Source organism: Muscardinus avellanarius (assembly GCF_963383645.1).
Source record: "Muscardinus avellanarius genome assembly, chromosome: 10".
Lineage (NCBI taxonomy): Eukaryota > Metazoa > Chordata > Mammalia > Rodentia > Gliridae > Muscardinus > Muscardinus avellanarius.
Window position 1 is genome coordinate 90,324,233 of NC_137796.1, and position 68,780 is coordinate 90,393,012.

General features: G+C 53.7%; 4 protein-coding genes across 6 annotated transcripts in view; 3 read left to right on the plus strand and 1 right to left on the minus strand.

Moving 5' to 3' along the window:
- Nucleotides 1–9,841, plus strand: part of SH2B1 (SH2B adaptor protein 1) — a gene marked incomplete at both ends in the record, with an annotated part of 11,840 nt that extends 1,999 nt beyond the window's left edge. The window contains 6 exons of one of the 3 annotated variants that reach the window (XM_080704637.1): nucleotides 175–266; nucleotides 377–552; nucleotides 7,949–8,152; nucleotides 8,332–8,543; nucleotides 8,632–8,800; nucleotides 9,465–9,841. In XM_080704637.1, the coding sequence (XP_080560763.1) occupies nucleotides 175–266; nucleotides 377–552; nucleotides 7,949–8,152; nucleotides 8,332–8,543; nucleotides 8,632–8,800; nucleotides 9,465–9,841 (1,230 nt within the window). Of the gene's footprint in view, nucleotides 1–174; nucleotides 267–376; nucleotides 553–7,948; nucleotides 8,153–8,331; nucleotides 8,544–8,631; nucleotides 8,854–9,205; nucleotides 9,310–9,464 lie in introns of those variants that run through there. The other 2 variants (XM_080704635.1, XM_080704636.1) reach the window with 2 other exon arrangements.
- A 6,172-nt stretch (nucleotides 9,842–16,013) lies between these two features.
- ATP2A1 (ATPase sarcoplasmic/endoplasmic reticulum Ca2+ transporting 1) lies at nucleotides 16,014–34,240 on the plus strand (the record flags this gene model as incomplete). Its single annotated transcript, XM_080702410.1, has 22 exons — nucleotides 16,014–16,131; nucleotides 16,478–16,495; nucleotides 16,851–16,933; nucleotides 18,319–18,423; nucleotides 19,048–19,186; nucleotides 22,195–22,275; nucleotides 23,360–23,445; nucleotides 23,604–23,901; nucleotides 24,088–24,254; nucleotides 27,307–27,395; nucleotides 27,619–27,721; nucleotides 27,942–28,073; nucleotides 29,258–29,383; nucleotides 29,465–29,683; nucleotides 31,519–31,854; nucleotides 32,003–32,223; nucleotides 32,316–32,518; nucleotides 32,695–32,780; nucleotides 32,869–33,002; nucleotides 33,112–33,229; nucleotides 33,387–33,504; nucleotides 34,215–34,240. The coding sequence occupies 22 exons, from the start codon at nucleotides 16,014–16,016 to the stop codon at nucleotides 34,238–34,240; spliced, it is 3,006 nt and encodes a 1,001-aa protein (XP_080558536.1).
- A 701-nt stretch (nucleotides 34,241–34,941) lies between these two features.
- Nucleotides 34,942–50,321, minus strand: RABEP2 (rabaptin, RAB GTPase binding effector protein 2; the record flags this gene model as incomplete). The annotated part of the gene is made up of 12 exons (XM_080702804.1): nucleotides 50,133–50,321; nucleotides 49,481–49,690; nucleotides 44,067–44,224; nucleotides 40,438–40,548; nucleotides 39,836–40,183; nucleotides 39,098–39,193; nucleotides 38,924–39,022; nucleotides 37,927–38,076; nucleotides 36,026–36,203; nucleotides 35,744–35,799; nucleotides 35,434–35,550; nucleotides 34,942–35,043 (listed from the first exon to the last, which is right to left on the minus strand). Exons 1-12 carry the CDS (start codon nucleotides 50,191–50,193, stop codon nucleotides 34,942–34,944), a joined length of 1,686 nt encoding a protein of 561 aa, XP_080558930.1. The 5' UTR covers nucleotides 50,194–50,321.
- A 10,371-nt stretch (nucleotides 50,322–60,692) lies between these two features.
- CD19 (CD19 molecule) lies at nucleotides 60,693–67,219 on the plus strand (the record flags this gene model as incomplete). The annotated part of the gene is made up of 14 exons (XM_080703914.1): nucleotides 60,693–60,830; nucleotides 61,048–61,314; nucleotides 61,642–61,845; nucleotides 61,972–62,250; nucleotides 63,392–63,499; nucleotides 63,777–63,825; nucleotides 64,268–64,356; nucleotides 64,745–64,858; nucleotides 64,965–65,066; nucleotides 65,148–65,216; nucleotides 65,325–65,381; nucleotides 65,462–65,518; nucleotides 66,950–67,036; nucleotides 67,128–67,219. The coding sequence occupies exons 1-14, from the start codon at nucleotides 60,743–60,745 to the stop codon at nucleotides 67,217–67,219; spliced, it is 1,662 nt and encodes a 553-aa protein (XP_080560040.1). The 5' UTR covers nucleotides 60,693–60,742.
- Nucleotides 67,220–68,780: the final 1,561 nt, after the last annotated feature.

The window sequence follows — 68,780 nt, forward strand, 5'->3', positions numbered from 1 at the left end:
CCGCAACTCAGTGAGACTGTTTTGAAATAAAGAATAAGAAGAGTATGTCCTCGAGACATGGCTTTTCTAGGAGGGGTTAGAGCAGGAGACGTTCTTGCTTTATTAGGGTGGCTATGGCACTTGGGGCAACTTCCTGATCCTGCCCTAGCTGAGACCCTCCTCTTGGCTCCATAGGTGGAAGGCCCCTCAGAATACATCCTGGAGGCAGCCGACGCTCTCCATGTGAAGGCCTGGGTGTCTGACATTCAAGAGTGCCTGAGCCCAGGGTGAGGAGCCTGTCTTCTTCACCGAGGGGTCCTGGGGGTGTGGTGGGGAGCAGCCTCGGGCCTCTCACTGGGTGGCTTTCTCTCCAGCACCATTTCCCCTGTTTCTGCAGACCCTGCCCTGCTACCAGTCCCCGCCCCATGACCCTCCCACTGGCCCCTGGAACCTCTTTCCTTGCAAGAGAGAACACAGACAGCCTGGAGCTGCCCTGCCTGAATCACTCGGAGAGTCTGCCCAGCCAGGATCTGCTGCTGGGACCCAGCGAGAGTAATGACCGCCTGTCACAGGGTAAGGTGGGGCCTTGAGAGGGGGCTCCTGCGTGAAGGCCCGCCCTCCCTCCAGACTCTTCCCCCAGCGGGCCTCCTCCCCACCAGGGCTCTTGTCCTCATAAGTCAAGCACTGCTGGGCCATCGTTGGCCTTTAGAACCCTTACCACCTTACACAGGCCCCAAGCAAACTCTAATCTTTTACACTCATTCTTGTCGCTTTTTCTGTAGGTCTCCTGCAGGTCACCATGCTTGCTGGAGAAAATGGTTCTATCCTGCAAGCTTCCTGAACTCTTTGTAGACATTCTGGTTTTGTTCTTGCTCTGAATCTCTGTGCACCACACTTTTTTGGCCTCTGTACTTTTGGGCCTGACCAAACATATAACACAAAGACACTTATCTGCCTGGCCCAGCTCACCTTTCTAGACTGGCTTCCCCTTTACCCTCTTCTCCTGACCTCTGTTCTGAGTTTCAGCTTCACAGTGCCTAGCACACAACCACAATCAGTTAATCAACAAAGGGATCATTGGCTCTTAAAGCTAGAATGGACCTTATAAGTCATCAGGCCTCAGGCAACCAAGACCAGAGAGAGGAAATGTCTTTTCCAAGGTCACCTAAGAGTTACTGACAGTGACAGCCCTGCCATCTGAATTCCTGAGCCCTGCCGTCCAGTCCACACAAACCTGTTTTCTCAGCACTGTGGATGACACTCATCTTGCAGGTTTTGAAGCAGGCCCGAGTACACACCTGCCCTGTGCTGGGCCTGGGGCGGGATGGGGGAACTCAGATGTCTGAGATGAGCTCTGTGTTCCCCACGGCTTCAGTCTAGCTGAGTTGGCAAGACATCAGTCCTGATAGAAAGCAGGTCCCCAAAACAGAGTCTGTGCGTAGTGTCCTCTGAGCAGCACAGGCAGGAAGTGCCTGAGAGCCCAGAAGAAAGAGCAGAGGGGAAGGTAGAATAGATGGATGCTACGCAGGGCAGGTGAGAGAAGACAGGGCAAGCAGGAGGCTGACGGCCATTGCAGACCTGAGGGTGGGGGCAGGGGTACTTGGGAAGTTTAGATAGGCTAAGCTGGCTAATGTGAACACTTCATGGATATAAATTAAGATCAAGCCAGGCATGGTAGTGCACGCTTGTTATCCCTGTACCTGGGGGGCTGAGACAGGAGGATCGCAGGTTCCAGGCCAGTCTCGGCTAGTTAGTGAGGCCCTCTGCAACTTACTGAGGCTTTGTTTCAAAATAAAAAATAGCCGGGCCTGGTGGCGCACACTTGTAATCCTAGCATTCGGGAGTCTGAGACAGGAGGATCGCGGTTCATGGACAGCCTCAGCTACTTAGTGAGGCCCTCCGCAACTGAGTGAGACCCTGTTTCAAAATAAAGAATAAAAAATAGGGCAAGGAGTGTAGCTCGGAGGTTGAATGCCCCTGGGTTCCATCTCCAGATCTACAAAAAGTAAAGTAAAATAAAATAAAATAAAGAATAAAAAGCCAGGTGTGGTGGCGCACGCTTGTAATCCCAGTACTTGGGAGGCTGAGACATGAGGATCCCAGGTTCGCAGCCAGCTTTGGCTGCTTAGTGAGGCCCTCACAACTTAGTGAAACTCTATTTCAAAATACAGAATAAAAAGCTGGCTGTGGTGGCGCAAGCACGCTTGTAATCCCCTTGCTTGGGAGGCTGAGACAGGAGGATCAGAGAGGTTTGAATTCAGCCTCAGCTACTTAGGCTCTCAGCAACTTAGTGAGACCCTGTTTCCAAATAAAATATAAAATAGGTCTGGGAGTATAGCCCGGAGATAGAAAAGCCCCTGGGTTCCACCCCCAGTACCTCAAAAAAAAAAAAAAAAAAAAAGAATAAAAAAAATAGGGCTGGGTGTGTAGCTCAGAGGTAGAATGCCTCTGGCTTCTATCCCCAGTATAACAGAAAGAAAGAAAGAAAGAAAGAAAGAAAGAAAGAAAGAAAGAAAGAAAGAAAGAGAATTTTAAAAATAGGGCTGTGATGTATCTCAGAGGTAAAATGCCTCTGGGTTCCATCTCTAGTACCATTAAAAAAAAAAAAATCAAAGCCAGGCGTGGTGGCGCATGCTTGTAATCCCAGCATTTGGGAGGCTGAGATCAGAGGATCTCCGTTTGCAGGCAGCCTCAGCTACTTAGTGAGGCCCTCTGCAGCTTAATGATATCCTGTTTCAAAATAAAATATAAAATAAATAAGGTCTGGGAGTATAGCCCGGAGGTAGAAGGCCCCTAGGTTCCATTCCCAGTACCACCAAAAAAAAAAAAAAACAAACAGTGCAGGGGTGTAGCTCGGAGGTTGAATGCCCTTGGGTTCCATCCCCAGACCTGGAAAAAAAAAAAAAAAAAAGTAGGTTTAGTTTGGGGGGGGGTCTCATAGGAGGACTATTTTTTCCCCCCACTACTTGGATTGAACCCAGGGCCTCATACAACCCAAGCGCTCTCCACTGACCTACATTGACAGCTCCATAAGGCGGACTGACTGACTCTATTCCTATCTCTCTCTCTCTCTCTCTCTCTCTCTCTCTCTCTCTCCCTCCCTCCCTCCCTCCCTCCCTCCCCCTCTCTCTCTCTCTCTCTCTCTCATATATATATATATATATATATAATTGAACCCAAGGGTGCTTTACCACTGAGCTACATCCCCAGACCTTTCTTTTCCCTTTTTTTTGTTTTTGTTTTTTGGTGGTACTGGGGTTCCTGGAAGCCCTTCTACCTCCGGGCTACACTCCCAGACCTATTTTTAAATTTTTATTTGGAAACAGGGTCTCCTAAGCCAGCGCACGCAGCTGGCTTCAAACCTGCGCGATCCTCCTGTCTCTGCCTCCAAAGCACAGGGATTACAAGCGTGCACCACCACGCCCGGCCAATCCCCAGACCTTTCTATTTTTTATTTTGAGGTGGGGTCTTGCTAAGTTGCCCAGGCTGGCCTTGAATTTATATTCCTCTTTTCTCGGCCTTCCAAGAAGCTGGGCTTACAGATGTGCACCACAGCACCCCAGCTAGAAGGAGGATTTTTTTTTTTTTTTTGGTGGTACTGGGGGTGGAACCCTTCTACCTCCAGACTATATTCCCAGACCTATTTTTTATATTTTATTTGGAAACAGGGTCTCTTAAGCCAGCGAGGCTGACTTCGAACCTGCGCGATCCTCCTGTCTCCGCCTCCCAAGCACAGGGATTACAAGCGTGTGCCACCACGCCCAGCTAGAAGGAGGATTTTTGATGCCCTTTTTTTTTTTTTTTTTTTTTTTTCCCTTCAGTACTGGGGATTGAACCCAAGGGCATTGTTCTACCTCCAAGCTATGCCCCCAGCCATACACATACACACACACGCACGCACGCACGCACGCATGCACGCACGCATACATGCACTGTATATATAGTGTGCATGTGTGTGTGTGGCACTGGGGATTGAACCAGAGGCATTTTATCTCTGAGCTCCCACTCCCAGCCCAATTTTTTATTCTTTATTTTGAAACAGGGTCTCACTAAGTTGCAAAGGGCCTCACTAAGTAGCTGAGGCTGTCTGGACCACAATTCTCCTGTCTCGGCTTCCCAAATGCTGAGATTGCAAGGGTGCGCCACCATGCCTAGCTAAATTTATTTATTTATGTATTTATTTATTTATTTATTTCAGTACTAGGGAAGGAACCCAGGGGCATTCTACCTCCAAGCAACACCCCAGCCCTATTTTTTATTTTTTTATTTTGAAATAGGGTCTCACTGAGTTGTAAAGGACATCACTAAGTAGTTGAGACTGTCCACGGACTGCGAAGAACCTGAGATCCTCCTGTCTCAGCCTTCCAAATACTGGGATTACAAACATATGCCACCTTACCTGGCTTGATGCCTTAAGGTAGGGAGCTCTCCTATAGTCCAAAGGACTGTGTGTGTGTGTGTGTGTGTGTGTGTGTGTGTGTGTGTGTGTGTGTGTTTTACTGGAGATTGAACCCGGGTGCATTCTATCACTTAGCTGTACTTTCCAGACCTTTTTAATTTTTTTTTTTTTTCCTGTCTGGAGATGGAACCCAGGGACATTCTCTCTCCGAGCTATACCCACAGCCTTATTTTTTATTTTTTATTTTGAAACAGAGTCTCACTGAGTTGCAGAGGGCCTCACTAAGTAGCTGAGGCTGTCCTCAAACTGCAGTCCTCCTGTCTCAGACTCCCAAATGCTGGGATTACAAGCATGCACCACCATGCCCAGCCCTTTTTGTTTTTTAATTTTTTTATTTTTTGCGGGTTTGTGAATGGAACCCAGGGGCATTTGACCTCCGGGATACACCCCATGCCCTATTTTTTTTTATTCTTTATTTTGAAACCAGGTCTCACTGAGTTGCAGAGGGCCTCACTAAGTAGCTGAGGCTGTCCGCAAACCGCAATCCTCTGGTCTCAGCCTCCCGAATGCTGGGATTACAAGCATGCGCCACCACACCCGGCTCCTTTTTTTTTTTTTTTTTTTTTTTTTTTGGGTGGTACTGGGGGGTTCCTGGAAGCCCTTCTACCTCCGGGCTACACTCCCAGACCCATTTTTACATTTTTATTTGGAAACAGGGTCTCCTAAGCCAGCGTGCGCGGCTGGCTTCGAACCTGCGCGATCCTCCTGTCTCTGCCTCCCAAGCGCGGGGATTACAAGCGTGCGCCACCACGCCCGGCTTTCCTTTTTAATTTTTAAAAATTTTTAATTTCTTTCTTTCCTTCCTTCCATCTATCTATCTATCTATCATCTGTCTATCTATTTATTTATTGGTACTGGGAATGGAACCCAGGAGCATTCTATTTCTGAGTTACCTCCTCCCAGCCCTATATTATTCTTTTATTTTGAAACAGGTTCTCACTAAGTAGCTCAGGCTGGCTGTAAACCTGCAATCCTCCTGTCTCAGCCTCCGAAGTATTGGAATTACAAGCATATGCCACCACACCCGGCTTGATGCCTCTTAGAATAGTTCTTGGGAGCTATTGTATAGTCCAAACAAAGGACTCCTTTTTTCATGCGCGCACACATTCTATCACTTTAGCTATACCCCCAGTCCTTTTTATTTTTATTACTTTTTAAAAAAAATTTGTGTGTGTGTGTGTGTGTGTGTGTTACTGGGGATGAAACCTAGGGGCATTCTATCTCACTATACCGGGCGTGGTGGTGCACGCTTGTAATCCCCGCGCTTGGGAGGCTGAGACAGGAAGATCACACAGGTTCGAAGCCAGCTTCAGCTACTTAGTAAGGCTCTCAGCAACCTAGTGAGACCCTGTTTCCAAATAAAATATAAATAGGTCTGGGAGTATAGCCTGGAGGTAGAAAGCCCCTGGGTTCTACCCCCCCAGTACCACCAAAATAAATAAATAAAATAGGGTCTCACTAAGTTGCAGAGGACTTCACTAAGTAGCTGAGGCTGGCTGTGAACCTGTGATCCTTCTGTCTTAGTCTCCCAAGTTTTTATTCTGAAAGAGAGTCTTACTAAGGTACTGTGCTCTGGCCTCAAACCTGCAATCTTCTGTCTCAACCTCACAAGTATTGGGATTCTAGGTATATGCCGCCACACCCACCAAGGACTCTTGTTTTTTGGTATGGGGGATTGCACCCAGGGGCATTCTCCCTCCAAGCTACACCTCTAGCCTTATTTATTTATTTATTTATTTATTTATTTATTATTTATTTATTTTTGCAGTACAGAGGATGGGACCCAGGGACATTCTCCCTCCAAGCTATACTCCCAGCCCTATTTTTTATTCTTTTTTTGTGTGTGTGTGGGTCTGGGGATAGAACCCAGGGGCATTCTACCTCCGAGCTACACCCCCTGCCCTATTTTTTATTCTTTTTCTTTTTTTCTTTTTTCTTTTTGTTGGTACTGGGGATGGAACCCAAGGACCTTCTACCTCTAGTCTACACTCCCAGATCTATTTTATTTGGAAACAGGGTCTCACTAAGTTGCTGAGAGCCTAAGTAGCTGAGGCTGGCTTTGAACCTGCACAATCCTCCTGTCACAGCCTCCCAAGTACTGGGATTACAGGTGTGAGTCACCAAGCCCGGCTTTTATTCTTTATTTTGAAACAGGGTCTTACTGAGTTGCATAGGGCCTCACTAAATAGCTGAGGCTGTCTGTGAACCGCGATCCTCCAGTCTCAGCCTCCCAAATGCTGCGATTACAAGCATGCACCACCGTGCCTGTCTTATTTTTTGTTTTGAAACAGGGTCTTGCTAGGTTGCTGAAGCTGTCCACGAACCTGCAACTCTCCTGTCTCAGTCTCAGCCTCTCAGGTACTGGGATTACAGGCACATGCCACCACATCTCACTCAGGATTCTTTTTTTTTTTTTTTTTTCAGTGCTGGAGGTTGAACCCAGAGGCATTTTATCTCTGATCTATACCTTTAGCCCTATTTTGTTTTTCATTTGGAAACAGTCCTGCTGGGTTGTCAAGAGCGTCCTTGAGTTACTGAGGCTGACTCTGAACCTGTGGTCCTCCTGTCTCAGCCTCCCAGGTTACAGGGATTACATGTGTGTGCCACCGCACCTGTCTAGGACTCTTTGACCCTTTTTTTTTTTTTTTTTTTTGGTGGTACTGGGGTTCCTGGAAACCCTTCTACCTCTGGGCTACACTCCCAGACCTATTTTCATATTTTTATTTGGAATCAGGGTCTCTTAAGCCAGTGCGGCTGGCTTCGAACCTGCGCGGTCCTCCTGTCTCCACCTCCCAAGCGCGGGGATTACAAGCATGCGCCACCACGCCTGGCTTCTTTGACCCTTTTTCTTTTTTCTTTTTTTCTTTTTGTTTTAGTGGTACTGGGGTTCCTGGAAACCCTCCTACCTCCGGGCTACACTCCCAGACCTATTTTCATATTTTTATTTGGGAACAGGGTCTCTTAAGCCAGGCGGCTGGCTTCGAACCTACGCGATCCTCCTGTCTCCACCTCCCAAGCGTGGGGATTACAAGTGTGCGCCACCACGCCTGGCTTCTTTGACCCTTTTCTTTTTTCTTTTTTTCTTTTTGTTTTAGTGGTACTGGGGTTCCTGGAAACCCTCCTACCTCCGGGCTACACTCCCAGACCTATTTTCATATTTTTATTTGGGAACAGGGTCTCTTAAGCCAGGCGGCTGGTACAAGCGTGCACCACCACGTCCGGCCTCTTTGACCCTTTTTAATGTAAAGATGTTTGAGGATTCTATCCCCTTGCTGCTGTAGCCGTCTTGTAGCTGTTGCTTCAGGAAAGCTCCAGGCATATTTGGACCTTAGGGACGCAGCCCCTAGCAGGGCAAGTGTCAGGAGCTATTGGGGAAAACCTTTTGGGGCCACGGCCATCCTCGGGTCTGGCGGCGGGCACACAGGCAGACTGCTGGTAGGGACTTGGGAGGCCGGCCATGCAGAAGGGGACTGCTCAAGTTCTCGACTCTCCCTTCTGTTTCTTCCCCAGGGGCATATGGGGGCCTCTCCGACCGGCCCTCGGCATCTGTCTCCCCCAGCTCTGCCTCTGTTGCCGCCTCCCATTTTGACTCCATGGAGCTGCTTCCCCCAGAGTTGCCCCCCCGTGTTCCCATTGAGGAGGGCCCCCCTGCAGGGACAGTTCATCCCCTCCCGACCCCCTACCCTCCCCTGGACACTCCAGAAACAGCCACAGGTACCAGGGTGTGCATGGGTGTCTGCAGGCCAGTGCCGTGGGAGCCCGAGGGATCTGATCCCAGGGAGGGGGTGACTTGTGAGGGGAGGAGGCGCCTCAAGGGGAAAGCCAGGCTTTTTCTCCCAGGACGGGGGAGCTTCCTTGACACCCTGGTTTCCTTCCCTCTCTCCTTCCCGAAGGGTCATTCCTGTTCCAGGGGGAGTCAGAGGGAGGTGAGGGGGACCAGCCGCTCTCAGGATATCCTTGGTTCCATGGGATGCTCTCTCGACTCAAGGCCGCCCAGCTAGTGCTGGAAGGAGGCACTGGCTCCCATGGTGTCTTCCTGGTGCGGCAGAGCGAAACGAGGCGGGGTGAATACGTCCTCACCTTCAACTTCCAGGGCAAGGCCAAGGTGAGTGCCCGGGGCTGGTGTGTGGCGGGGCGGGGGTCTCGTGGCTGGCAGGGCCTAGGCCCCACTCACTTGCTTGTCCTGCCCTCAGCACTTGCGCTTGTCGCTGAACGAGGAGGGTCAGTGCCGGGTCCAGCACCTGTGGTTCCAGTCCATTTTCGATATGCTCGAGCATTTCCGGGTGCACCCCATCCCTCTGGAGTCTGGAGGCTCCAGCGACGTTGTCCTGGTCAGCTATGTGCCCTCCCAGCGGCAGCAGGGTGAGCAGAGCAGGTCTGCAGGGGAGGAGGTGCCCGTGCACCCAGGAAGTGAGGTGTGTGTGCCAGAAAGCCGGGGTGGGGGCTGCGAGGAGAGGCTGTAGGGAGAGCAGGGCGCAGGCGCCTGTGCTGCTAGGAGCAGGCAGGCAGAGGCTCCTGCTGGGGCCGAGGCAGCGGGAGGTGGGCTGGTGCATCCCCATTCCATCGGTCCTGCGTCCATCACCGTCTGTCTCCTGCTCCACCCTCCAGCCCTGTCTGCCCTCCGTCACCGCCTGCCTTAGGCCTGCTCTTCTGGGAGATGCTTGGTCTGACCCCCTTCCCTCCTCCCTTGACGTCTGATGTCCCTGTCTGATCTCTCCCTTTCCCCCACCCAACGCCCCATCTGTCCCCACGTTGCCCCTCCCCCAGGCCGGGAGCTGGCCGGGAGCCATGCAGGGGTGTGCGAGGGAGATCGATGCTACCCCGATGCCTCCTCCACCCTCATGCCCTTCGGAGCGAGTGACTGTGTGTAAGTGTGGTCCTCCTCTCACCGCCGCCCATGATCCATCTTCCATGGGGGGTTGCTCAGGAGATGGGACTCGGGGGAGATGGGGCGAGCAAAGGGGAGGCCACCGCAGGAGCGTGCCTCCCTCCACAATCAGCCTGTCTTCTTGCCGTTTCTATGTAGAACCGAACACCTCCAATGACCCACCCCAGCCTCCTGAACCCCCTTCATGGACAGATCCCCCACATCCTGGGGCAGAAGAGGCGTCGGGGGCGCCAGAAGTGGCGGCAGCCGCCGCCGCCGCAGCCAAAGAGAGGCAAGAGAAAGAGAAAGCGGGCAGCGGAGGGGGCCAGGAAGAGCTGGTCCCCCTGGCTGAGCTGGTCCCCGTGGTTGAATTGGAAGAGGCCATAGCACCAGGAGCGGAAGCCCAGGGTGGTGCTGGCTCTGGCGGGGACACGGGGATGATGCCGATGGTGCAGCTCCAGCAGTTACCACTAGGGGGCAACAGCGAAGAAGGGGGCCATCCCAGAGCCATTAATAACCAGTACTCCTTCGTGTGAGGCAGCCCACCCCACCTCTCCACTCTTCTCACCCAGTCCTCGGGTCATGAGTGGGCTGGACAGGGACATAGAGGAGAGGTGGGCGCCCCTTCCCACATGCTTCCTGACCCTTACCAGCCAAGGGCATAGATGTTGGTACAAGCAGACGTTCAAGAGCCCTGTCAGCTCCCTAGTTCATACACTACAGGTGTTCCATCCCCTAGGCAGGGGATTTGGGCTCCATTACCTCCCTGAGGGGCTCTTATGGTCAGCCCCACCCCTGGGGCCATTTCCCCATTAACCACCCCCTAGCCCAAGCAAGGGTGAGGGGGAAGGGCTGTCAGTTATATTAAGATTGTTGTTGTTGTTGTTTTAAACAAAATGGAAAAGCATAAATAAATAAAAGGGTTTATCTCAGTTTCATCTTGATGGCTGTGGCTAGTGTTTGCAGTGGGGACGTGGGCAGGCAGGTCAGGAGCTCCAGAGCTGATGAGGTCAAGTCCCTGAAGCCTCCAGCCTGGGCCCGCAGAGCTGTCTCCCTTCTGTGCACTGCCCGGTGTAGGCAGTGCCCAGCAGTGCCCAGGGACTCCCGCAAGGCTGCTTGGTGGGACAGGACAGCGGGTACGGTGTCGGTGAGGAAAGGCCAAGGGCCCTCCTGCTCTACGTTCTTGAGTTTAGCTCTTTGCCCTAGAGAGAGAGGTAGAGAGATGGGGGCAGTGCGGGGGACACTGGTCTGTGTATTCAGAGTCGGGCTGCAGAGGGCCCAAGGGCAGGCAGACTGCCCCTTTCCTGGGCCAGCTGGAGGCTGGATGACAGCACTGGCCTCAACTGCTGTGCGGCCCCAGGCAAGACGCAGCTACTCTGGGCTTCGGAGATGAAATTGGTGAAATTTCATCTCCGTTGTGCTGCTGACATGGTTTGTTCAGCCTGGATCATGTTTCTGTTTGAGTTTTACATGTTCAGATTACTGGCTTCCCTCGAGAGTCGTGGGTCCAGATTCCACATCTGCCACATCTGGACTAACTCACTTCTGTTCCCTGAAGTGCCTGGCCCAAGGGCGGGGTGTGCAGCTCAGTGGTAGAGGTTCAATCTCCAGTACAAAAACAAAAGAACTAAGTGCCTGGCGGGGGGGCATGGAGTTGGCAACACCTCTCCTGACGCTGTGCCATTTTTAAACCCAGGCTCTGTGCTCCGAATTCATCTTCCGCATCACAGCTGCTCCCTCCTCCGACAGAGGGCACCCCTGGGCTTCCCAGCTCGGGTGGTGGCCAACAAGGGGGCAGCGGCTGAAGAAGCCCACCTTAGTGCCCAGCCCTCTCCTCCCCAGCCCTTCCTCTTGCCATTCTGTCTCACTGTCCCCCTGCAGAGCAGAGCTGCCATTCCCGCCTGCAGGCTCTGCCCCGGCCCCAGGAGGCCCTACTCAACCATGCTCATGACCTTGCTATTCTGGGCCTTGCGTCCTATGGAGAGATGGACAGGAGACAGCTGGACACACAGGCCGCCCAGCTGAGCCTGGCCGGGGAAGCCTGCTAGCTCTTCCTGTTTAGTTTCATCCCTGGGACTCCCCAGACCTTGGCCTCAGGAGACGGATAGAGTTGGCCTTGCAAGAGGGGAGGGGTGCTTGGGAGACCTGGGTGCTGTGTTCTCCAAGCCAGAGAGCCAGGGAGGGCCGTGGCACCCACGGTAGGCAGAGCCTGATCCTCTCCTAACCGAGTGGTTGCTGGAGCTCCGAGGCTCCCCTCCCCCAGACCCTGCCTTCAGGCCTTGCCGTCCAGAGATGAGGCAGGGGACAGGCCCGAGGACACGCACCACTCCCCAGACTGGCTTGTCTCTGCTGGAGGAGCCGGAGAGACTTCCCGCCAAGCCTTTCTTTACAGATGGCCAGGGATGCGCCGGGCTCTGTTTCCATGTCCTTCAAAACTCAGCCTCTCTCCTCCCTCAGCTGCAGGCTGAAGAAGGACGCCTTCAGCCCTGGGCGTGGAGACTCCCAGTGGGAAGGGTCCAGGAGGGTGCCTGCTCTCCCAACCCCATTCATAGCACAGCCATGCCTCCCTGGTGGCAAGCCCCCTGCACCTCCTGGCTGGTGACGTTCTGCCCCTCTGGGAAGCTGAAGGAGGTAGAAAATAATAACTTCAAAGGGCCGCATTGGCAGGAGGGCCCGGCAGAGCCAGCCTCCCTCCCTGGGTGGGTCTCAGGCCTGACTCCCTGAAGCTGCCCATCTCCTGGCCGCCCCTCTCCATGTTTGGGCATTCCTGCTGCTGTAAGACAGTGGCCCTGTCACGCCTCCAACTGCTGCTGGGGAGAAGCCAGCCGGCACCAAGAGGCGCTGCGGGTGCCCAGCCTGACACTGGCCTGAGATAGTAGGTGCTGGGCCCAGCGCAGGTCCCTGTTGTGACCCCCAACACTCACACCCCATTGTCTGAGCGCCTCCGCCCCTCAGGTCACGGCAGGACTCCACTTCAGGGGAGGGGTGTGTTGGAGCTGTGAAAAAGAGGAGGGAACATCTTGTCCTCAGCTCACCCAGGAGGCTGTCCCTCCCCCAAGCCCAGGCCGAAGAAGGCATGGGCCTGGGAAGCCAGATCCTTAAGTACCACCCACCCTGCCGGCCATCCCCCTCCTCAAAAAATGGGGGCATCCATCTCTCTGGCTGGGGGCTGGAGAGTCAAGGAACCCCTTCAGCTAGGCGCAGTGGTGCACACCTGTGATACCAGGACTTGGGAGGCTGAGACAGGAGGATTGCAGGTTCAAGGTCAGTCTCAGCAACTTAGCAAGACCCTCTTTCAATTACTTTTTTTGGGGATGATAATTGGTGATTGAACCCAAGGGCATTCTGCCTCTGACCTATAGCCCTATTTTATTTTTTGAAACAGGGTCTCACTAAATTGCTGAGGGTCTTAAGTTGCTGAGGCTGGCCTCACACCTGCGATCCTCCTGACTCCCAGCCTCCCAGGTACTGCCATTACAGGCACATGCCACCATGTCTGTCTGGGGGAGCCAAGCAGGATGTGGTAGTATACATCCTGTAATCCTAGTACTTGGGAGGTAGAGACAGGAGAATCACAGGTTCAAAGCCAGACTTAGCAACTTAGGGTTTCAGCAACTTAGTGAGACTCTGTTTCCAAATAAAAATTAAATAGGTTTGGGGACATATCCTAGAGGTAGAAGGCCCCTGGGTTCCATCTCCATATCACCAATAAAAAAGGGGTGAGCCAGACATGATAGTGTACACTTGTAACCCCAGCACTTGGGAGGCTGAGACTGGAGGATCACAGTTTGCAGATAGCCTCAGCTACTTAGTAAGGCCCTTTACAACTCAGTGAGACCATGTTTCAAAATAAAGAATAAAAAATAGGGCTGGTGGTGTGGCTCGGAGGTCGAATGCCTCTGGGTTCCATCCCCAGACCCGCAAAAAGAATGGGGAGGGTGGAGAGACGTAGCTGGGCATGGTGGCACATGCCTATAATTTCAGTACTTGGGAGGCTGAGACAGGAGGATTGCAGGTTTCAGGCCAGCCTCAGCAAATAATGAGGCCCTGTTTCAAAAATAGCTCAGAAAGCCGGGCGTGGTGGCGCACGCTTGTAATCCCCGCGCTTGGGAGGCTGAGACAGGAGGATCGCACAGGGTCGAAGCCAGGCTCAGCTACTTGGTGAGGCTCTCAGCAACTTAGTGAGACCCTGTTTCCAAATAAAATAGAAAATAAGTCTGGGAGTATAGCCTGGAGGTAGAAAACCTCTGGGTTCCACCCCCAGTACCACCACCAAAAAAAAAAAAAAAAAAGCTCAGAAGTAGAATGCCTGTGTCCAATCTCCAGTACCACTAAATAAATACTAAATAAATATAAAAATTAACTAAATAGGATTGGAGGTGTAGCTTGAAAGTAGAATGCCCCTGGGTTCAGTTCCCAGTACCAAAAAGGGGAGAAGTTAAAGAGAACTGGGGGTGTCGCTCATGGTGGCACACACCTGTAATCTACCCTGTAATCTCCTGTATTCAGGAGGCTGAGGCAAGAGGATTGCGTGTTTGAGGCCAGCTTCTGCAACTTAGCAAGATCCTGTGTCAAAAAATGAAAAGGTCCTCGCTGGCTTAAGAGACCCTGTTTCCAAATTTAAAAATATAAAATAGGTCTGGGAGTGTAGCCTGGTGGTAGAAGGGCTTTCAGGAACCCCAGTACCACCAAAAAAAAAAAAAAAAAAAAAAAAAAAGAAAGGAAAGAAAAAGTAAATAAATAAATAAATAAATAAACAAAAAGGTCACCAGGTGTGGTGGCGCACGCTTGTCATCCCCGCACTTGGGAGGCTGAGACAGGAGGATCGCACAGGTTCGAAGCCAGCCTCAGCTACTAAGTGAGGCTCTCAGCAACTTAGTGAGACCCTGTTTCCAAATAAAAAATAAAATAGGTCCAGGAGTATAGCCCGGAGGTAGAAAGCTTCTGGGTTCCACCCCCAGTACCACCAAATAAATAAATAAATAGGTCTTGGGATATATAGCTCAGTGGCAAAGCACCCCTGGGTCCAATCAGTAGGATCAGGAAAACAAAAACAGAAGCCAAAGCCCTTCCGGTCATCGGTCATCCGTACTCTCCTATTCACTGTAGGAACTGGGGCCTGGGCAGAGGAAGACTTGCCCTGCGCTCCCTCCCTGCTTCCCTTCCCTGCCCCCATGCACCCTCAGTGCCCTGTCTGCTCCCCCAGCAGCTGCTTGGTGGAAACCAGAAGACCCTGCAGCAGGGTGGGGAAGGGCCGCTCAGAGCAGCTGCCTCTGGGGGAAGCTGACACCGAGGCCAGCCGCCCAGCAACAACTTGTGGCTTTGCACCCAGCCCCGGGGTCCCCGCCCACCTGGCTGCAGGGGCCAGCTCCCTTCCCCCGCGGCTCCTCAGACTTCCCTCTGACCCTGCCAGCCCCGTCTTTCTGCGCCCTCTCCTCCCAGCTCTGCTCTGTCCTTATTTACCTTCCACCACCAGAAAACCTGCCCCCTCCCGGAGCATTGCTGGGATGCGGGGCTTCTGCTTAATCCGGTTTCCCTGGGCCCCTCCTTGGGCAAGGCAGGTCCAGCTCCTGAGCACACAACCCGGGTCGATCCTCACTCCCTCCTGCTGGCACTGCATCAGGACCAGAGTGAAGACTGCGAACTTTTGGGGTCTGCCCCTTGAATTAGAGCAAGTGCAGTGTGAAGTCGCTCCATGACTTGGGGTGACGCCCGCCCCCATCCTGAAACAGTTATCCCTCCCCCTCTGCCATCAGCACATTCTGTAGCCTCTTGGGTTACCCAGCTGCCTGCGTGTCCCATTTTCTTGGAGGGGGGTATTCCCTGTCGGGGATGGGGGGGCCCTGAAGGCTGTGTTCCCAGAAGCCTAGCTACAGTGATGGGGGGGCAGTTTGGGGGAGAGACAGGCAGTCCTGGCTCTGCTCACCAGGGCCTGGACACTAAATCCCTTGTTGATGGCCGCGACAACCCCTCCCTAGGGTAGGGTTACCATCCTCTGCCCGATCCCCTTGACCCTCTCCCCTCCCAGCTTCCCTTTGTCCCTCAGAGCCACTTCCTCTGGTCCCCAAGGATGCTCTCCCCTGTCTTGGTCCCCTGAAGCCTTGGAGTTTCCCTGACGCTCTCTGGACACAGTAGTGAGGGACAAGACCATGACAGGGAAATGGATTCAGGAGAGAGGGCCCGAGGAGAGCGAAACTTGAGGGGAGGGCTTAGGGGAAAACTGGGGAGATGAGTCTGGAACCAGAAACTCAGTGCAATGGGGGAAGTCGAGGCAACTGCAGGAGGGGGTCAGCGGCAGAGAACAGAAAGTGATGCCTACCCCGCCCCCTTCCCTGGGGCCGGGGCCACCTTGCTTCCCTCATGAGTGACATCTCAGGCTGCAGCCCCACTGTTCCCCCTCTGTCAGCAGAAATATCTCTGTCTTCTGACCCCTCCTGCTGGAGTCGCAGCCAGCCAATCCCGGATCTGGGGGAGGGGGGAGCCTGCCCCCCACTCCCTCATAAGGACCAGCTGGGGGCTGGGGGGTGGCCGGCTGCCGCAAGTGGGACAGGGTCAGAGCTTCAGAGGGAAGGGAAGCCTGGGGGGGCAGGCGAGAAAAAGGAAGAAACCCAGACTGACAGGCAGGTGGACACACTGAGGAAGGCCCCCCACTGGTGAGAGCCCCCCAAAAGGAACACACCGCCCCCTGGCCCCCAAGAAGGGAGCACGATGGAGGCTGCACACGCCAAGACCACAGAGGAATGTTTGGCCTATTTTGGGGTGAGTGAGTCCAGCGGCCTCACCCCGGACCAAGTTAAGCGGCATCTGGAGAAATACGGCCCCAATGGTAAGTGTCTCAGAAAAGGCTGGTACCACCCTCTCAAGCCTGTGCACGCGTGTGGGCACGCACACACACACACACACACACACACACACACGTGCACACGTTAGAAGCTGCTTCCTCCAGGGTATCCTAGGGGAGGGTCAGATGGTTGAAGGGGAAAAGGATACTGAAAAATCGGGGTCCTGCGATGTGGAGTTTGGAGTTTTATAGGATGACCTTGATGAACCTCAGATGCCCTTTTGGTGGCCTGATCCTCACCTCAGCCACTGAGTCCTGGGTGCTTGGAGGGGGATAAAGACGCTGAACTCCAAATGAATATGTCCTTTTCTTTTCTTTTCCCCCTGGGTAGAGCTCCCTGCTGAAGAAGGTAAGTTTCTGGAAATCCTGAGCCCTCTTCAAAGATCCTCCCTCCTGTGTCCCAGCCTTTTCCCTGCGGACACCACACCACCCTCCCAAAGGCAAATATCCTTCTTCAGAGTTCCGGTCCCTGAGGCAGAGTCTCCAGGCACTTTCTCCTGGAGGCGTCCTACCCCCAACAACTGTCCGCTACTTTCGAGGAGCTTGCTTTTGCACTCCCGGCTGTCCCTTCGGCCCTTCTCTCACACCAAGCTGCCTGCCCAGCACCCCAGGACACTCCGGTCCCAGACCCCAGCCCGTATGCAGTCCCAGGCCTTCGTCCTTTGCGTCCTAACCCCGGGGCCCTCCCCTTGCCTCTCCCCCAGGGAAGTCCCTGTGGGAGTTGGTGGTGGAGCAGTTTGAAGACCTCCTGGTGCGGATTCTTCTCCTGGCCGCCTGCATCTCCTTCGTAAGTGTGGGAGCATCTGGGGGCTGGCGGGGCAGACAGGGTCTCAGGAGTCGGCCTGCCGCGGGCTCCCAAACCCGACCCTCTAGTCCCAAGCCCTGAGCATCCTATTTTCCACACCAGAGCTGGGGGAGGTGAATAGCGTCCTCCCCCACACCCCACAGGCAGGTTTTATTTTAAGCTTTAAGGGTGTTCTCAGCCAAAACACTGAAGCTAAGCCACCCTCGCAGCTTCAAGGGCTTCAAGGGCTCGGGTTACCCCCCCAAGCGCTGGGCTCCCGGCTCAGATTCAGCGCTAAGGCTTCTGGGCCAGCGCCACTCCCGGCATGCCCTGAGTCTCTCTGCTCCACCAATCCCCAAGCGTCCTGGTGCCCCTGCTCCGCCCTCTGGAGCTGATTGGTCGAGGGAAACGCTCTCTATGAGACGCGGGAAAGCCCTGCTGGTGCGATGGTGACTCCAAATGTGCTCCCAAGGCTCCAACCCCTAACCTGTCTCCAGACGTCGTCCCCCAAACCCCCGATCAGTGTTAAAACTTGGGATCCTTCTCCTTACCACTTTCCCCCTACCCTTGCTCTGCCTGCCTGGGGCCCCTCACAGCCTCGAGGGTACCACCTTCTCACAGGGCGCTGCCACCTCTCCTGTCCCGGGGGTCTCCCCCCAGCATCCCCAGCCCCTGTTCCTGGCTCCTGGCCACCTACCATCCCAGCAGGTCATCCTGCACTTTGGAATTTCTTTAACTTCTTAGTCCTGGTGGAAGACAAGACTCCCTGTCCACGGGTCTCCTTAAGGGAGGCCGGATCCTCCCCGGCGCAAACTGGCAGGGCCTCCCTTCTCAGATTTGCTCCTTGACATTTGCCCGTGGCTGTTGCCTGGCAGTGGCAACAGCTGGGGCGGGGTGTGTACAGGAGCCTGGGTAACACTACCCCCCCTCCCTTGTGAAATTGGAGCTTCTCCGCCTCGGCGTGGGGGAGGGCTGTGGATGGCCGGGCGCCTGCGAGGACCAAAGGGTTTTTCCTATCGGGTTTTGGCTCTCCTGGGATGGATGTGGCTGTGGGGTAGTTGGCCTGGGTGTCCTCTGAGCTTTGCTTCCAAACCAACAATTGGGTCAGGGAAACCTGAAAGCACTCCCTGTTAATCCTGAAGTGGTGTGTGTGTGTGTGTGTGTGTGTGTGTGTGTGTGTGTGTGTGTGTGTGTGTGTCCAGCTGTCCATGCTGAATCACTGCAGTGGTGTGCTCTGAGCCTCCAAGTGGGTGGAACCGCACGTGAGCTCTCGTGCGTGGTCTCCCCTCTGCAGCATCCCCGGGACCCTTCAGCTTCCTTTTGGTACCCACGGTCCCTGGCTAGGGGGGGCTTTATCACCTGTTATTCTCCCTTGCTCCGCCCCCCAGGTGCTGGCCTGGTTTGAGGAAGGTGAGGAGACCATCACCGCCTTCGTGGAGCCCTTTGTCATCCTCTTGATCCTCATCGCTAACGCCATTGTGGGGGTCTGGCAGGTTAGCGCGGACCCCGCCTCTCCCCTTCCTGTCCTGAGGCTGAAGGTGAAGCCACCTCTCCCTCCTCCCCCTCGCTCCCCCTGGGCTTCCCTGTCCCTCTGGTGCTCGCATCCAGTTTGGAAATGAGCTGGGAACTACTGCCCCTTGCTGCCTGCGTGGCCCTGAGCAAGTCCTCTCGTACCTCTGAGCCTCCGTTTCCTCGTCTATAAAATAGGGCTAATAATCCTGCCCCTCACACTTGGGGTGGAGTGGAACCCGATGAACATGAGCGTGCCCCGCCCAGCAGGAAGGCAGTGGATGCCAGTTTGCCCTCCTTCTTCCTCGCACTTGACCATCTTCTATTCCCTTATCTCATACTTCCTGATTTTCTTTGATTCTCCTTCTCTCCTCAAACCCACCTTCCCTGTTTTAGCCCTAGGCGAGCGCTTCCTCAACACAGGCACACACCTGCCCTCGCGTGGGGCTCTGTCCGTTCACCTGTGGCGCTGCATAAGGGCCCCCTCTGCGATGGCCGTATTCCCCTAGAGCCGGCTCCCTGCTCCTCAGTCCTCCTGCACCAGTCCCCTTCCTTTCCACGACCTTCCTCCCTCTGATGACCCTGCTTTCCTCCACCCCGCCCCTCAGGAGCGTAACGCGGAGAATGCCATCGAGGCGCTGAAGGAATATGAGCCCGAGATGGGGAAGGTCTACCGGGCTGACCGCAAGTCAGTGCAGAGGATTAAGGCTCGGGACATCGTCCCCGGGGACATTGTGGAGGTGGCCGGTGAGTGATGGGAGCGCGCAGCCCAGGGTGGGAGGCCAAGGAGAAGCCACCTGGCAGCCCCATCCTAGTGTCCAGGAGGATGGCGGAGTCTTCGCTTCTCTTTCCCAGACTCCTCGGGAGGTCACCCCAGGACATCCAACCACAGCACCCCCTCCCCTGAGGCTCAGCAGGGACAGCCAGTCCTGTCCCTGAGTCTGCAGGCAGACCCCTGCTCCCCCTCCTCTCTCCCAGCACTTGCAAGCAACAGGTGGAGCCCCGTCCCTGCCAATGGCCCTTTCTCCACCCCCTCGCGGGGCCTGGCTTCCCTCTCCTCCACCCACCCCGAGCTTGGTCAGCTTTCAGTCTTGACCTCCCGGTGCCCTTGAGGCCTCTCAAAGGGGAAGGCGTGAGGGTAGCAGGGAGGAGGGGGGCCGAAGCGCAAGCCCCCGACCATGTAAGGGAAACTCCGGTGGGAGCTCAGAGCACGGGACCCAGGAGGAGGGAGCTCGAGGAGGGCCCGCCCCCAGCGAGAGGGACACTTAATGCCTGCCCAGGGAGGGGTGGGGGCCGGGTGGCTAAGATTACTGGGATTCTGCCCCCTTCAGCGGTTTTTATATTTGCCCTGTACAGGCCTTCCCACCTCTCCAGGCCCCTGGCATGGGAAACATATCTTTCAGGTCCCCTTAACCTCTCCCAGGCATCCAGATGACCACCATGGGAAACCTGGGGAGGAGGGTGGGCAGGCTGAAGACCCCGGCACCCCCATCGTAAGGTTGTCCTGCCACGATGACAGTTTGGAGTCAGCGCCATGAATGTCTATAAATATCACTTGGGTTTGGGTGACAGGGTGTCTGCCGGACTCCATCACTGACCTCTTCCCTCTGTGGTCGGCTTCCTTTGGCACGGGAGGTGGGGCCGCAGAAACGTAGGGAAAGGAAAGTGGGTGAACCCTGTCTTCGAGACCATCCGTGGGACCCCGCAGAGGGCCTAGGAGGTGTTTAGTCTCCCCGAAAGGTTCCGGCGTTTGGCGGGGCATCGGCTTCTTCAGCCTCCCAGCCGTGGCCCCCCCAGCCTCAGCCGTCCCAGCCGCCCGCACCTTATTTCCTGCACACCTCCCTCAGCTCCTGTGGTCCCTCCCGGAGCACTCACCTGGCCTCCCTGTCTGGCTCCGGATGCCCAGCTGGCGGCCAGGCTCTGATGCGGGGTGCCCTCTGTGACCCCCGCACCCCTCCTCCTCGTCCCTCTCTCACTCTTCTCCTGCGTCATGCTCCTCTCTTTCTCGGGGTCAGCCTTGATTCTCTCAACGGAGGGTTGTCTTCCCTTTCTTCTTCGCCTCCCCGGCCCACCGCATTCTGCTCCCTAAGCCGCCTCTCCAGCTCGCCCCGTTTTCTCCGGGTTATGGTCTTGCCTTTCTCTCCTCGCCTTTCTCGCTCTCCAGGCTGCTGTCTCCCCTTCACGGTTGTAGCTGGTTGTCACTCAGTCCCCTTCAGTTGTTCCTAGTACATTTAATGAGCTCTGTCGAGAATGACACCAGACCCTCCTTACGGGGGCTCAAGCTGGTGAAAAGAGAAGCATTCAACAAGGGGGGCAGCGTGGTTTGTCACATGGTGGGGACACGTGCCATGGGCCTGGCTGTGAGCCCCGGGTGAGCACCCCGAGACTCGAAGAGGCCATGAAGTGAGGAAGTCAATGATTGAGGTGATCAGCACACGCCTATAATCCCAGTACTTGGGAGGCTGAGACAGGAGGATTGCATATTTGAAGCCAGCCTCAGCAACTTAGCAAGACCTTGTTTCAAAGTTTAAAAAATAGAGCCGGGCATTGGTGGCACACCCTTGTAATCCCAGCATTCGGGAGGCTGAGACCGGAAGATCGTGATTCACAGCCTCAGCTACTTAGTGAGGCCCTCTGCAACTCAGTGAGACCCTGTTTCAAAATAAAGAATAAAAAATAGGGCAGGGGTGTAGCTCGGAGATCAAATGCATCTGGGTTCCATCCCTAGACCCCGAAAAAACATTTTTTTTTTTTTTGGTGGTACTGGGGTTCCTGGAAGCCCTTCTACCTCCGGGCTACACTCCCAGACCTATTTTTTATACTTTTTTATTTGGAAACAGGGTCTCCTAAGCCAGCACGCGCGGCTGGCTTCGAACCTGCGCGATCCTCCTGTCTCTGCCTCCCGAGCGCGGGGATTACAAGCGTGCGCCACCACGCCCGGCAAAACATTTTTTTTAAATAGCTGGACATGATGGCTCGTGCTTGTAGTCCCAGATTTCGAGAGGCTGAGACAGGAAGATTTAGGTTCGAGGCCAGCCTTGGCAACTTAGCAAGACTCCCAGCAACCTAGTGAGAACTTGTTTCCAAATAAGAAATAAAATGCGATTGGGGGTGTATCCCAGAAGTAGAATGCCTCTGTGTTCAATCCTCAGTACCAAAAAAAAAAACTTTTTTTGGTTCTGGGGATGGAACCGAACGGCCTCTACCTCTGGGCTACATCCCCGACATACTTTATATTTTATTTTGAAACTGGGTCTCACTAAGAAGCTGAGGCTGGCTTCAAACCTATGTGATCCTCCTGTCTCAGCCTCCCAAGTACTGGGATTACAAGCGTGAGTCACCATGTCTGGCTACCAAAAAATGTTTTAAAATAATAAATAAACAAGGCAGGGGGGCCGGGCGTGGTGGCGCACGCTTGTGATCCCCGCGCTTGGGAGGCGGAGACAGGAGGATCGCACAGGTTCGAAGCCAGCCGTGCTGGCTTAAGAGACTTTGTTTCCAAATAAAAAAGTATAAGAATAGGCCTGGAGTGTAGCCTAGAGGTAGAAGGATTTCCAGGAACCCCAGTATCACCAAAAAAAAAAAAAAAAAAAAAAAAATTGGGCAGGGGGTTGTATTTCAGAGGTAGAAGGCCCCTTGGGTACAATTTTCCAGTTACACACACACACACAAAAAAAAAAAAAAATTAGGGTTTTCTTAGGAAGGAAGAAAACTGCATTCCCCACTGACTGTGCCATTCTCTGCTCTCTCTACAGTGGGGGACAAAGTCCCCGCAGACATCCGCATCCTCTCCATCAAATCGACCACCCTCCGGGTTGACCAGTCCATCCTGACAGGTCCGCGGGCCTGGGTGGGAGAACGCAGTGAGGGAGGAGCGGGTGGACGGGGTGTGAAAGGAGGTGCATAAAGGCGGACCCTCAGCAGCAGGGCCTCCTCCTGGCTTGTGGGAGCAGCACTGTCATTGTGGCTCAGCCTTCGCTGTCACAAGGGGTCGCGGGAGCTGTGCCCATTGTCCACATGGCCATCGGCTCACCATGGACACAGGGACACACATACCCCAAGAACAGTCTTCTCTGCTCCAACATCCTCAAAAGCCTTCAAGTGAGGATCCATCAGACTCTGGGAAAAGGTGGAGGGTTTGGATATACTTAAAAGAAGTGGCTGTTTCTGTTTCTCCACTGAGAGGGGAAGGGTGAAGAGTTGGGGTGAAAGACAGGTGTGGTGGCTCACCCTTAGAATCCCAGTACTTGGAAGGCTAAGACAGGAGGCTTTCAGGTTTGAAGTTAGCCTTAGCAATTTAGCAAGGCAAGGCTTTGAGCAACTTAGCCAGGCCCTGTTTCTAAGTAAAAAATAAAAAGGTCTAGGGGTGCAGCTTGGGGGTAAATGCCCCTGGGTTCCATCCCCAGCACCACGTACACACACACACACACACACACACACACACACACACACACACACCATGAACCAGGGTAAGCATTCCGCAGATCCAATGGGCAGGCCCAGGAGGAGTTCCTTAGCTGCTGCCACTAGGGAGAGGGGGGTAATGTTGCAGCAGCGGGGTCCTCCCCTTCCCAGGAACATACTCAGTGGTCGCCAGCACGTCCCCACACACTTTAGCTCATTTGACTCGGCAGGACACCGTTCTGAAGTGTACATAGTCTTGCCCACATTTTACAGACTCCTTCCCAGTGCAAATGGAGGTTAAACAATCCAAGTCCTGCAGCCGTAAGCTGTCCAGCTGGGGCTCCAGGAAAGGTCTTTTCACCCTAAGAACAATGGGCCTCCCATCTGCACCGAGAGGCGCCTTCCAGAGGCCAGACTTGGTCCCTGTCAGTCTTGTCCTGCTGAGCAGGGAGGGACTTAGGGGCAAGGAGCAGAGCACGACGTCATCTGAAAGTCCCCGTGGCCCCTTCTCCACAGGCGAGTCTGTATCTGTCATCAAGCACACGGATCCTGTCCCTGACCCCCGAGCTGTCAACCAGGACAAGAAGAACATGCTCTTCTCGGTGAGCAATCTGGGGCCAGCTGTCGCGCACTCCAGCCAGAGGCCCGGGTTTGGGAGAGAAACATGGCGGCAGGAGAAGAAATGAGATCCACTGCATGGGGGGATGTGGCACGAAGGTCACGTCTCACCTAACTGCTTGCCTCGTTCTCACCTTCCCAGGGCACTAACATTGCAGCTGGCAAGGCTGTGGGCATCGTGGCCACCACCGGTGTGAGCACTGAGATCGGGAAGATCCGTGACCAGATGGCCGCCACAGAACAGGACAAGACCCCCCTGCAGCAGAAACTGGACGAATTTGGGGAGCAGCTCTCCAAGGTCATCTCCCTCATCTGCGTGGCCGTCTGGCTCATCAACATCGGCCACTTCAACGACCCCGTCCATGGGGGCTCCTGGTTCCGCGGTGCCATCTACTACTTCAAGATCGCGGTGGCCCTGGCCGTGGCTGCCATCCCAGAAGGTATGGCAGCCTTCCTTGTTCCCCCTCTTTGCTAATCTCATCTGCAGAGACTCTTCCCCAGGAAGGTAACGCTGCTACTTCCAGGGATCAGGACCCAATACCTTTGGGGGCTGCTATTTAAACCATTCTAGGTCTCTGTCCTTCCCCCTGCCTGGTCCTCTCACCCCCTCCTGGCCTTCCCCCTAGGTCTTCCTGCCGTCATCACCACCTGCCTGGCCTTGGGCACCCGCCGGATGGCAAAGAAGAACGCCATCGTGAGGAGCTTGCCCTCTGTGGAGACGCTGGGCTGCACCTCCGTCATCTGCTCTGATAAGACGGGCACCCTCACCACCAACCAGATGTCAGTGTGCAAGGTCAGCAGCGGCGCTCCCAGGCAGCGGCCTGTTTGGGGGTGAAATGAGCCCTCCGAAATGGGGTTATCCCTCGTCACTGGTACCTTCTGGCCTGGGAAGTGCTCAAGGGCATGCAGAACCCCGTCTGCTGCCATGAACAGATGAGCCAGCCGGCCCCTGAGGCAGCTGTGGCCACGTGTCATCTCTGCCCCTTCGCACTCGCTCATCTGGGGAAGGTCTCGTTAAGCCCATGTTTCAGAGGAGGGAGGCAGCTGAGGCTCCGAGAGAGTCACTAGCACCCACAGTCACACAGGTAATAGGTGGCAGAGCTGTGTGCAGTGGCATGCAGGTACCTGTAGTCCCAGCTTCTCAGGAGGCTGAGGGAGGAGGATCACTTGAGCCTGGGCAACATTGCGAAAACCCATCTTAAAAAAAAAAAAAAAAAAAAAGGCAGCAAAGTTGACTTCCAACCCATCTCTGTGGTCCCAGAGCTCCTGCCTGTTCAGAGCCCAGCAAGCCCGGCCACACTCACCCTCAGCAGCATTTGCCTTCCTTGTCCTCATCTTCCTCCTCTTTTTTTTTTTTTTTTTTTTTTTTTTTGGTCCTAGGGATGGAACCCAGGAGCATTCTACCTCCAAGCCATACCCCCAGCCCTATTTTACTTTTATTTGGAACTAAGGGTTTCAGTAGGTTGAAGAGAGTCTTACTACTTCCCGAGGCTGTCCATGAACCTGTGATCCTCCTGTCTCAGCTTCCCGAATACTGGCATTACAAGTGTTCCCCACCACACCCGGGTCGTTGTATTCCTCCTCCTCCTGGTTCCGAGCTCCTGAGCTCAAGCTATTTTCCCGCTTCAGCCTCCTGAGTGGCTGGAACTATAGGCACAGCACATACCACTGGGCCCGGCTCAGAGTCCCGGGTTTATTAATACTAATGTGGTCTATTGACCACATAACTGGAAGGAAGTACTGTCGGGGAAAAAAGAAAAGATGTCGTTTTTTAGCCATGTAAGTTGAAAGTCCATCCATGAACCCCAGAGACTCCCTGCCCTAAACAGTCCTGTGGAATAGTGTGTCCATGAACCCCAGAGACTCCCTGCCCTAAACAGTCCTGTGGAATAGTGTGTCCATGAACCCCAGAGACTCCCTGCCCTAAACAGTCCTGTAGAATAGTGTGTCCATGAAATATAAACTGCTGCTCTGCGAGCTGGGAGGGCTCCGTGGTAGCACGCCTAGCACGCACAGGCCCCGAGTTTGAGTCCCAGCACTTAACAAAAGAGTGCTGCTCTGAGGAGTGACTGGTGCACGTGGTCAGATCGGGGCAAAAAAGCCGAGCCTTCAACTCCTGGGGGCGACCCCTGGGTCCTGCTGACTCTGAAGGCCTTGGAGAAGGCCGCCCGGAAAGACAATAGATTCCACAGTGTTTAACCGGAGGTTCCTGAGGTCCTTTGACTACAGAACCTTCTTGTCTTGGAGCATATCTTGTGTGTGTGTGTGTGTATGTGTGTGGGGTGTGTGTGTATGTGTGTGTGTGGTGTGTGTATGTGTGGTGTGTGTGTGTATGTGTGTTGTGTGTGTGTGGTGTGTGTGTGTGGTGTGTGTGTGTGTGGTGTGTGTGTATGTGTGTGGTGTGTGTGTATGTGTGGTGTGTGTGTATGTGTGGTGTGTGTGTGTATGTGTGGTGTGTGTGTGTATGTGTGGTGTGTGTGTGGTGTGTGTGTGTGGTGTGTGTGTGTATGTGTGTGTGTATGTGTGTGTGTGTGGTGCGTGTGTGTGTGTGTGTGTGTGTTACTGGGGATTGAACCCAGGGTTGGGGTAGGGAGTGCATTTGACCTCCCAGCTACACCCTCAGGCTTTTTTATTTTTGGGTTTTGAAACAGGGTCTTGCTAGGTTGCTGAAAGTCTTACTAAGTTGCTGAGGCTTGTCTAAAACCTACGATTTTCCTGTCTCAGCCTCCAAAGTACTGGGATTAAGGTGTATGCCACCACTCCTGGCTCTGGAGCAAATCTAACACTTTGTGTGTGTGTGTGTGTGTGTGTGTGGTACCGGGGATAGAACCCAGGGGCATTCAACCTCCGAGCTACACCCCTAGCCCTTTTTATTCTTTATTTTGAAACAGGGTCTCACTGAGCTGCAAAGGGCCTCGCTAAGTACCTGAGGCTGTCCGCAAACCACGATCCTCCTGTGTCAGCCTCCTGAATGCTGAGATTACAAGCATGTGCCACCCTGCCCGGCTTGGAACACATCTTTTTGTTTGCTTGTTGTTTTGGTGTTACTGGGGATTAAACCCAGGAGAATTCTACCTCTAAGTGTATCCCTAGCCTTTTTTTTTTTTTTTTTTTTTTGTTGCCTTTTTTTGTGTGTGGTACTGGGGATGGAACCCAGGGCAGTATACCTTTGAGCTACACTCCCAGCCCTATTTTTTAGTATTTTTAATATTTATTTATTTATTTATTTATTTATTTATTTATTTATTTGTGGTACTGGGGGTGGAACTCAGGGGCTTTGCTACCTCCAGGCTATACTCCCAAACCTATTTTATATTTTATTTAGAAATAGGGTCTCACTAAATTGCTGAGAGCCTCACTAAGTAGCTGAGGCTGGCTTTGAATCTCTCAATCCTCCTGTCTCAGCCTCCCAAGCGCGGGGATTACAAGCGTGCGCCACCACGCCCAGCTTTCTTTTTCATTTTTTTAAAACACGGTTTCACCGAGTTGCGAAGGGCCTCGCTAAGTAGCTGAGACTGTCCGTGAACTGTGATCCTCCTCTCTCAGCCTCCCAAGTATTGGGATTACAGGCGTGTGCCACCACGCTCGGCTGCAGGGCTCATTGTATTAACTGATCTAAGAAGCTCCAGCGCGGCCTGCAGAAACTTTTGCTTTAAGGCCACTGCCATAGATCGTAGAGCCATGGACAGGAGAGGAGATGCGGGGTGGAAGGTGGAAGGGAAAGCACGAAGCTGGCTTGGTCTGCTCAGAGGGTTGGGTGTCAGGAGCAGGCCTCTCCTGCCTGCAGAGGCCTCCTTCCAGGATAGGGAGGGGGACATCTGTATGCATGCCCGTCTCCCCCGCAGATGTTTATCATCGACAAGGTGGACGGGGACATCTGCTCACTAAATGAGTTCTCCATCACCGGATCCACTTATGCTCCAGAGGGAGAGGTGTAAGTCACCCAGGGGCTTCTCCCCGGCACCTCGGGCACGCGCCCGCCTCGCTCCGGGCCCTCCCTCTGGTTTTGCTCCCTCTCTTCCCTTCCGTTCCCTGCCTCGCTCTCTCGCTCCCTGACTGTCCTTCGCAGCCCCTCTCGGCCTCCCTGGACTCTCTGCATCTCACTCCCTGTTCTTCTCCACCGTCTCTCTCCTGCCTCCCTCCCCACCCGGTGCCAGCATGAAGAACGATAAGCCAGTCCGGGCGGGGCAGTACGATGGGCTGGTGGAGCTGGCCACCATCTGTGCCCTCTGCAATGACTCCTCCTTGGACTTCAACGAGGTAACCCCCCGCCCCCACGCCGCCCCGTCTTTCCTTCCAGCTGACTCAGCGTCTGTGCCTCCTCAGCAGCCCAGGAGGAAGGGGGCCATAGGAGGGCCCGGGGCACGAGGGAAGGGAGTGGTCGGCTCCTTCTCACTCCGGCCAGCTGGAGGGTGGGTGTGGTGCTGGGGCACGGGGCTCGGGGCCTGGGCACCCACTTTCCCTTCTCTGCCTCTCTCAGTCCAAAGGTGTCTATGAGAAGGTGGGCGAGGCCACCGAGACGGCGCTCACCACCCTGGTGGAGAAAATGAACGTGTTCAACACTGACGTGCGGAGCCTCTCGAAGGTGGAGAGGGCCAATGCCTGCAACTCGGTGAGCCTGCTCTCCCCGCCTCGTGCCGCCCGAGCAGCCCTGAGCGCGGGACCCAGGCAGAGCCGCTGGATGCGCGGCTCGTCTTAGCCAGACTGGCTTCCGGGGACCCACTGTCCCTGCAATCCCACGGTCTCCTGCTGCCTGGCCACAGGACTCTGGAGGTGACGTCTTGCCATGCGTCCAAGGGAGCCCCAGCTCGACCACAACCCTTGGTCTCTAGAAGCATGCCCGTTTCCATCAGGTCGCAGGTGCTAACAGAACTGGGGATACATGGCACTCACCTACAGGGCGAGAATGGCCTCACAGGGATGAACAGGGCCAATTCTGTTACACTCACAGGCTATATTTATATAAATAGGCTTTTTGGTACTGGGGATGGAACCCAGGGGCATTCTACTTTCAAGCTACACCTCCAGCTCTATCTTTTATTCTTTATTTTGAAACAGGCTCTCACTGAGTTGCAAAGGGCCTCACTAAGTAGCTGAGGCTGTCCTTGAACCTTGATCCTGTCTCAGCCTCCCAAATGCTGTGATTACAAGTGTGTGCTGCCATGCCCAGCTTCTATTTTTTATTATTATTTTTTGGTGCTGGGGATGGAACCCAGGGACATTCTACCTCTGAGCTACACCTTTAGCCTTTTTTAAATTACTTATTTATTTTTGTGATACTGAGAATTGAACCCAGGGTATTCTACCTCCAAGCTACACCCCCAGCTCTATTTTATTTTTTATTTTGAAACACAGTCTCACTAAATTGTAGAGGGTCTCAGTAAGTAACTGAGGCTGGCCATAAAACTGCGACCCTCCCGTCTCAGCCTCCCAAGCACTGAGATTACAAGTGTGCACTAGCTTTGTTCATTTATTTTTATTCAGTGCTTACATTTAAGTTAATTAAAATGAAAGGTAAAGATGCGGTTCTTCAGTTGCACAGGCCACGTGTGCTCAGTAACACCATATCAAACAGTGAAGACTGGAGCTTTTTATCCTTAATGAAAGTTCTGTGGGACAGAGCCACACAAGGCCATCCTGTTTCTGCTGTACTTTGAATTGGGCGCTGTGGCGGCCCTAGCCTTGGAATTCTTACCAGACTTAGCTTTCATCTTTTGGTCTCCTCTGACCCTGACCTCCAGATCCTTTTGTGGTTTTAGGGGTCTGATGTCTCCCTCCCTGCCCTCTCTCTCCCAGGTCATCCGCCAGCTGATGAAGAAAGAATTCACCCTGGAGTTCTCCAGAGACAGAAAGTCCATGTCTGTCTACTGCTCCCCTGCCAAGTCTTCCCGGGCTGCCGTGGGCAACAAGATGTTTGTGAAGGTCGGGAATCACACTGCGCCCCGCCCCTCACTGCGCCCTGGCGGGCAGGCATCGTCCCTCAACACCGCTCTGATCTCCTAGGGCGCCCCCGAGGGGGTCATCGACCGCTGCAACTACGTGCGTGTCGGCACCACCCGGGTGCCGCTGACCGGCCCCGTGAGGGACAAGATTATGACCGTGATCAAGGAGTGGGGCACCGGCCGGGACACCCTGCGCTGCCTGGCCCTGGCCACCCGGGACACCCCCCCAAAGCGAGAGGAGATGGTCCTCGATGATTCTGGCAAGTTCATGGAGTACGAGGTGAGCAGACGGAATCCGTTGCCCTGGAGATGGTGAAGAGGCTGCCTGTCCCCGCCCTCCACTGCACCGTCATCCCTGCTTCCTCAGCCGCGTCAGCGGCTCTTAGGATGCATCACATAATCTTAGGATGATTTCCAAGGCTCTGCCCAAGCCCACTGCTGTTTTATTTTTATTTGTGGTGTTGGGGATGGGCTAGTATGGAGCAGCACCCCAGCCGCCAGGGCTACTCTACGTGCGACCTGCCGATGAGCCTGCGCTGAGGTGAGGCTCTTGCCCCAGAAGGGAAACTGATGCCTCTCGACTTGGTGGGGTTGAGCTGACGTGTTTTCCATCATGAGACGGTCTCGAGGCAGTCACTGTATATCTGGGGCAGGCTCCTTGCTTGTTGTGGATTCTGAATACCATCGAAAGCTCACTGTGAGCTGGGCATGGTGGCACACACCTGTAATCCCAGTTCTTGGAGGCTGAGACAGGAGGATCACAGGATAGCTTCAGCAAGTAGTGAGACTCCCATCAACTTAGTGAGACCCTGTTTCAAAATAAAAATATAGAGGAGCTGGGTGTGGTGGCGCACGCTTGTAATCCCAGCATTTGGGAGGCTGAGATGAGGATTGCAGTTCACAGACAGCCTCAGCTACTTAATGAGGCCCTTAGCAACTCAGTGAGATCCTGTTTCAAAATAAAGAATAAAAAATAGGGCTGGGGGTATAGCTTGGAGGTAGAATGCCCCTGGGTTCCATCTCTAGTACCTCAAAAAAATAAAAAATAAATAAAAAATATAGAGCCAGGGGTGGTGCTTGTAATCTCAGCATATGGGAGGCTGAGACAGGAGGATCACAGTTCGAGGACAGCCTCAACTACTTAGTGATGCCTTTTCCAACTCAGCCTGTTTCAAAATAAAGAATAAAAAATAGGGCTGGCCGGGCATGGTGGAGCACACTTGTAATCACCGCGCTTAGGAGGCTGAGACAGGAGGATCACACAGGTTCGAAGCCAACCTCGGATACTTAATGAGGCTCTCAGCAACTCAGTGAGACCCTGTTTCCAAATAAAATAGAAAATAGGTCTGGGAATATAGCCCAGAGGTAGAAAAGCCCCTGGGTTCCATCCCCAGTACCACATACACACAAAAAATAGGGCTGGGGGGTGTAGCTCAGAGGTATAATGCCCCTGGGTTCCATCCCCAGTATCACATTAAAAAAAAAAAAAAAAAAAAAAAAAGGAGCCGGGCATGGTGGCACACACTTATTGTAATCCCAGTACTTGGGAGGCTGAGACAGGAGGATCTCAGGTTCACAGTCAGCCTCAGCTACTTAGTGAGGCCCTCTGCGACTTAGTAAGACCCTGTTTCAAAATAAAGAATAAAAAATAGGGCTGAGGGTGTAGCTCCAAGGTAGAATGCCCCTAGGCTCAATTCCCAGTACCACAAAAAAACAAAGAAAAAGGAAAAGGAAAGCAAGCAAGCAAGCTCATGGCATCCATGTACAGAGGGGAGGCTGCGACCCGGCAGGTCACAGGGATGTGCTGAGTTCTGGGCACTGCTCAAAGTGTTGGCACTGCTGAAAGAAGAAGCCACTTGCTCTTACTTCCGGCTTGTATTGTTTCTATGAAAGGCATGACCTGGCATCTCTGCCTGGCCCGGCACCTCTGGCTCCTGCGGACACATAGAGAAACGAGTGACACTCCTTGCCCCGAGCTCTCAAGGCCCCGCCTTGGCCAGACACCAGGCCCAGGGCCTGCAAGCACCAGCTCCCGACCATTCTCCCTATTTCCCGAGCTTCCCCCGCCCATCTCCGAGTCCCTCCCTGACCTGTCACTGTCTGCTGTCCCCCTAGATGGACCTGACATTTGTCGGTGTGGTGGGCATGCTGGATCCACCCCGCAAGGAGGTCACAGGCTCTATCCAGCTGTGCCGTGATGCCGGGATCCGGGTCATCATGATCACTGGAGACAACAAGGGCACAGCCATTGCCATCTGCCGAAGAATTGGCATCTTTTCGGAGAACGAGGAGGTGACAGACCGCGCCTACACTGGCCGCGAGTTCGATGACCTGCCCCTGGCCGAGCAGCGGGAGGCCTGCAGACGCGCCTGCTGCTTTGCCCGCGTGGAGCCCTCCCACAAGTCCAAGATCGTGGAGTACCTGCAGTCCTACGACGAGATCACAGCCATGGTGAGAAGCCCGGGCCAGCTGCCCTCCCAGCGTCTGCCAAGAGAACCCTCCTGGCGGGCTGGGCCTGGGGCGAAGGGCCCGGATAGCATGCAGAGGGAGAGTCCCAAGGGTGTGGAAGGACCCTGAGCCCCAACTCCTCTCCCTGCAGACAGGGGATGGTGTCAACGATGCCCCTGCCCTGAAGAAGGCTGAGATCGGCATTGCCATGGGGTCTGGCACTGCTGTGGCCAAGACGGCCTCTGAGATGGTGCTGGCCGACGACAACTTCTCCACCATCGTGGCCGCCGTGGAGGAGGGCCGCGCCATCTACAACAACATGAAGCAGTTCATCCGTTACCTCATCTCCTCCAACGTGGGCGAGGTGGTCTGGTGAGCGGCCAGGGCGGGCGTCGGGAGGAGACTGGCGCTGGGTGGGGGCGCCCATGGGTCTAGAACAACATGTGACGGCCCCTTTCTGGCAGCATCTTCCTGACAGCCGCCCTGGGGCTGCCCGAGGCCCTGATCCCTGTGCAGCTGCTGTGGGTGAACCTGGTGACTGACGGGCTCCCAGCCACAGCCCTGGGCTTCAACCCCCCGGACCTGGACATCATGGACCGGCCGCCCCGGAGCCCCAAGGAGCCCCTCATCAGTGGCTGGCTCTTCTTCCGCTACATGGCAATTGGGGGTGAGCAGGATGGGACCCCATGATCTTTCCCAGTCCCTGGGACTCACCCCTCCCTGGGAGACCAGCTTCGCCAGGGTGGCCACCCCGGGTCCTCTTTCTCAACCAGCTTTCCTGGACACATAAGGCCTGTCTTCTCCCAGTCCTGACCCCAACTCCCCTCTTTTCTCCCCCCACAGGCTATGTGGGTGCAGCCACCGTGGGAGCGGCTGCCTGGTGGTTCTTGTACGCAGATGACGGGCCTCACGTCAGCTACAACCAGCTGGTAGGAAGAGGACGGGGGGTGGGGGGGGCACCGGAGGGTGGTGTGGAGCTTCCTGTGAGATCTCAGGCCCCTGTCCCTTCCCCTGCAGACACACTTCATGCAGTGCACCGAGGACAACCCTGACTTCGAAGGTCTGGACTGTGAGGTCTTTGAGGCCCCCGAGCCCATGACCATGGCTCTGTCCGTGTTGGTCACCATCGAGATGTGCAATGCTCTCAACAGGTAGGGTTGTCCGCCGAGGCTGCCACCTCTGTCCCTGACCGCCCGCCCCCTCCTCAGCCCGTCTTTCTCCTTGTGTGCCCCCCTTGACTCTGCCCGGCCTCCACCACAGCCTGTCTGAGAACCAGTCCCTGCTGCGGATGCCGCCCTGGGTAAACATCTGGCTGCTGGGCTCCATCTGCCTGTCCATGTCCCTGCACTTCCTCATCCTCTATGTGGACCCCCTGCCGGTGAGCTGCTCCCCCACCTCCCCACCCCACCCCGCAGGGCCTCAGGTGCTGTACTGGGTGCTGATGGGGGAGGAGGCAGGCTGGCTGGGCAGGGCCGGGCCCCGCCTCCTCCCGAGCGGATGCTTGGTTGTTTCACGGCTTCTGTCCCCACTCGCAGATGATCTTCAAGCTCCGGGCCCTGGACCTCACCCAGTGGCTTATGGTCCTCAAGATCTCACTCCCAGTCATTGGGCTGGACGAACTCCTCAAGTTCATCGCTCGGAACTACCTGGAGGGTAAGGAGCGCCCCCCCCCTCCAGCCCCCAGCCCCTACCCTGAACCCCGTGCCCTCTGCGCCGCGGATGCGTGCGCGTGCGTGCGCGTGCGTGCACACCCCCCATCCACTTGCAGGCGGGTAAGTTGTCCTTGCCTGGCAGGACCAGTGTCCGCAGGGAGGGCAGCCCAGGCTCCTTCTCCACTCTAGCCGCTCCTGGTGGGGCCATTCCCCAGGGCGGCCGCAGCCAGCTCAGCCTTCTCGGCCCAGCAGGCCGCCTCCCTCCTGGATAACGGTTCTCTCTGTCCTCTTGGCCATAGGATAACCGTCCCCCTCCTCCATGTCTTTGAACCCGTGTCACAGGTATCGCCCTCTCTTCTTGCCCTCGCCCCAGCTGCTGTGCCCCGCCGCCCGCCCCCAGCCCCCCCGCGCATCCCAGGTCACTGCGCTCGCAGCTCCACGGAGCTGCCGCCGCCGCTGCCCCTGCGCGCTTCCCGGGGCTCTGCCCTGCGGCGGCGCTGCGGGCTGCCGCCCTGCTGGCCCTGCTGGCCGGCTGCGCTGCGCTGCGCTGCGCCGCGATGGCTGCCTCTGCTGCTGGGGCTGCGGGGTGGGGGGCGGGGCACAGGTGAGTACGAGTGGCCCTGAGCCTCAGGTGAGCAGGAGGCAGGCTCCGGGAGCCGCCAAGCCCTCCTGCCCCGCCGCAGGCTTCATCCCAGCCCTCTCTCCTTCCAGATCCAGAAGATGAAAGAAGGAAGTAACCGGTCCTTTTGCCCCTCCTTCCCCACCCATAGCGACGCATCTTCAGCCAGAGCTGTGGCACAGACCCCTCCACTCCCCGACATGTTTCTGTTTATAAACAAGGCCCCTTTCCTTCTCCTTCCCCTTCAGCAACCTACCCCCCAGTCCTATGAATCCCCCCAGTCCCCGTGGGGCTTGCAGGGACAAGGCAACTGACTGAGCTGAGCTGCTTATTTATTGAAAATAAATGACAGAAAAGTCTGGCCTCGCCTCCGTGCACATCTTGGGGCCCATGGCAAGCCCCATGGACAAGCGTCTTAGTGTCATGCAGTCCAAAGAGCAGCTGCCTGTCCCAGGGTGTGCGTGAGAGACCGGCTGGCACTGACAGAGGTGTCCAGCCACATGGCTCGGCTGTGCCTCGACCGGGACAGGCTGATGCTGCAGAGGCTGGTGTCGGCTGGCTGGGCGGGGCAGGAGGGCTGGGGCCTAGGAGGCAGCATAGCAGCCAGGAAGCCGCAGGGCTCGGCCTGCACCTTTGGTTCCGGGAGGGTTGGGACCCTCACCCAGGTGTCGTCCCTGAGAGCAGAAGGCCCAGCCACTCTGGGAGGAGGTACTGGGCAGCGGTGGCCCCAGCTCCTCAGCCCCAGGCTTGGGGAGGCCTCGCAGTTCAGGAGTGCAGGAAGACAGTCTTCCCCAGGGCGGAGGAAGCGGGGTGGGGCCCTCAGGTGTCCTTGATGTCTCTGACGTCCCTCAGGGGCGCCTCATCCATGATGCCGCGCACTTGCTCCAGAGTCTCCGCCTGGCGGATCCGCTCCAGGCGCACCTGTGGGGTTGGGCAAGAGCCATAGGGGGTCCCTGTGGGGAAATGCAGCTCTACCCCACCTGCCAGCCCCCAAGGGCAGGGCCCAGGCACAGGATACCCAGGGGTCACCTCGGTGGTGGCCACCCCACCTCCCCAAACCCACGGCCTGAGGGAGTGTGGGTGCAGCTGGCCGCTGCGGGGTGGGCTGCACACCCCGCAGCCCGCTCCAGGGCGCCTCCTGGCTGGCCAAGATGCACAGGAGGCTTCCACTCTTTCTGAGCAGTAGCTCGGGGGAAAGGCTCTTGCCGGGCCTATGGGTTGAAAAGGACTCCCCCACCTGGAGGACTGCCTCCAAGACCTGGGACAAGCCAGCAGAGCCACGCTAGCTGGGCGGGAGGGGCGGCGCCATACCTGCAGGGCTTGGGACAGCCGCACAAAGTCCCTCTGCACCTGTTCGCTGGTCTCCAACTCGGCCTGCAGCCGTAGCACCTTAGCCCTCTGTTCTGAGAGGAGGTCTGTGAGCTGGGCCTAGGGGGACAGGATGCTGAGCTAGGGCCAGCTGGGCCTCAGGCCAGACCGGAGGCTGTGTGGCCCTAACAGAGGGCCATCCCCACAGTTGCCCCTCCAACACCACGGGACTCTGGCCCAATGGAGATGGGCCTGGCTCTGTCTTCTTTCGTGGCTGCGGGTCCCCCATCCTGGTCCAGCCCAGGCTGCTCACCTTGCTCTGTTCCTTTTGGATCCGCTCTGTCTCCGTCCTCAGGCTGCACAGGGAGGCTGGGGAGTCAGGCGCGGGGAGGCGGGAAGTCAGGCGCACACAGGCTCCCTGCCCCGCACGCAGCCAGCCCGCATGTGCCCGTCCATACTCACCCTCCAACACCTCTGCGGGAGGGAGAGAGCAGTCAAGGCCAGTTCTCACTGCCCACCTGGGGCCCAGGGCATCCCCAAGGGGAGGCCAGGCACCCTGGCAGCAGGGAAGGTGGCTCGTCCCCTCTTCCCTCACCTGTCTCCTCCCGCTGCACCCTCAGCTGCCCTTCCAGGCTGGCCCTGGCCGCCGTCTCTTCATCCAGCGCCTCCCGCAGGGTCACGATCTCGATCCTCAGGCGCTCCGCCTCATGCTCCCGGGCCTGCTGCCGGGTTCGCGCCTCCTGCCGTGTGCGGTACAGTAGCTGCTGCAGCTCCTGGAAGGGACGAGAGTCGCCTGCTGGGCCTGGGCACGAGAGGAGCAGGAGGGCAGGGGCCCGGGAGGCCACAGGCCAGCCAGTGACTGCCAGGAGGAAGGGGACAGGAGGAAACTGCCAAGACAGGAAGGCACCCAAAGGTCACGTTGAGAGGATGGAAAAACACGTTGTGGTTTGGCGGTGGGAATGAAGGAAGCGTGGCCAGGCCTGCTGTGCAGGGGCGGGCTCCCAGACAGCCGGCCGCGGCGGCTCACACCTGTAACCACAATACTTGGGAGGCTGAGACAGGAGGCTCGCAGGCTCCAGGCCAGCCGCAGCCACTTAGTGAGATCCTCAACGACTCTGCAAGACTGTTTCAAACTAAGAAATAAAATAGGGCTGGGGGCTTAGCTCAGACGTAGAACACACTTGGGTTTAATCTTCAGAACCAAGAGGAAAAAAAGGCAAAACAAAAGTCTCATAAGATTACAGAGATCAAGCCGGGCGTGGTGACTCACGCTTGTAATCCCCGCGCTTGGGAGGCTGAGACAGGAGGATCGCGCAGGTTCGAAGCCAGCCTCAGCTACTTAGTGAGGCTCTCAGCAACTTGGTGAGACCCTGTTTCCAAATAAAATATAAAGAAGGTCTGGGAGTATAGCCCGGAGGTAGAAAGCGTCTGGGTTCCACCCCCAGTACCACCAAAAAAAAAAAAAAAAAAAAGATTACAGAGATCAATCAAGAGATGCCTTTGTCAAGCTCTGAAGCTACTATAATTACGCATCCATTTGTTTGTTTTGTTTGTTTGTTTATGTGGTACTGGGGATTGAACCCAGGGGCATTCTACCTCTGAGCTATACCCCCAGCTTTAATTTTTATTCTTTACTTTGGAATAGGGTCTCACTAAGTTGTGCAAGGCCTCACTAAGTATTTGAGGCTGGCCATGAACCTGCGACCCTCCTGTCTCAGCCTCCCAAGTACTGGGATTACAAGTGTGTGCCACCATGCCCAGCTACCACTATTAATTTACGCAATAAAAACTATACTGAAAAAGAATAAGAAGGAGAAACAGCAGAGGAGACAGAAGATGCACAGAAGTGATGGAAACTGCAATCCTCAGAGCAGGGAGGGGTCCCAGGTGACCTTTATACTTGTAAAATACAAAATTATCTTTTTTTTTTTTTGGCAGTACTGAGGATGGAACCCAGGGGCATTTTACCTCCGAGCTACACCCCCAGCCCTATTTTTATTCTTTATTTTGAAACAAGTCTCACTGAGTTGCAAAGGGCCTCATTAAGTAGCTGAGGCTGGCCATCAACCCGGATCCTCCTGTCTCAGCCTCCTGAATGCTGGGATTACAAGCACATGCCACCATGTCCAGCTGTAAAAAATTATCTTATTAATAAACTAAACCAATAAAGGCCATGTGCCCACCAACAAGGGCAGCCTGTTAGGAACCAAGTTACCATGAATTCAATTCTAAGAGCCTCAAGTCACTTAGAGCAAATACCCCACATCACCACTTCCTATGTGTCAAGCAGTAACTTTCTCTTAGGGCCATGCCAGGAAGACGGTAGGGTCCTGTTTCTCAGATAAGGAAACCGAGCCTCGGAGAAGGCAAGTGCGTCGGCCGAGGCAGCCCAGCCGGCACGGCAGCCGGGTCTGTGGCCCGAGAGGCTGGCGCTCCGCTCTGCCTGGGAGGAGGGCTGGCAGGGGGCCTGGGCGCTTGGTGCCGCCCTCCGCTCACCTGCACGGAGCTGGGCAGCGCCTCCTCCTCAGCCTGGCGCGGATCCGGGGGGACAGAGGCTGGCGGCTGCTCGGCCCGGAGCCCTTGATTCTCCTCATTCAGCCGCCTCACCTCGTGGTGCAGGCACTTGTGGGAGGTGGCCAGCTCTGCCTGCAGACGGAGGGACCATGAGACCGGGCAGGACAGACACTCCGTGGTCCTGAGCCCCTCCCAGACTCATGGCCAAAGCCCAGCCCCTGAATGTGCGCAGAAAGGAAGAAATCCCTTTATTGCCCATTTTTGTTGTTTTTTTGGTTTGTTTTGTTTTGCAGTACCGGGGATTGAACGGAAGGGCATTCTGCCTCCAGGTTACACCCCCAGCCTATTTACTTATTGGCACTGGGGATTGAACCCAGGGGCATTTTACCGCTGACCTACAACCCCAACCCTATTTTGTTTTTATTTGGAAAGAGGGTCTCTATAGGTTGCCGAGAGTCTCACTAGGTTGCTGAGGCTGGCCTCCAACCTGCACTCCTGCTGTCTCAGCCTCCCAAGTACTGAGACTTACAGGCCTGTGCCACCATGCCTGGCTGCATATACCTTTCTTAAAACCTTCAGGTAGTTGCCAACTTTGAAAGATGATACACATGTATCCAGATTTCTGGCTGCTCATTGAAAAACCAGACTATACTGGTGCATTGAGCTGGTGAGAAGTGGCAGCCCCGCCCCGGCCCCTCCTCGGCCAGGCTGCCCACCAGCTCGTCCCTCCTCACACCTGGCCTCGGTGAGCACCTGCCTTGCTCTCAGTCGTTCTGATCCTGCGCACTAGGTCCCGACTGCCTCTATTTTATGGATGGCAAGAGACAAAGGCTCTGAGGTTAGAGGGTTAATTAAAAGTCACACAGCTCTGGACACCACCAGGCTGCCTCTGAACGCTGCACCTTCCTGGCACCAATGTGGGGGTTGGCACGGGTGCCTCGACCTCCACAGACCCCCAAGGCCCCCCATGAGTGCTCACCATCTGCAGCTGCACCCGCTCCTGGGCCTGGCTCACGGTCCCCTGCAGGGTCCGCAGCAGCTGCTCCGAGTTCTGGACCTGGGCCAGGAGCACCTGCATCTGGGGTGGGAGGAGGGCGGGTCAGGAGGGCTGGGGCCGGTGGACAGAGGCCCTGGGGCCACGGGCTGGGCCCACCTGCTTAGTGCAGTCCTCGTTGCTCCGTCTCAGGCCCTCCTGCAGCTCGTCCCGCTCCCGGCTGATGCTCTCCAGGTCCTTCTGCAGCTGCCGCCCCTGCCAGGACCCGACCTCAGTCTCCACCTCCCAGGAGGGAGGCCTTCCCTCCTCTGCGGGCCTAGGCAGCCCTGTATCCACGCACTCCCTCAGCCGGAAGAGGCCCCAGGGCAGGGATCGTGCGGACTCTTCCCCTGCCTTCATTGCCGGCATCCACTCCCGGCCCTGCCGGCTCCTCCAAGGTGGATTCCAAAGCCACCGGCTTCCCTCCCTCTTTGCTGCCATCTCCTGGTATAGGCAGTACCATACGGCTCAACTTTGGCTCCAAGGGTTCTCCTGACGGGCCACCACAGCCATGCCTACAGAGGCCTAGTGAGCACTGCCCGGAAGGGCTCTCCCCACGTGAACCCTGAAGGCGCGTCCTACAATGTACACTGCAGGGCAGGCCCGCCAGAGCCTCGACGCCCTCCCCTTCCGCAGACACCCTGGGGTCTGCACACCCCGGGGCCTTTGGATGCGCGGTCCCCTCCACCTGCTCTCTGGGCGTGCCTCCCCCATCCCCTGATCTCAGCTCCTGTGCTATGGTTTCCATCTCACAGCCCACTCTGGTCCTAAGATCCCGTGGCATCCCGGTTCTGGCTGCAGCCCAGGCTCTAGACCACTCTAGAGAGGTGCGCGGCCGCCGCTGCCCGCCCCACGCACCTCCGCCTGCAGCTGCTCCCACTGGGTGTCAGGGACAAGCTGGTAGCCAGGTGGGGGCAGGTAGATGCCCTCGGGGACCAAGGTGCCCGTGGACACCAGGGAGGCCGTCTCCTCCTGCTCGGGGCTTAGGCCGTGGCGGCCGCGGGGCAGGGAGGCGCTGCTGCCCACCCCGCCCAGGGCGAAAGAGGAGATGGACGCGCTGTCGTCGCAGTTGTGGGCGAAGGCCTCGGCCGCGGCACCGCCGTCTCCACTCGGCTCCTCCAGGGGCTCCAGCGGGGGTGATGGGTTCCGGGACAGCGGCAGCAACTCCGAGGAGCCGTGCAGGGAAGAGGGGTCCCGGGGACGTCTCTAGGGAAAGGGCAGGAAGAGGCTGGGGCCGGCTCCTGGGCGCCCCTTCTTCTCCCGCGCCTCTGGCCACACCCCTCACCTGGATCTCTTTTTTTTTTTTTTGCGGGTCTGGGGATAGAACCCAGAGGCATGTAACCTCCGAGCTACATTCCCTCTCCTATTTTTTTCTTCTTTATTTTGAAACAGGGTCTCACTAAGTTGCAGAGAGCCTAAGTAGCCGAGGCTGCCCGAGAACCGCGATCCTCCGGTCTCACCTGGATCTCTTGAATCAGCTCCTCCGCCTTCAGCAGCTTGGCTTTCAGCTCCTTGATCTCCTGCTCCATGGGCAGCACAATCTCCCGCAGCTTCTCGGAGTCCTCGTGGGCCTGCGGGGATGGGATTGGGCGGCCAAAGTCCCCTCGGAGCCCCTGCACCCCTCAGGCCCGCTGGGGGCTTTCTCTCAAGCGCGCCAGCTCCTCCAATCTGTCTCCTAGACGGTGCTGCCCACCCCTCATCGGATGTGAGAATATGACTTGCCCCAGGGGAGGAGGTAAAGGGGCCAAGCTCACACCTTTTTTTCCCCAACAGCCATTTTTTTTTTTTTTTTTTTTTGGTGGTACTGGGGTTCCTGGAAGCCCTTCTACCTCCAGGCTACACTCCCTGACCTATTTTTACATTTTTTTTACTTGGAAACAGGGTCTCCTAAGTCAGTGCGCGCGGCTGGCTTCAAACCTGCGCGATCCTCCTGTCTCTGTCTCCCAAGCACAGGGATTACAAGCGTGCGCCACCACGCCCGGCCTATTTTTATATTTTTATTTGGAAACAGGGTCTCTTAAGCCAGAGCAAGCGGCTGGCTTCGAACCTGCGTGATCCTCCTGTCTCCGCCTCCCAAGCGCGGGGATTGCAAGAGTGCGCCACCACGCCCGGCCCCAACAGCCATTTTTTTTTTTTTAAATCATAGAATCTCCGATTTTTAGCGGGGCATCTGGCTTAAATTCTACAATACCCTCTACATTTTCCAGTTTCCCTGAAACTACAGATGATCATGACTCAGTTCCAGCTAGTATGATGTGTGAACTTGCAGGAAAACTTAAAGGAAGAGGGTGTGCCTTGATTTACTTCGCCTTCTCCTCCTCCTTGCTGGCTGGACTGTGGATATGTTGGCTGGCTCTCTAGCAGTCATCTTGGACCACGAGGCAATCTGCTACCTATGACAAAACAGCAATATAGGAGGAACCTGGCTTCCTAATGACTTGTTGAGCTGCTATACCAGTCTGGACTTAAAGAAAAAATAAACTTCTGTCAAGCACTGCTAATGAGAGCTTTCAAGTCACAGGCAGCTAAGCCTCATCCTAACTGACATGTCTTCCCATACTCCCCTGATGACAAGGCTGACCATTCCTTTCGGTCTCTTTTCAATTTGGTATCCTGCTGAACTTGCAGAGCCAACAGCCCCAGGCAATCTCCGCTTGGCTCTTGAAGACAGTCGAAACTGAACCAATGCACTGGCGCTGTTATTCCTGCCACAAGCGCCAGGTCAGCAAGCACGGTCCTGTGTCACCAGGCGCTCAGAAGCCGCCGGGCACCTTTCCCTAAAACCGGCCTTTTCCTCCTTATATGCTTTTAGGTACTGGAGACTAACTCCAGGGCCGTGCACATGCTTGCTGCACGCTCTACCCCTGAGCCACAGCCCTTTTTAATCATTTTTATCTTGGGACAGGGTCTCACCAAGTTGCTGAGGCTGGCCTCGAACTTGTGATCCCCCTGCCTCAGCCTCCCAAGTAGATGGGATTACAGGAATGCAAGACCCTGTCCAGGTCATTCCTCCCTCTCCAAACACTCAAACACCCATATAAACCCAATTTAACCCTCCAAGTCACTCTTTTTCTTCTTGGTACTGGAGACTGAACCAGTCTCCAGTACAGGTACATTGGTACAGGAGCATTCTACTTCCAGGCTCACCCCCAGAACTTTCTTTTTTCTTTTTTCTTTTTTTGTGGTACTGGTGATGGAATTCAGGCGCATTCTACCTTTGAGCTACACCCCCAGCCCTATTCTTTATTCTTCGTTTTGAGACAAGGTCTCACTAAGTTGCAGAGAGCTTCACTAAGTAACTGAGGCTGCTCGCAAACCCACAATCCTCCTGTCTCAGCCTCCCAATGTCCCACCACGCCCAGTGTGTGTGTGTGTGTGTGTGTGTGTGTGTGTGTGTGTGTGTGTGTATGTGTGTATATATATATTCCCCCCCCCCCAGGACTGGAGATGAAACCCAGGGCATTCTACCTCCAAGCTACACCCCCAGCCCTATTTATTATTCTTTTACTTTGAAACAGGGTCTCACTAAGTTGTGGAGGGGCTTACTAGGTAGCTGAGGCTGTCCGTGAACTGCGATCCTCCTGTCCCAGCCTCTCGAATGCTGGGATGACAAGCGTGCGCCACTACTTCCAGCCCTCATATCTGTTTTTTAAATGGGGTCTTGCTAGGATGCTAAGAGTCTTGCCATATTGCAGGGGCTAGCCTTGAACCTGCAATCCTCCTGTCTCTGCTTCCCAAGTGCCGGAATTACAGGTGTGTACTACCACGCCCAGCAAATTCCTATCTTTTGCAGGAACAGTTGCAACAGTCAGGTTAAGCCTGTGTGGCCTGAAAAACACCCCATCCCACCCGAGGCCCTGGAGCATCTGCAGGTGCCCAGAGGACGGACAGATGGCTGCTGAACAGGGGCTGCGGGCCCAGCCCTGCCTGACCGCAGACCCGATGCTCCCCCTGCCGGCTTGGGGGCCGTCCCCAAGCAGAGCCCTCTCTACCACCTGTGCAAGTGCTCAGAGGAGCGCTCTGCACGCAAGTAGCCTCTCTGCCATGAAGCTGTGGGGCCGAGTTTTACTTTGCTGTGCGCTCCTGTTTGGTCTTTGTCTTTCTAACTCAGCAATTCCTTCCGTAACCCAGAGCCTTGGTTTCCTTGTGCAGGAAAGGAGATACTAACTAAGATCCTCCCTCACAGGGCTGCGGTGAGAGTCGAATGAAGTCAAGATGTAAATGTGCTTTGAAAGATTAAACGTTCAGAAATACACACTTCCTGCGATGATGATGATGATGATGATGATGATTTGCAGAGCCAGGGACTGAACTGGGCAGAGCCTTGGGCATTCTGGGTAAGTGCAATACCACTGCGTTACACTCCCAGCCCTGTTTTATTTATTTATTTATTTATTTATTTATTTATTTATTTAATTTTTGAGGGTCTGGAGATGGAACCCAGAGGCATTCGACCCCCAAGCTATACCCCCTGCCCTATTTTTTATTCTTTATTTTGAAACAGGGTCTCACTGAGTTGCAGAGGGCCTAAGTAGCTGAGGCTGTCCGCGAACCGCGATCCTCCAGTCTCAGCCTCCCAAATGCTGGGATTACAAGTGTGCGTCACCACGCCCAGCTCCTGTTTTATTTTTAAATACATACGTGTGTGTGTGTGTGTGTGTGTGTGTGTGTGTGTGTGTGTGTTACTTTTTAGTGGTTCTGGGGATTGAACCTAGGGACATCCTACCTGTGGGCTACACCTCTAGCCCTTTTTTATTTGGAAACAGGGTCTTCTAAATTGCTGAGGCTGGCTTCAAACCTGTGATCCTCCTGTTTCAGCCTCCCAAGTACTGGGATTACAGGTGTGCACCGCCCTGTTCTGCTGAGAGGCGCCCTCAAGTGCTACTTTCCTGCCCCCTACAGGACTGACCTTGCTCCTGGAAGGGAATGAACTTGGTCACCGCCAGCCCGAGGGCCAAGCCAGGACCCTGCCAGGTGCTCCACGATACGCGGTAGCCCCGTCGTTACTCGGCTCCCTGCGCCCACTGGCGGGGAGCGTGACCCCGGCAGCTCCACCTGCCCGAGCCCCAGGGGAGCGACCGACCCCCACCTTCTCCATCTGCTTCTCCAGGGAGTCCAGCGGCTGAGCCCGGGACAGCAGCTGCTTCAGGCGGCCCAGCTCACGCTCCTTCTCCTCGCGGTCCTGCTGTTGCTGCTGCTGCTCCTGCTTGAGGGCTGCGATCTGGGCTTCATAGCTGTGGATGGAGTCTGCGGGGTGGGAACAGACAGGCTGTCAATACATTGCTTCAGTGTGCGTGTGTGTTTTGTGGTACTGAGGATAAACACAGGGACATTCCCCTTCTGAGCTATACCACGAGCCCTTTTTATTTATTTATTTTATAGATATATTTTTTTGTGGGACTAGGGATTGAATCCAGGGGCCTTCTACCTCCAAGCCACACTCCTCGCCCTATATTTTTAGTTTTTACTTTGAAACAGGGTCTCATTAAGTTGTGCAGGGCCTCACTAAGTAGCAGAGGCTGGCTGCGAACCGGCAATCCTCTTGTCTCAGCCTCCCAACTATGGGATTATAAGTGTACGCCACCACACCCGGGTTATTATTTTGAAACAGGGTCTTGCTAAGTGGCTGTAGCTGGCCTCAAACCTGCGATCCTCCTGTCTCAGCCTCTCAAAGCCTCTCAAGTACTGACATTACAAGCGTGTGCTACCATGCCTGGCTGCACTGCCCATTTCTTTTTATTTTTTCTGGTGTTACTGGGGGTGAAACCCAGGGACTTTCTACCTCTGGGCTACACTCGCAGACCTATTTTTTTTTTTTTTTTTTTTTTTTTTTGGAAACAGGGTCTTGCTAAGTTGCTGAAAGCCTCACTAAGTAGCTGGGGCTGGCTTCGAACCTGCGCGATCCTCCTGTCTCAGCCTCCCAAGCGCGGGGATTAAAAGCGTGCGCCACCGCGCCTGGCTTTGCCCATTTCTACAAGGCGACCCACCCCAGTAGGTCCACAGCAGGCTCTGCGGGGACAGACCTCAGCTTCTCGATGCATCAGTGTCCTTAACTACAAAACGGGGTGCTACTAACTCATGAGGTTACTACAGGAGTAAGCGAGATGACCATGGAAGGCACCCAGTACTCCTGGTATGTAATAAGGGTCAACTGGACAGTCTATCTCTCAGGTGTGTTCAACTGAAGAAGTGATCCCTGCATAACCCAACATCAAAATGCCATTTTAGTTAACAAGAAATTGTCCTGATACACATGGTAAAAGAAAATTGGAAGACTGAGTTCCAAATCAATTGTACCAGGCTGGGCGTGGTGGCGCACGCTTGTGATTCCCGTGCTTGGGAGGCTGAGACAGGAGGATCGCAGGGGTTGGAAGCCAGCCTCAGCTACTGAGTGAGGCTCTCAGCTACTTAGTGAGACCCTGTTTCCAAATAAAAACATAAACTAGGTCTGGGAGTATAGCTCGGAGGTAGAAAGCCCCTGGGTTCCACCCCCAGGACCACAAAAATAAATAAATAAGCAAATCAATCGCACCATATAAATCCAACCCAGACATCACCAAGAGGGACGTAAGGCAGAAGCCGAGATCATGACACTCAACCCAAGCTCAGCGTGCTGGAAACCAAGGCGGGGACTGAATGGTTTGTGTGAACCACAGCCCGCGAATCAGAATTATTGGCAGAACCAGGCTGAACCAGACCTGGCAAGATAGGCAGCCAAGCTTGGGCAGAATAGTTGCCAGCAATTTCCAAATAGTCACTAGCTGGTTGCTGGGTAGGATCTGTGATACCAAAAATCCTTATTTCCCTCTCTGGAGCACAGCCATGAAGTACTTGATTTCTGTGACTCAAACAGGACTCCATTTGCAATAATGACTGGAACCAGCATGCCATAATGTATGTAGTTCAAAGTAATGGCTGCAGCCGGGCGTGGTGGAGCGCGCTTGTAATCCCAGCATTTGAGAGGCTGAGACAGGAGGATTGCGGTTCGAGGACAGCCTCAGCTACTACTTAGTGAGGCCCTTTGCAACTCAGTAAGACTCTGTTTCAAAATAAAGAATAGAAGGCTGGGCGTGGTGGCGCACACTTGTAATCCCCGCACTTGGGAGGCTGAGACAGGAGGATCGCACAGGTTCGAAGCCAGCCTCAGCTACTTAGTAAGGCTCTCAGCAACTTAGTGAGACCCTGTTTCCAAATAAAATATAAAAAAGGTCTGGGAGTATAGCCTGGAGGTAGAAAGCCTCTGAGTTCCTCCCCCAGTACCACCAAAAATAAATAAATAAATAAACAAAATAAAATAAAGAATAGAGAAATAGGGTGGGAGGTGTAACTCAGAGGTAGAATGTCCCTGGGTTCCATCCCCAGTACCACACACACACACAAAAAAAATTAATAAATAAAAAGTAGGGCTGGGGGTGTAGTTCAGAGGTAGAATGCCAGTAGAATCCCAGTACTGCAAAATAATAATAATAATAATAATAATAATAATAATAATAATGGCTGCACACTTTAAGTATTACAATGAAAACTGCAGACAGTAGCATAGGCTAAAATTCCTGTTAGAGCAATAGTTACTTTATGACTTTTTTTGTGTGTGGTCCTGCTATTGAACCTGGGGCATTCTACTCTGAGCTACAACCAGCCCTATTTTATTTTTTTATTTTGAAACAGGATCTCACTAAGTTACTGAGGGTCTCGCTAAGTTGCTGGGGCTGGCCTTGAACCTACGATCCTGTCTTAGTCTCCCAAGTACTGGGATCACGGGTGTGCGCCACCATGCCCGGCTTCTCTGTGACTTCAACTGTTCAGCTGAAGAATCGATGGAAGTATCTGCTCCAGAGACAAACTGTCCAAGTGATCCCATAACAAATGCTAAAGAGCTGAGAGCTAATATACACCAGTTTCAACTTATACTTAATAATAGTAATATTTACTCTGGGCTCTGGAAATAGAGACATTAATCAAACACAAAGCCTGCACCAGGAGCTCACAGTCCAGTGGGGAAGGGAGCCAGGACGAGTTTAGGATGAGAACAAGAGGGGCCCATTCCTAGGCTTGAGGGGCCTGAGGAAGGAGCCTTGCTCTTGCCTACTCGGCCAGGAGAGGGCGCTGGCATGCAGAGAAGGAGGGGATAGACATCAGGTAACAGGACCAGCCTGAGCAGAGGCTGGTGTGCCTGGGCGGGGCCATGGCCGCAGGTCAGAGGGTGAGGGTGCATGAGGAGAGATGCCGGCAGGCTGAGCCATGCATGGCTCCCAAGGCCTTGAATGTGAAGCCAAGAGGCGACGTTCAGTAGAACGTGAACATTTTGTATTTGCACAGATATCTGTCCTAATGTGTACTAACGTTGGAAGTACAAGTTCAGTTGCCAGATTTCCTGGTTCAGATCTTCTGCTTCTAGTTGTATGACCTGGGCTATTTAACCTCTTGGACCTCAACGTTTCCTCTGTAAAATGGAGATGGATAATAGTTCTTTTGTCATAGGCTTCGTTATGAAGGTTAGATACTCAAAAGGCATTGATTTAACTCTATGCCTGGCACATAGCAGGTGCTCAACAAAGGCTGGCAAATGTTATTATGTAAACACACCCTGTTTTTCGTACAGAGGTAAAAAGTTTCCGTCAGTAAATGTATGCAAGTTTTTGAAAGGTTGATCTATGAGCCAGGCGTGGTGGCACACACTTTTAATCCCAGTACTTGGGAGACTGAGACAGGAGGATTGCAGGTTCACAGCCAGCCTCAGCTACTTAATGAGGTACTCCGGAACTTAGTAAGACCCTGTTTCAAAATAAAGAATAAGCCAGGCATGGCGCACGCTTGTAATCCCAGCATTTGGGAGGCTGAGACAGGAGGATCACAGTTCATGGACAGCCTCAGCTACTTAGTGAGGCCCTTTGTAACTCAGTGAGATCCTGTTTCAAATTTAAAAAATAAAGAATAAGCCAGGCATGGTGACACATGCTTGTAATCCGAGCATTCAGGAGGCTGAGACTGGAGGATTGCGGTTTGCAGACAGCCTCAGTATTTAGTGAGGCCCTCTGCAACTTAGTGAGACCCTGTTTCCAAATAAAGAATAAAAAATAGGGCTGGGGGAATAGCTCGGAGGTTGAATACCCCTGGGTTCTATGCCCAGACCCAAAAAAATAAATAAAGAAAAAAAGAAAGAATAAAAAACAGGGCTGGGGGTGTAGCTCAGAGGTAGAATGCCCCTGGGTTCCAACCCCAGTACTGAAAAAACAAAACAAACAAAAAAACAAAGTAAAGAATAAAAGCCGGGCAGGGTGGCACATGCTTGTAACCCCTGCATTTGAGAGGCTAAGACTGAAGGATCACAGTTCGAGGACAGCCTCAGCTACTTAGTGAGGCCTCAGCTACTCAGTGAGGCCCTTTGCAACCCTGTTTTAGAATAAAAAAATAAAAAATAGGGCTGGGGGTGTAGCTTGGAGGTAGAATGCCCCTGAGTTCCATCCCCAGAACTGCAAAAGAAAAAAAAGAATAAGCCAGGAATGGTGGTGCACACTTGTAATGCCAGTACCTGGGAGGCTGAGACAGGAGGATCGCAGGTTTGCAGCCAGCCTCAGCTCCTTAGGGAGACCCTCCACACCCTAGCCCTACCTTTATTCTTTGAGACACTGTTTCAAAATAAAAAGTAAACATAGGGCTAGGGTGAAGTTTGGGTGTAGCCCCCTGGGTTCAACCCCCAGTATTAAAAGAAAGGAAGGAAAGAAGGAAGGAAAATAGGGCTGGGGTATAGTTTGGAAGTAGAATGTCCCTGGGTTCAATCTCCAGTACCCCCCCCCCACACAAAAGGTTGATCTATTTAAACAACAAATATTAAGTAAATAACAGAGTAAGTAGTACAAAGATACAACTACATTGCACAGGTATCTGGGTGCTTACAAGTGTGGGGAAATGCTCCAGGAAAGTCTGGAGCTTCGAGTAGCTGTTTGTTAGAAAGGGAAACAGCACGCGGGATGGGATTTTAGGCAGTTTAGTCTGGAAGCCAATGTCAAGGCCGGACCACAGAGGAAGACCCGTCAGGCAGGAGGCTGGCCAGAGTGCAGGAGAGGGCTGATGGGAGCCCTGAGCAGAGCCAGGGAGTAGGAGCAGCTGGGGACCTGGGGTCTCCCAAGAGGAGAGAAGAGAGGATCATGCAGGGGAGGAAGGAACCCGGGGGATTAGACTCACAGAGACTGGGCTCTGCGCTCATTCTGTAGCCCAGAAGCCCAGACTAAAATGGGGCTGGCTCGGGGAACTGAGAAGTTTCCTGCTCATCTTCAGGGTTGATCAGTCATCAGTGAGGGGGAAGAAATGGCAGAGGGCAAAGAAACAGGCAGCGACTCAGAGCTAAACTTAGCTGTAACTGACAGTGCTGCGGTCATCACACTCGGTAACTCTATGCAAATTAGAAAAAGAGGCCGAACTCTGGGCCACAGGTATGCCCTGCTAACCTGCCCACCACTTATCCAACCTGCACTCCCCTTTACGGGAATGTGACCCTCTCACCTTTCAGGATGGCTTGCAGCGAGGCCACCTCCTCTTGGCACTGCCGCTGCACCGCAGCCACGGCCTCGGCCTTCGTGCTCTCGCTCACCTCCGCCACAGCCTTCATGGTCTCCATTTCTGCTAGGGCGCCTGCCAGCTCGGCCCGAAGACGGCCAAGTTCACCTGACTCGGCCTCCACCTTTGCCCCGTCCTGGGGCTGGGCGTCCAGGGCTGCGGAGTACAGGGATCAGCCCCTCTTCTCATCACTTCCAGGATCCACAACATCCCACACCATCCATCAAATCAGCAAGTTCTGCAACCAATACTGCAACTCCACCTTCGCCTGGCCCCGCCCACTCACCTGGCCACGCCCCTCCTCACCTGGCCCAGCCCAGCGTGGCTTACAGCTGGGTTCCCAGCTTCACCCTTTCCTTCGCCGTGACCCCTCCCTCCTAATGGTCCCGCCCCCTCCCTCACGGAGCCTCACTCTCCCCTGCCTCCGGCCCCAGCCTCGCAGTCGCCAGGCCACGCCCCCTGCGCCGGTGGCTCCAGGCCCCGCCCCCTCCCCCGGCGGCGTGGCCCCGCCCCTTTTCCCGGGCTCCCCTCTGCACCCCCACCCGGCCGCCGACTTCGGCCCCGCCGCCCCCGCGTGCACGGACGAGCCCCCACGTACCGGCCCCCGGCCGCCGCAGCCGCCCGTCCTCGCCCGCGGCCGCCGGAGCCGCAGCCGCCATCGCCTCGGCGCAAACGGCGGATTCCCGCACTCCCCGGTGACGGCGCTCGCCGCTTCCGGGTCCGCTCGGCTGTTTCCGGATCCGCTCGGCTGTTTCCGGACCGGCCCAGTACCCGAGGCCCCAGCCGGAGGCGAGGAGGGGGCCGGGCGCGGGCGGAGATTCCCGAGTGGACGGCGCGGGCCGGTCCGCCTCCCCGGCCGGGGTGGGGGCGTCTGCGCGGCCTCCGGTCCGCCTGGCCTGGGCCTGCTGCTGCAGCTACACCTCCCGGCGCTACAGCCACCGGGGCCGGCCCGCGCCTCCGCCCTCCCGCCGCGCCCCTCGGCCAGGGCCGGGGCGGCGTCCTGATTCTGGGCGCCTCCGAGTCCCCACGGAGTCAGACTTGAAAGCAAAACTTGCGCGTCCACCCCGATTCGGCCGCTTCCTGCTAATCCCCCTCCCGAGCCGCTCAAATCCTGTTTCCCGGCCGCGGCCTGGGTCAAGCTCTCCTTATCTGTGACCTCTCCCCGACAGGGACAGCAATTCCCACTTAAGTCCAAAGCCTTCTCCTTCCCCCAAACCTATTTTCTTCCATTATAAAGGACACCCCAGGAACCTGAAAGTCCTGTAAACTCTACCTCCAGAGTGCTGAGTATTCCAGAATGAGTGCCTTTTTCTCCAGCGATATGGACCCTTCAGTTAATTCTCCAAACAGCTGAAGTGATCCTTGTCCCCCCAAAAAGCCTTCTAGTTATCGATCTCGAAAATGGGCAAAGGGCTGAAACGGACATTTCACTGATGTCACAGATGGCAGATATTGTCATGAAAAGATGCCCAACAGCGCCAGCCATTAGGGAAATGCACATGAAAGCCACGGGGAGAAAGCACCACCCACCTCAACAGAGAAAATAAAGTGATAACACCAAATGCTGATGCAGATGCGGAGAGACTGGATTTCTCGTATATTGCTGATGGGAATGTGGAATGGTGCACCCGCTATGGTGAGAGTATGGCAGTTTCTAACCAAAGTAACTGTTCACCTGAACACATGCTACTCAGGAGGCTGAGGCAAGAGGAGCACAAGTTCACAGCCCGCCTCAGCAATTTGGGAGAGACTGTTTCAAAATAAAAAAGACCCAGAGCCAGGGGTAGTGTTGCACGCCTGTAATCCCAGGACTTGGGAGGCAGCGAGGGGTGGATGGCAGAGTCCTAGTGAGACCTGTTTCAAAATACAAAGAGCTCAGGGTGTAGCTCAGAGGTAGAATACCCCTGGGTTCAATCCCCAGTACCAGAAATAAACAAGTAAAAATAAAAAGCACTGAGGACATAGGCAGAGTGCCCCTGGGTTCAATTCCCAGTGCCACAGACACACAAAAAAGTAGTCACTTCTATCACCGGTCCACCATTACATTACATCAAAGCATTTTTGGCCCTCTGCCACTGTTTATCAGTTAACTTGTTTATTAACACCCATTTTAGCCTTCCTTGGCCCCAAAACGTGTGTCAAAGCTCCCTGAGAGTCGGGCGTGGTGGTGCACACCTGTAACCCTAGTACTCGGGAGACTGAGACAGGAAAATCACAAGTTTGAGGAAAGCCTCAGCAACCTAGTGAGATGCTTTTTCAAAACCAAAAAATAAAAAGGGGTGGAGTGGAGTGTAGCTCAGGAGGAGAATGCCCCTGGGTTCAATCCCAGTACCAAGGGGTGGGGGTAAAGAGAGAGAAAGAAAAGTAATCACTTTCTTGCTTTTCTCACAGGTTTGCCTGGACTCCCTACAATCTACTCTCCACACCAAAGCAGGGGGAGTTGTGGAAAGTATAAATCTGGGCCGATCGACTTCTGGTTTGTAAGTCCCCAATAGCTTCATGCCCTCAGAATTAAGTCTAAATGCCCTGTGTATGTGGCAGGATTCTAGAGAAGACATTTAAGTGATGGCTGGAAATAAGACTTCATTCGGTTTGGGGAGAGCCTGATTGGCAGCTGTCAGGCTTCGATTTTATCTGTAAACCCGGGAGCTGTTGAAGGCTGTCAAGCAGCAGAAGCACATGACAGAGAAAATTTCCTTGGTTACCAGGTGAATTATGTAGAAGACACAGCTGACTACTGACCTTCGAGAAATGCCCGTGGTCTTTGTCTTGACCAGATTACATTTTTTTTTTTTTTTTTGGTGGTAATAGGGTTCTTGGAAGTCCTTCTACCTCCGGGCTACATTCCCAGACCTATTTTTACTTGGAAACAGGGTCTCCTAAGCCAGCGCACGCTGGCTTCGAAGGGATCCTCCTGTCTCTGCCTCCCAAGCCCCAAGCGCGGGGATTACAAGCGTGCACCACCACGCCCGGCGACCAGATCACATCTTTACTTACTTTCTTTTTTGTTTTTTTTTTTTTTGGTACTGGGGATGAAACCCAGGGGTATTCTACCTCCGAGCTATAACCCCAGCCCTATTTTATTCTTTATTTTGAAACAGGGCCTCACTGAGTTGCAAAAGGTATCACTAAGTAGCTGAGGCTGGCCGCGAACTGTGATCCTCCTGTCTCAGCCTCCCAAATGCTGGGATTACAAGCGTGGGCCACCATGGCTGACTGACCAGATCACATCTTTAGAGGGCTGGAGAAGGTTCTAGAAAAAACGTTTATTGTAGCAGGGCATGGTGGCGCACTTCCATAATCTCAGTAGTTGGGAGATAAGGACAGGAGGATTTCAGGTAGTAAGACTCTCAGCAACCTAGCAAGACCCTGTTTCAAAAACAAAACTAATACTGGGTGTGGTGGCACACGCTTGTAATTCCAGTACTTGGGAGGCTGAGATAGAAGGATCCCAGCCTCAGCAATTTAGGGAGGCCCTCTGCAACCTAGGGAAACCCTGTTTTTTGTTTTGTTTTGTTTTTTGTTTGTTTGTTTGTTTTTGGTGGTACTGGGGGTTGAACCTAGGGTCTGTTTGTTTGTTTGTTTGTTTGTTTGTTTATTTATTTATTTTTACCTCCAGGCTATACTCCCAGACCTATTTTATACTTTATTTGGAAACAGGGTCTCACTAAATTGCTGAGAGCCTCCCTAAGTAGCTGAGGCTGGCTTTGAACCTGTGCGATCATCCTATCTCAGCTTCCCAAGCGTGGGGATTACAAGCGTGCACCACCACACCCAGCAGGAAATCCTGTTTCAAAATAAAAAATAAAATAGGGCTAGCTCAGTGGTAGAATGCCCCTAGGTTCCATCCCCCCAGTACCACATAATACATACATACATATATACATACATACATACATACATACATACATACATACATACCGAGTGTGGTGGCCCATGCTTGTAATCCCAGTACTTGGAAGGCTGAGACAGGAGGATCGCACAGGTTTGAAGCCAGCCTCAGCTACTTAGGGAGGCTCTCAGCAATTTAGTGAGACCCTGTTTCCAAATAAAATATAGATCTGGGGGTATAGCCCAGAGTTAGAAGGCTCCTGGGTTCCATCTCCAGTACCACAAAATAAATAAATAAATAAGCTGGGTGTGGTGGCACATGCTTATAATTCCACCATTTGGGAGGCTGAGACTGGTGGATCGAGGTTCACGGACAGACTCAGCTACTTAGTGAGGCCCTCCGCAACTCAGTGAGACCCTGTTTCAAAATAAAGAATAAAATATAGGGCTAGGCGTGTAGCTCGGAGGTCAAATGCCCCTGGGTTCCATCCCCAGACCTGCAGTAAATAAAAATAAAATAAAATAAAAATAAATAAATAAATAGGGCTGGGATGTAGCTAGGAGATAGAATGCCCCTGGGTTCAAATCCCAACACACACACAAAATAAAGAAAGAAAAGAGGAGAAAGAAAGGAAGAAAAGGAAAAAAAAGGAAAGAAAGAAAAGGGGCTTATTGTCATGTTGGATCATTGGCACCCCAATTCCGTGTATCCATCACTGAGAATTATGATATCAGTGATCAAGCTCTACCACCTAGACCTGGAGTCTACACATTTGCAGGACTGAGTTATGTTTAAGCATTTATTAATGTTTGTGTGTGTGTAATACTGGGGATTGAACTCAGGGTCATTCTATCTTTAAGCTACACCTTTAACCCTATTTTATTTCCTTTTATTTTTGCGGGTCTGGGGTTGGAACCCAGGGGCATTCGACCTCCGAGCTACACCCCCTGCCCTATTTTTTATTTTTATTTTGAAACCGGGTCTCCCTGAGTTGCAGAGGGCCTCACTAAGTAGCCGAGGCTGTCCGTGAACCGCGATCCTCTGGTCTCAGCCTCCCGAATGCTGGGGTTACAAGCGTGCGCCACCACGCCTGGCTTTTATTTTTATTTTTGAAACAAGGTCTCGCTAGGTTGATGAGAGTCTCACTACTTGCTGAAGCTGTCCTCAAACCTGCAGTCCTGTCTCAGCCTCTGAAATACTGGGATTACAAGTGTGCGCCACCACGTCTAGCTTGTGAGTACGTATTTAAAGCAAACATGTTTCTCCTTTGTCCTCTGGTACTAGCTCCTCTCTTGCACATCCAAATATTTGCAGTTTGCCAGGCGTGGTGGCGCACGCTTGTAATCCCCAAGCTTGGGAGGCCGAGACAGGAGGATCGCACAGGTTGGAGCCAGCCTCAGCTACTTAGTGAGGCTCTCAGCAACTTAGTGAGACTCTGTTTCCAAATAAAATATAAAATAGGTCTGGGAGTATAGCCCGAAGGTAGAAAGCCCCTGGGTTCTACCCCCAGTACCAACAAACAAACAAACAAACAAACAAAAAACCAAATATTTGCAGTTATGTTCTTAGTTGGACATTTTGCTGCAAAACCATAAAACAGGACACAGACATCAAAAAAGTTTCATTTTTGCTGGGTGTGTATTTGGGAGGCTGAGAGAGGAGGATCACACGTTAAGAGGCTAGCTTCAGAAATTTAGCAAGAGCTGCAGTAACTCAGAGAGAATGTATTTCAAAATAAAAAGGGCTGGCTGGGCGTGGTGGCGCAGGCTTGTAATCCCTACACTTGGGAGGCTGAGACAGGAGGATCACACGGGTTCGAAGCCAGCCTCAGCTACTTAGTGAGGCCTCAGCAACTTAGTGAGACCCTGTTTCCAATTAAAATATAAAAAAGGTCTGGGAGTATAGCCTGGAGGTAGAAAGCCTCTGGGTTCCACCCCTAGTACCACCAAAAAAAAAAAAAAAAGAAAAGAAATAAAAAGGTCTGGAGAGGGGGCATAGCTTGGAGGGTAGAATGCTCCTGAGTTCAATTCCCAGTACCAAAAAAGGCGTTTTTGTTTTTGTTTTTGTTTTTTTAATTTGGCTGGGGATTGAACCCACATAATAGAGTGCTGATCTACCATGAGCTACACCCTCAGCCCCACTGTTTTTTTTAAAGGCTGGCTTCCTTTCATTGAGATATAGCAGCTTTTTGGGTGTGTGTGTGTGTGGGAGGGGTTACTGGGGGTTAAAGCCAGGGCATTCTACCTCGAAGTTAGACCCCCAGTCCTTCCTTTCTATCTATCATCCATCTATCTATCTATCTATCTATCTATCTATCTATCTATCTATCTAATTTATTTCAGCACTGGGGATTGAACCCAGTGGCATTCTACCTCTGAGTTATACCCCCAGCCCTAATTTTAACTCTTTTTAAAATTTTTTTTTTTTTTTTTTTGCGGTACTGAGGATGGAACCCAGGGTCATTCTACCTCTGAGCTACACCCCCAGCCCTATTTTTCAGTCTTTTTTTTGTTTTGTTTTGTGGTACTGGGGATGGAAACCAGGGGCCTTCTACCTCGGCCTACACTCCCAGACCTATTTTATATTTTATTTGGAAACAGGGTCTCTTAAGCCAGTTGAAGCTGGCTTCGAACCCTCAGGAACCCTCAGGATCCTCCTGTCTCAGCCTCCCAAGTGGGGAGATTACAAGCGTGCGCCACCATGCCCGGCTTCAGTCTTTTATTTATTTAATTTTTAATTTTTATTTTTTTATGTTTTGCAATACTGGGGATTGAAACCAGGGGCAGTCTACCTCCGGGTTATACCCCCAGCTTTATTTTTTAATTAAGTAATTAATTTATTTATTTTTGCAATACTGGGGATGTAACCCAGTGGCATTCTACCTCTGAGCTATACCCCCAGCCCTATTTGTTAGTCTTTTATTTTATTCTTTTTATTTTTTTATTTTTTGCAGTACTGAGGATTGAACCCAGGGCCATTCTACCTCCAAGCTACACCTTCAGCCCTAATTTCTATTCTTTATTTTGAAACAGGGTCTCACTGAGTTGCAAAGGGCCTCACTAAGTAGCTGAGGCTGGTCGCGAACCTGTGATCCTTATTTCAGCCTCCCATCTAGTGGGATTACAAGCCTGTGCCACCACAACCGGCTTTGAGGTTTGTTTTTTTTTTGGTGGAAATGGGGTTCCTGGAAGCCCTTCTACCTCTGGCCTACACTCCCAGACCTATTTTATACTTTTTTATTTGGAAACAGGGTCTCTTACGCCAGCGCGGCTGACTTCGAACCTGCGCGATCCTCCTGTCTCCGCCTCCCAAGCGCGGGGATTACAAGCGTGGGCCACCACGCCCGGCGAGTTTTTTTTAAAGAAGCCTTTTTGGTGTGTGCTGGTGAGCGATGGTGGGAAGCAAAATACTTAGGGAGTAGGGATCCCAGGAGAGGCTGAGTAGTTGGTTCTGGTTGTGAAGGTCCAGCAAGAGGAAAAAACTGATTCTAGCAATGCTTAGAATATAAAATGGACTAGCTTGGGTAACTGAGCACATGTACAGGAAGAGAAATCAAAGTTTCCTTCCACACTTCCTGCCTTCTTCCTTTCCTTTGTTCAACAAGTACGGGATGAGTACAGATTAGATGTCAGTGTTCATGCAGGGACAGTAAGATCCCCATTGGCAAAAAGTGAACGTTCCGAGCCAGGCGTGGAGGCGCAGGCCTGTAATCCCAGTACTTGGGAGGCGGAGACAGGAGGATCGCAGGTTCGAGATCAGCCTCAGCAAATTAGCAAGGTCCTCAGCAACTTAGTAAGACCCTGTTTCCAAATAAAAAATAAAATAGGCTACTGGGGATGGCATGCCCCTGGGTGCCATCCCCACAAGCTTGGTAGAACACATCATGTGAACATAAAAGTGAATATTCTGGTGTAGGAAGCAGGTGAGAAGACTAACAAATAAAAAAAGCATCATTCTAGACTGGGTCAGGTCTGAGAAGGAAATAAAATAAGGATGTGCGATCAGAAAAGTACCGGGGGCTCAGGGAAGGTGCTTCTGAGGAAGTAGCACTGGACTGAGACCTGAATGATGACAGGAGCCCGTCAAGCAGGAAAGCAGCAAGAGCAAAGGTCCTGGGGCGAGAACGCCTGGCAAGCTGGAGCATGGTGGGCAAAGAGGAGAGCTATGGAAGGATGGATGGGAAGAAAACATGGCAGCCGGGCGTGGTGGCGCACGCTTGTCATCCCCGCGCTTCGGAGGCTGAGACTGGAGGATCGCGGTTCACAGACAGCCTCAGCTACTTAGTGAGGCCCTTTGTGACTTAGTGAGACCCTGTTTCAAAATAAAGAACAAAGGCTGGGCATGGTGGCGCACGCTTGTAATCCCAGTATTTGGGAGGGTGAGACAGGAAGATTGCGGTTCATAGACAGCCTCAGCTACTTAGTGAGGCTCTCAGTAACTTAGTGAGACCCTGTTTCCAAATAAAATATAAAATAGGGCTGGGAGTATAGCCCGGAGGTAGAAAGCCTCTGGGTTCCACCTCCAGTACCACAAGAAATAATAAGAGAAAAAGAAAGAAAAGAAAGAAAGAAAGAAAGAAAGAAAGAAAGAAAGAAAGAATAAAGCCAGGCATGGTGGTACACGCTTGCAATCCCAGCATTTGGGAGGCGGAGACCAAAGGATCATGGTTTGCAGACAGCCTCAGCTACTTAGTGAGGCCCTTTGTAACTCAGTGAGACCCAGTTTCAAAATAAAGAATAAAAGATAGGGCTGGGGGTGTAGCTCGGAGGTAGAATGCCCCTGGGTTCCATCCCCCGTACCACAAAAAAAAAGAAAAAATAAAAATAAAATAAAATGTAGCATCACTGTGGGCATGATGTGGAGTTTTATTTTCAGTAGATGAAAAGCCGCCGCAGTGTCTCCAGAAGGCGACTGTCATGCTCCGGCAAGAGCTCGACTGGGCAGCTATGGAGCTAATCAGGGGATTTGAGATATTTTTGTTGCATGAAAGACAAATAGGGATCGAGGACTCACTCTCTCCACTCCTCAGTGCCCCACTCTTCCCCCTCCCGGCCCCCTTAACTTAGCCAAAGGGAAGTGGGGCCCTGCCACCTGGAGGGTCCCCTGGGGTTTGCCCGGGGCAAACAGGAAGCCACAGCCCAGCGAGACCGAGACCGGCCTGGGAAGTGACAGCTAAGAAAGCAGGTCTCTTGGGTCCCTGGACCCTTTCCCCAGTCCCTTCAGCAGTGAAAGCACACCAAGAAGGATGAAGAGGGCCAGCAGGATTTAGGAGCCGGGACTCCTGAGGTTGGGTGTGGTGACATATGCCTGTGCTCCCAATACTTGGGAGGCTGAAACAGGAGGATCACAGGTTTGAGGCCAGCTGGATTCTAGAGCTCACTGTGTAGCCAGCTCTAAATATGACCTTATGCCTCACCCTGCCCCTTAGAGCGCCTTGATTTCCCAGCATCTAAATGGGCCTTTCACAACTAAAGCAGGGGTTTCCTAGGGGAAGAACTGGGCAAGAATGGGACATAAGCATCAGTCATTTCTAGGGACCACTGCAAAGGACAGCGTCTGCTGCTCAGCCCCCTCCCAGTGGTACATACATTGATGGATTTGTTCCCAGACTTTCTATGGGGTAGGTTTTCTTTCTTTCTTTCTTTCTTTCTTTCTTTCTTTCTTTCTTTCTTTCTCTTTCTTTTCTTTTCTTTTCTTTTCTTTTCTTTTCTTTTCTTTTCTTTTCTTTTCTTTTCTTTCTGTGGTCTTGGGGATGCAACCCAGGGTCCTCTACTCCTGGGCTACACCGCTGACCTATTTTATATTTTATTTTGAAATAGGATCTCACTAAGTTGCTGAGAACCTCACTAAGTAGCCGAGGCTGGCTTTGAACTGGTGTGATCCTCCTGTCTCAGCTTCCCAAGTACTGGGATTACAAGTGTGCACCACCACGCCCAGGTGTGGTACATTTTCTTATCATCTCCAGTTTATAGATAAGGAAACTTGAACTTGCCCGTAATTTTGTAACTCAGGCGGCCTGGCTTGAACTCTTTCCCATTAGTTGGCACTGTCTATGATTAAATGAGGACCTACCATGTGCTGGATGCTGGGATAAAAATACCACACATATATTGTTCTGTTTAATCTTCACAAACCAGCCCGGCATGGTGGTGCCTGGTTGTAATCCCAGTACTTGGGAGGCTGAGACAGGAGGACCATGGTTTGGAGACAGCCTCAGCTATTTAGTGAGGCCCTTTGCAACTCAGTGAGATGCTTTTTCAAATAAAAAATAGTGCTGGGGGTGTCGCTCGGAGGTAGAATGCCCCTGGGATCCATCCCCAGTGCTATAAAAATATCATATATATATATATATATATGGTTTGATATTATATATCAAATATATATCATGATATATATTATATTTATATCTGGCGTCTATTTTTTATTTTATTTCATTTTTTGCGGTACTGGGGATGGAACCCAGGGGCATTCTACCTCTGAGCAACACTCCAGCCCTATTTTTTAATTCTTTTATTTTTGAAACAAGGTCTCACTGAGTTGCAAAGGGCTTCACTAAGTAGCTGAGTCTGTCCTCGAACCATGATCCTCCCGTCTCAGCCTCCCGAATGCTGGGATTACTAGCGTGCACCACCATGCCCGGCCTTATTTTTTATTTTGAAGCAGGTTCTCACTAAATTGCTGAGGCTGGCTTCAAACCTATGAGCCTCCTGTCTCAAGCCTCTCAAATGCTGGGCTTACAAATGTGTGCCATCACACCTGGCTCATTAAGCAAATATTTATCAGGCGACTGATATCAGGCATTGTTCTTGGGCACTGTGCAGGTAGTGGCAAACAGCCTCTGCTCTGAGGGGCTCACATGCAAGTGGGGAAACAGCAACACATGGCACAAATAAGATCATTTCTGCCAGGCGGGATGGCGTGCCCTAGTCGTCCCAGCACTTGAGAGGCTGAGACAGGAGGGTCGCAGGTTTGTGGCCAGCCTCAGGATTTAGCGAGGCCCTCCACTCTTAGTGAGATCTTGTTTCAAAATACAATAAAGGGCTAAGAGTATAGCTCCGAGGTAGAATGCCCCCTGGGTTCAATTCCCAGTAACACACACACACACACACACACACACACACACACACACACACACACAGAGATAATTTCTTTTTCATCAGTTCAGGGATGAAAATAAACTTTTGTAGCAGGGAGGGGGCAAGCTTGTGAGTCTGGAGAGGTGCATGGAGAAGGGGGCCCAGGGTGTGACCACACCTTCCTCCCGGGGGGACTGCCTGCCGCCCCCACAGACACCTATGCTTCACTGCCCACCAGTCCCCTGCCTGCCCCAGCATCCACCGCGCAGTGAAGCCGGGCGCCCGAGGAGCCTGGCCACCATGCCACCGGCTGTCCTCCTCGCCTTCTTCCTCTTCCTGACTCCTGAAGGAGTCAAGCTCCAGAAACCCCTGCTGGTGGAGGTAGAAGGTATGTCCCAAGGGCAGAGCGGGAATAAGTCAGGGCTGGAAGCCTAGGTCCTAGCTGGGCGACCTCGCTCAATAACTTACCCTCTCTGAGCCTCCATTTTCTTATCTGTAAGGTTCTGGGAGGAACTGGGACGCCGAGGGCCCGTTCACTCCCAGCTTGTGGGGTCTGTAGGTTTGTGAGCAGCGAAGGGACCAGAGGTTCCTCTCTCTCTCCACAGAGGGAGGCAATGTTGTGCTGCCATGCTTCCAGGGTCTCCAAGACGCTCCCTCGAAGCAGCTGGCCTGGTTTCGGGAGAACCAGTCTGCACCCCTCTTGGAGCTGAGGCTGGGGTTATCAGGCCTGGGCATCCAGGTGGGGCCCCTGGGCCTCCTGCTGTTCATCCTAAACGTCTCTCACGAGATGGGGGGTTTCTACCTGTGCCAGCAGGGACCCCCCTCTGAGGACGCCTGGCAGCCTGGCTGGACAGTGAGCGTGGAGGGCAGTGGTGAGGGCCGGGCCGCGTGGGGGAGGGCAGGGCTGGGACAGAAGGGAGCCATGGAGGACAGGCAGGTCCCGCAGCCCAAGCGGAGCTGGAGGGAGGAACTGGAGGGGCCGTGGGCAAGCACGAGGCTAGTTCTAGGGGCGACTTGGTGATGGAGACGCAGCACTGGGCGGCCCTCGCTCTGCCTCTCTGCATGGCTGTTTCCTCTCTGTCTCTCCCTCTCCTCCCTCTCCTCTTTCCTCCTCTCCCCCCCCCTCTGTCATTGTCTTTGCCTTTCTGGGTCTCTGTATCCCTTCATATCTCCTGATGTCTGGTTCTGGGCCTCCCCAGAAGAGATATTCCGTTGGAATGCTTCAGATGTAAGAGACCTACGCTGTGGCCTGGGGAAGGGGTCCTCAAGGGACCTCAGGGACTCTTCCGGCCACCCCAGAAGCTCCCAGCTCTATGTGTGGGCTAAAGACCACCCTGAGATCTGGGATAGAGAGCCTGTATGTGCCCCACCAGGAGGCAGCCTGAACCAGAGCCTCTCCCGAGGTAAGGAGTCAATGCTAGGGAGGCTCTAGGGTGCGGACCCACAATGGGGATGGTGCCTGGAAGCGGGTGGGTTGGGGATGAGACCCCAAGGATTCGGCTTTCTTCTCCTGTATCTCCCTGCTCCAGACCTCACTGTGGCCCTGGGTTCCACACTCTGGCTGTCCTGTGGGGTGCCCCCTACCCCTGTGACCAGAGGCCCCATCTCTTGGACACATGTGCATCCCAAGAAGCATAAAAACTCATTGCTGAGCCTAACCCTGAACAAGGATCCCCCATTCAGAGAGATGTGGGTCCTGGGGAATCACCTGCTGCTGCCCCAGGCCACACTTCAAGATGCTGGTACTTATTATTGTCTCCATGGCAACCTGACCACTGAGTTGCACGTGAAGATCACCGCCTGGCCAGGTAGAGTTTTTCCTCATTGCAGGGCATCTGTGAGGGGCAACTGTAGGACTTGGGAGCCAGTCAATCTTGAACCCCTTTTCTGGGGCTAGGTCTAGCCTCATCCTGAACCCCAACATCTACACTGAACACTGACTCCCACTCTTTCCTCCTGGCTTCTAACACCCCTGCTCCTCACTGCTGGAGCCCTGGGCCTCCTTCTTACCCTTGTCTGTTCACTCCGGTCCCCACCTACACATGCCTCTCATTTGGCCGCCTTTACTCCCATGGCTCCTTGGATCACCATGGTGACTGTACTCCAGTTCCCATGCCCGGCCATTACCTGGAATTGCCTTTTGATGTCTCACAGACACTTCAGGCTCAACATGTATAAAATCATACTGAACATCTCTCCTAAGTATAGCCTTCTAAGAGGCCTTGCATATGTGGAGAACACCACCACCTGCCCACCTGGCCAAACTAGCAGCAGGGCATCCTTCCCCATCCATCAAATCAGTCACAGTGGAGCCGGATGTGGTGGCGCATGTCTGAAATCCAAGCACTGGGAAGGCTGAGACAGGAGGATGGCAGGTTCGATATCAGCCTCAGTGATTTAGTCAGACTCAGCAATCTAGCACGACCCTGCTTCAAAACAGAACATAAAAAAGGCTGGGGATACAGCTCAGAGATGGAATACCTCTGGGTTCACTCCTCAGTAATACAAACAAAACGAAATCAGTCACCGTGTTCTGCCCATGCTGTCTCCTTAATTCAGTCTTACCATGCTGTCCTCATTAAACTCAGTTTCAGCTTCCACTCCAAACTTGACCTCAGCAGTGTGCTGGACCCCAACGCTGACCTTTTGGATCCACCTCTGCCCTTCATTGTGTCCACACTGTTTTTCCCCGCAGTCCATCAAGCTTCCCTCAATCCTGACATTGCCTGGACACGAGCCATGCTTTGGACGCAGTGTGTTTGACAGATACTGCCTCCGAGGCACAGTCCTTGTCCTGGGACATGGCTTCTTAGAAGGGGAGCAGAGTCTTCATAGCTTGGGATACTGAGTCTTGCTCCGGTCTCCCAGATGTATGGTCCTGTGTTCTCGAGGCTGGGACGAGAGATGCCAGCCCAGGGTCCCCGCCTCATGGCAGCTTTCTCCTTGCAGTATGGCACTGGATGCTGAGGACGGGCGGCTGGATGGTCGCAGTTGTGCCTATAGTCTATCTAATCTTCTGCCTGAGTTCCTTGTTGGCCTTTCTTCATCTTCGAAGAGGTAAACCATGTCCCTTGGTCAGTTTCCCCAAGACCTACCCCATCTTCCTTGGGATAAGCACACTCTGGCCACTTGGACAACCCGTTTTCTCTCCTCCTGCTCTGCCCATCCTACAACCCTGTCCCCCTGCTCCTCCTCTAGCCTCCTTCAGACTTCCCAAGTCCCCTGGAATGTGAACTGCCATCTCCCCCACTGACCCTAGCGAGCTCCCCAACACCCCTAAACCCTTACCCCACCGAGCAGCCTTCCTCTGATGGCTCCCCTTAACTCCCACCAGCCCTGGTCCTGAGGAGGAAAAGAAAGCGGATGACTGACCCCAACAGGAGGTAATGCAGCCCCCTTTAAATTCATGCTTTGAGCTCACTGTTTCCTTGGCCCAGAGTGTCTTTGTTTGGTCTTCACTGGTTGATATACTGCCCAAGCCCAAGCCCAGCCCATAAGCTACCTTCCCTGCGGAGACCTCCTTGGAGTGATCGCAGACTCCTCTGTCCTCTGCAGGTTGTCTCAGTACAGAGGAGCTCATCTCCAGGGAGCAGTCTAACCTCCGAGGGCCTGGACTGAGCCACACCCCCAGCCCTATTTTATTCTATTTTTTAAATTTTGAAACAAGGTCTCGCTAAATTGCTGAGGCTAGTCGGGAACCTGTGATCCTCGCGTCTCAGCCTTCCAAAGACTGGAATCACAACCTTGTGCCACCACGCCCAGCTTGAATTGAATTGTGAAGGTGTCCAAGCGTCCCTTACAGTGCTCCTCCCCTTCTCCCGCCAGATTCTTCAAAGTGACGCCTCCCCCAGGAAACGGGACCCAGAACCAGTATGGGAACGTGCTATCCCTTCCCACGCCCACCTCTGGCACAGGTAGGGGCACATAGGCCCCTTGCAGGCCTCTGACCCAGGCCTGCTCCTCCAGCCTAGAGCTCCGCCCCAGCCTTAGAACTCCACCCATCGTCCTCATTCCTCCAATCCCCAGAGCGCCAACCGCGAAATCCCGCCCGCATGTGGCCCTGCCCCCAGAACGAAACCCCGCCCCAAGGACTTAAAGCTGGGTCTCCAGGACTCAAAATCCTGCAGTTCAGTTCCAAAGCAGAACCTTATCCCAGAACTTGAGGCCACGGCCCAAGGTTTAGATCTGGCCCTATGGTTCAAGGCCAGGTAGCTAAACCCAGGGTCCTTCAACAGAGCCTGAAACATCCTCTCCCCCCTCTGCTCCGTCTCTACTGACCCCTTTACAACATGTTCTCTCCAGGTCGTGCCCAGAGATGGGCAGCAGGTCTGAGAGATGCCTCCCTGCCCTACGGAAACCCGCGCGTCAATGTCCAGGAGGTTGGAGCTGCAGGGCCTCAGCGTCCCCCGGAAGCGGGTGAATGAGGGGGTTGAAGCTGTCCGTGGTAGGAATGGTGGACTGAGCAGGGGCTGGAGGAGGAGGGCCGCCACCTAGCTTCCCATCTCCATCCTCAAACCCACAGGCCTAGAAGAAGAAGGAGAGGGCTATGAGGAGCCAGACGGCGAGGAGGGCTCTGAGTTCTATGAGAATGACTCCAACCGTGAGCAGGACCGGCTCTCCCGCGGTAAGGCTGCCCTCCTTTCATACCGCCTGCTCCCCAGGGGTGGGTCGTGGAACCTGGCTGGACATCCCTCCTTCTCACCAGATGCCAGCAGCTATGAGAACCCCGAGGACCAGCCTCTGGGTCCCGAGGATGAGGACTCCTTCTCCAACGGTAATTTGGGGTCCACGTGGAGCTTCTGGGATGCTGGGAGGACTCCATGCATTGTGGAGTCCCTCACGGGCAGGTGTGGTCCCTGGAGCTCTCCTTCTTCTGCTTCAGCTGAATCTTATGAGAACGTAGATGAAGACCTGGCCCAGCCAGTCACCAGGCCAACAGGTGTGTGTGAGGATGGTCACATCCGGGGTGGGGTCATTTGGAAGCCAGGAGGCATAGTGACTCCCCTCTCCCTTTTCCAGACTTCCTGAGCCCCTATGGGTCTGTCTGGGACCCCAGCCGCGAGGCAACTTCCCTTGGTGAGAGAAGCCCAGGACCAGCCCACACTCCCAGCTTGGGCTGCCCACCCTCGACTCCAACCCTGATCCTCGCCTCGACCTGACTCTGACCCCAAATCCAAACCTAAGCCTGGCCTTAGATTTGATTCTGAACTCTACCCTCAACATGGACCCCATCCGCAATCCAGATCCAATCACTAACTTGATCATCAACACTGAATCTAATGCACTTCCACCCTGGACTGTGGCCTCCAGCTGCCCCAGTGCAGGCTTCCACCATGAGCTCATCCAGTTTCTCCTTCATTCCAACTTGTCCGGATTCTGGTTTTGTTTTGCTGTTGTTGTTTTTCAGTACTGGGGATGGAACCCAGGGGCATTCTACCTCCAAGCTATGCCCCCAGCCCTATTAGTTTTTATTTTTTGCGGGTCTGGAGATGGAACCCAGAGGCATTTGACTTCCAAGCTATACCCCCTGCCCTATGTTTTATTCTCTATTTTGAAACAGGATCTCACTAAGTTGCAAAAGGCCTCACTAAGTATCTGAGGCTGTCCGGGAACCGCAATCCTCTGATCTCGGCCTCCTGAATGCTGGGATTACAAGTGTGTGCCACCATGCCCGACTCCACAGCCCTATTTTTAATTCTTTTTTTTGTGTGTGTGTGTGGTACTGGGGATAGAACCCAGGGGCTTTCTACCTCTGGGCTATACTCCCACACCTATTTTATATATTTTTTAAATTTGGAAACAGGGTCTCACTAAGTTGCTGAGAGCCTCACTAAGTAGCTGAGGCTGGCTTCGAACCTGTGCGATCCTCCTGTCTCAGCCTCCCAAGCGGGGGGATTACAAACATTCGCCACCACGCCCAGCCCCAGTCCTATTTTTTTATTCTTTTACTTTTGAAACAGGGTCTCACTGAGTTGCAAAGGGCCTCACTAAGTAGCTGAGGCTATCCACGAACCACAGTCCTCCTGTCTCAGCCTCCTGAATGCTGGGATTACAAGGGTGTGCCACCACACCCGGCTCTGTTGTTTTTGCGGTACTGAGAATTGAGCGCAGGTCCTTGAGCGGGCTAGGCAAAATGCTCTACCACTGAACTGCATCCCAGCCCTTTTTATTTTATTTTGAGACAGGGTTTCACTAAGTTGCCCAGGCTGGCCTCAAACGTGGGGTCCTTTCGCCTCATTTTTCCTCATCTCTTGGGATACAGGCGTGTGCAACTACACCCAGCTTCAATTCTGTTTTTGACCCTTTCTCTGACCTTGACCATAATCTAACCCATACCTAACCCTTACCCCACAGCTAGGCAGGCCCCAAACCTGATGCCAACCTCATCGATCCCTCCTAGTACAGCAGGGTGGTTCCTCCGTGTCCTCAGGCCCCCCAGACCCCTTCCCTGTGGCAGGCTGCACGCCCCTCCCCTGAGTCTCAATCCTCCATCCCCTGCCCAAACAGGGTCCCAGTCCTATGAGGATATGAGAGGCGTCCTGTATGCAGCCCCGCAGCTCCACTCCCTGCGGCCTGGTCCCAGTCATGAGGAAGGTGGGTGCTTCTGCCCGTCCTGCTGCCCTCTGGGCCAGCCTGCTCCCACCCCTACCTCTGTTTCATTCTGCTCTTTCCTGGTCCTACCTAGATGCAGACTCTTATGAGAACATGGATAATCCTGATGAGCCAGAGCCGGCGTGGGGAGGAGGGGCCCACATGGGTGCGTGGAGCACCCGGTGACCCCCAGGTGACCAGGTGAGCTACGAAGGAGGAGCAGGAGGGAGACAAGCAGGGCTGGCTGGACCAGTGGCTGTCAGGAGGGCCGGGGGCGTGGGCTCCCAGGGCCTAGCGGCAGGGAGAGGGCTCCTTGACCTGTCCCCACCCCCATTTCTTCTGCATAGCGTGGGCTTCCTCAGGCCCCAACATCTACCCCTGACTTGGAACTCCAGGGACCCCCAAGCAGACGGTGTCAATCTCTGGAGCGAAGTTGCTTAGAATGTGTGCTTGTGTGTTTGTGCGTGTGTGTGTGTGCATGCGTGTATATGTGTACATACATATAATGGAAACGTTCAGTCCTTTTGCTTTCTTCAAATAAACTCAGTGAGCTCTTCCAGTCCTATGAAGTAGTGCCCTTTTGTGGGAGGGGAGGGGAAGGTGAGGATGGGCACGCTCCTGCCCCTCTCACTGCCCCAGAGGAGGGAGGGCTGCATTCCGTACACAACACGCCTGAGCCCCTCCTGTGCCTGGCTTCTCCCATTTCCTCCCTTGCCTGCTGCCCACCCCATTCCTCCCCATCAGCTACATTCCCACCACCTGGTTATTTATGGTTCCTTCAGCAGGTTCCCCATGAAGAAGAAAGACTGCAGGAATCGGCAGTCTAGTTAGAAAACATCCTGCATTTTGTTTGTTATTGTTTTTTGCAGTACTAGGGATTGATCCCAGGGGCACACTACCTCTGAGCTACACGCTCAGCCTGTTCTTATTCTTGATTTTGAAACAGGGACTCACTGAGTTGCCAAGGGCCTCACTAAGTAGCTAAGACTGGCCGCGAACCTGTGATCCTACTGTCTCAGCCTCGAAAGTACTGGGATTACAAGCGTGTGCCACCACACTTGGCTGATATATTTGGGGTTTTTATGTGTGTGGTAGCAGGGATTGAACCCAGAGGCATTCTATCTCTATATCCCTAGTCCATTTATTTATTTATTTATTTATTTATTTATATGGTACTGGGGATAGAACCCAGGGATATTCTACCTCTGAGCTATACCCCTAGCCCAACTATTTTATTTTTTATTTTGAAACAGGGTCTCACTAAGTTGCTAAGGACCTCAGTAAGTTGCTAAGGCTGGCTGTGAACCTGCAATCCTCCTGTCTCAAGTACTGGGATTATATATATTTATTTGGAAACAAAGTCTTGTTGAGTTGGTGAGGCTGTCTTTGAACCTGCAATCTTCCATCTCAGCCTCCCAAGTGCTGGGATTATAGGCATGTGCCAACATGCCAGACTCTATTTGTTTTTGAGATGGGTCTTGGTATGTACCCAAGCTGGTCTCAAACTTCTAGGCTCAAGCAATCCTTCTGCTTTAGCCTCTGGAGTAGCTGGAGCTACAGGGGCATACCGGTGTGCCCAGCTTTCTTATTTGTGGTGCTGAAAATCAAACCTTGATACATGCTAAGCATGCACTGCCGCTGAGGCACATCCTCAGCCCTGTTAAATAGGTGTAGTGGGTTGTGGCACAGGCCTATAATCCTAGTATTTGGGGAGCTGAGTTAGAAGCATCCCAGATTCAAAGTCAAC